The 72,089-nt window shown below is 42.8% G+C and overlaps 1 long non-coding RNA gene across 2 annotated transcripts; it reads left to right on the top strand.

The window, feature by feature from the left end:
• Nucleotides 1–41,491: 41,491 nt before the first annotated feature.
• On the top strand, nucleotides 41,492–46,196 carry LOC118238473. Of its 2 annotated transcripts, XR_004768903.1 has the most exons (5): nucleotides 41,492–41,672; nucleotides 41,899–41,968; nucleotides 43,821–43,931; nucleotides 44,675–44,832; nucleotides 45,778–46,196. It is a non-coding gene; the product is annotated as an uncharacterized LOC118238473 (long non-coding RNA). The 2 variants fall into 2 exon arrangements; XR_004768902.1 differs by lacking the exon at nucleotides 41,492–41,672 and having other exon boundaries at nucleotides 41,809–41,968.
• The last annotated feature ends 25,893 nt before the right edge of the window (nucleotides 46,197–72,089 follow it).

Raw genomic sequence — 72,089 nt, 5'->3', positions numbered from 1 at the left:
ATGGAGGCCAGGAAAACGAGCAGATGCAGCGAAGCTAATCAGGCTGAGACACAGCAGGGGAACTCAAAGCTAGGCTTCACATGCTTTCATGAGTCTTAATTAAAGAGCCCGGTGCCTCCTTTTGTTTTATCTGTTGCCAGTGTTTGGTCTCCTATTGTGACAGTTTTTTGTTGTTGCTTTTTTTTTTTTTTTTTTTTTTTTTTTTTTTTTTTTTTTTTTTTTTTTTTAGTAACTATCAATTTGCTGTGGGGAAAGAGCAGTTCTTGTCTGGGAAAGAGCGGTGGTGGTTGCAGCTGGGAAAGAGTTAAGTTGCTGCTTCTCTCACAGTTACAAACCAACCATGGCAAGAGCCACTCATGGGGAGGCAGGAGAGAGAGCAGGGGAGCATCTGGGAGATCTCGGGGAGCATCCCACACTGTCTTATGCAATGGCCAACAAACATCAAGTGTCTTTAAGGGAGAGCGAGCTAAATGCTGGAGCAGGCTAATAGCAGGCAAGTAAGGAAGAAATCTGCAGACTGCTTCACACTCCGGTAATAAATACAGTGTAAGGAGGAGAAATCTGTCCCAGCAAGCAGCCAGGACTTTGGGAATATGAGCAGACTGCTATCAGGCTCGTCCAACGATGATGAGCAGGGATTGGAAGCAAAGGCTATTGGCTGAATCCAACACCCTGCTCTTCCGTGAGAGTTGGAGGGGCACTGGGTGTGAGGAGATAAGGGAGCTCATGAACAGCCAGGCTTCCTGCAGTTGGGGGATTAACCCCACAGTGGTGCTTGAGATGCCAAGGTAACTGGTCTCTGGAGAGTGAATTACACACACAGCTCCAGGCCCAGTTTCAGTTTTGCAACTTTTATGGATGGATGGTGGTGCTGATTGTGCAATGTGAATGCACTTGCTGTCCCCAAACTGTGCACTAAAAAACGGCTGAGATGGTGAGTTTAACATCATGTGTCTTTCTCCACAATTGAAAATTAGTATCTAAGCAGAGGGTTGAAGTAAGGAAAGGGGACAAACAAGCTTCCTGAGAGCAAGGAGCATCTCTTATTTGCCTTTCTCTGGCCCCTTGAAGGGTCCTTGGTGCACAGTACTCTATTCAATAAACTTAGAGAGGTCTCTTAAGCCTAGGTGTGTGTGGGGGGGTGGTGGGGTGGTGGGGGGGTGGGTGCATGTGCGTGCTCGCGCAGTGGTATGTGGGCCTGCCATAGGCCAACCTCTAGTGTTCACACCTTGCTTTTGAGATAGGGATTCACAGTAGTCTGGAGTTTACCAGTTTGGCCATCTGGCTGGTCAGGAGACACTAGGACTCCTCTTGCCTCTGCCTCCCTAGCACTTGGGTTATAAGCACACACCACTATGCGTGGAATTTTCTTTTTGTACCTGGATTCTGGGATGGAACCCAGGGCCTCTCCTGAACCTGACAAGTGCTTTACCAACTCAACACCTCCCAGGTCCCTCTAGTGCTTAGTTTTATACATGCACAACGTCACACATGTGGCTGAAAGACGATGGCAAGAGGCACCGCTGCCTGTGTCAGACTTTCCATCACCATGACTAATGCCTAGATAAATTATTTAAAAGGAAGGAAGAGTTATTTCACCTCGTGGTTTCAGTCCGTGCTTGGCTGATTCATTGCTAAGGGCCTGAGGCAAGCTGAGCATCATGGCAGGAATCAGGGTGGAACAAAGCATGCATCCTAGTTTGCTTTCTGTAGCCATGATAAACACATGACCAAAAGCAAACTGGGGAAAATGGTTTTTCCTTGGTACACTTTACAGGTCATCATCCAGGGAGCCCAAGGCATGAACTCAAAACAGGCAGGAGCTGATACAGAGACCATGGAGAGATAACTGGCTACTGGCTTGCACCCCATGGCTCACTCAGTTTCCTTACTTTCTTTTCTTTATTTTTAAAAATTATTTATTTATTTACTTATTTCAATCCTGGGTTTCTCTGTGGAACCCTGACTGTCCTGGAACTAGCTCTGAAGACTAGTCTGGTCTTGAACTCAGAGATCTGCGTGCCTCTGCTTCCCAAGTGCTGGGACTAAAAGGTATGTGTCACCACCAGCTGACTCAGGACTACTTGTCCATGGCTGGCAATACCCACAGTGGCCTGGCTCTTCCCACATCAATCAGCAATAAAGAAAATGCCCCCCACAGACATTCCCACAGACCAGTATAACATTGGGACAATTCCTCAGTTGAATGTCTTTCTTCCCAGGTAACTCTAGTTTGTGTCAAGTTGACCAAAACTCGCCATTGTAGCTTCTCACCTCATGGCAGACAGGAGTTGATAGAATCATGCCTGCACTATTGAGCTTTCTCCTTTCCTTTGTATATCTCCATCCCAACCTTCAGCCTACCGCATGGTGCCACCCACAGATGAAGCAGAGCTTTCTGATCCCTTCCCAAATGAGAATGTGCTCTACTAATCTGCCAGGTAGATCTACCTGGTAGATCAAGCCAGTCAAGTTGACAATCAAGGTTGGGTGTCACACACACAACAACAGGCGTGGAGGACAGTTGGATAGACCACAGATGTTCAGAAAGGAAGATAGGTTGGGCCTACCTGAGTGTGAGGTCAGCTCTGTTTTAAAGCCCCTTAATTTGGCACCCCATCTTTGGCTTTTCAGAACTGTGCTCACTCACATGGCAGTAAGAGCATGCAATAAGCATAACTCAAGCCTGGTGACCTTCGTCACTCATCCTGCAGTGCCTGCTTGACTTGAAGCTCCCTGCTCTTGCCCTGCTGGCTCTCAGACCATCTGGCTTCATCTCCTGGATTGTAATATTGACCTTGGGTGTGTCATGCTTTGGTGACCTGTTGGACTCTTCCCTGCATGTTTCTTGATAGAACACAATGGCACCAGAATGGTGACAGAAATGAGTTCTGACATGTGAGAGCTGGAGCCTGGTGTTCAGTCAATTACAATTAGGAAGTCATTAAGTCAGGCCAGACGCAGAAACGTAGATCAGCCTTATTGTATCTCACCAGAGACCAGCTGACAAGCCACGAGGATTTACACAGCCCATGTTCAGGGAAGGCCCCATGCATTTTCTTCTAGGAAGAGAAGTCTGGGGAAGAAATAACTAATAGGTGGCTCTGTGAAGTATGAGCAAGGCAGCCCTTTACTAGCAGGTTTGCTTCTGTGGATTCGGCCAACTGTGCATCAAAAAATAGTAGGAAATTGAACCAGGAATAGTAGGAAATTGAGTTTTCTAGCCTGTGTTCCATGATAACACAGTAAAACGCCCCTTTGCACTTATGTCTTATTAAGTACTGCAGGTGAGTGAGAGATGATTTTCAAAGTATACAGCAGTGTGCCCTGTTCTGCATAAGGAATATGGACATCCTCCAATTTGGGCATCCATGAACAATCCACATGGTACCAGTGGGTGGCTAAATACAGTCTTAAAAAGAACAAGATACTGATGCTCCTTGGCTTTGTTACTTTGGAGCCAGAATACAGGGCTCATCAAAGAAACATAGACATTGCATAAATGGTACCAGTCGAAGATATCTTAATTTTCTTTTTAATTTCATTTGGAAATAATTTATTTTTCTGTTGTTACCTATATTGCATATGTATTCTAAATATTAAGGTAGAGGGGGAATATAGATGTCCACTGTCTATTTTGACTGGAAATATCAGTTGGTTTGCCTGGATAGCCCTTGGATCTGGACGTCTTCAGTCTGTAGCTTGTACGTTAGTTTAGGTTTATTGTGGAAATATTCCTGTACTTCCAAATGCTTCAGGTGGCCTGAGGTGGATTTTAGGAATCTGCACACACACTTGGCCTTATGTTTGGTGTATCCCTGTACATAACAGTCTCAGTTATTTACCTCTACAGGACTTGCTTAGTGGTTCTCAGAAGAACATCCCAGACAAACGGCTGTCCTGACCTGTTTTCTGTTGCTCTAATGGAATGCCTGTGCTTTGAAAGGAAAGTTTCTTATAAAGGGGAAAGGTTGATTCAGTTCATAATTCTGGGGGCTGGGTAAAGCAAGGCCAAGTGATCATATTGGATGAACTTCATGGATGTATACATAAAATAAAACACAAACCTAGCAAGGGCAGAAAGATGAGTAGAAAGATCCAGTGCCAACAGTAGCCGTCCCCTCCTCCTGAGCAAAGCATTCACTATCACAATGTGCTCTCACAACCGAACTCACCTCCCTTTTCAACACAGAGGAGTTAAGGCTCTAACACAACTATTTCCTGTGTGTGTGTGTGTGTGTGTGTGTGTAGACACAATGGATTCCTGAAGCTGAAGTGGCAGGTGTAGGCATTTGGGATCTGAACTCTGGTCCTCATGATAGAGCAGCAAGCACTCTTAACCACTGAGTAATCTTTCCAAGCGCTGTTAATACACAACCTAAGCTACATCGTCAAACCATGGCAACATCTTAGGATGTATACTCATCAAATCTTTAATGTATTTTGTTTTGCTTTCTTCAATTGTTTTTGGATTTGTGTATGTTTGTATACATGTATGTGTGTACACATGCATGCATGCATGCATGTATATATCCTTTTGTAAATCCTCTGTGTGAGTGCTTGTTGTATGTACATACGATGTGCATGTGTATATGCATATTTGTGTTTGGAAGTGTGGGCACTTGAAGGCGATGGCGCACATGTGGAGACCAGAGGTCCTTCTTAGGTGTCCTTGCCTTCCACCTTGTTAGAGACAGAGTCTCTCATTATTCACCAGTTCAAATGCCAGGCTGGAGGCCTATGATGTTCTGGGGGTACTATGTCTCTAACTCCCATGCGTGCTACCACTTCTGGCTTTCCATGGGCTCTGGAGGTTTGAACTTAGGTTTTAATCCTTGCATAGCAAATGTTTTACCCACTGAGCCACTGCCGCAGTCCGTGATTATTTGTTTTTATATTTATTTATTTATTTATTTATTTATTTTTGGTTTTTCAAGACAGGGTTTCTCTGTGGCTTTGGAGGCTGTCCTGGCACTAGCTTTTGTAGACCAAGCTGGTCTCGAACTCACAGAGATCCACCTGCCTCTGCCTCCCTAGTGCTGGGATTAAAGGCATGTGCCACCAAAGCCTGGCTGATTATTGATTTTTAAAACAGAGTTTTGCTATATGGCCCGGTCTGCTTTGAACTCACTATGTAGCCGAGGCTGGCCTTGAACATGTATCAATCTTCTTGTTTCTGTCTCTCAAGTGGTAGAATTATAAGCGTGTGTCACCATACCCTGCTTCTAAGGGTATTTCTTTCTTCTTTCTCCTTACATTTGTTTATTTGTGTATGCATGTGTGTGGAGGTCTGAGGCTGAGTCTTAATAGCCATTTCTCTCCTCCCACCATGTAGATTAAAGGGATTGAGCTCGGATGTCAGGCTTCAGGGCAAGTTCCTTTGCTCACTGAGCCATCTATCTGACCCCCTAATGGGATTTTCTACAAAGGCTGGGATCATCTACTGGCAACTCAACCTTTTGAGGCCAAGTGAGCATGCTGAGCTTTCTCTAGAGCACAGAAAGGAAGTTCTGGAGTGAGAGTGTTCATTTACCATTATGGTTTTTGCTTCTTACCCTTCCAAAGACAAATATTGAGTTTCAATCAGCTAGGAGTTGACCATCACGTTAGAAACAGGGAAAGCTATGCAACTATGAGTCCATAGTTTGTTCCTGAGAATGTCAGTGTGAATGACAGAGCGGGGAGGTAGAGAATGTAAGTGACATCAGGAAGTTAACACACCTGCCACCAGCTAACTCACCACCCTGGTGTACTACTCACCTTTGCAACAAGATGATGCAGGTGGCATGTCACCTGTTTCTGAGACGCATGCTCTGTACGTTCCTCTTGAAACTCTTGTCTATCAGAATCAATCACCTTCCTAACCCATGAGACAATTTTAAAGCTACCTCGTTAGATTTTAGCCATGATTCCAGTTTCTCCCAACAAAAAGTAACTTAGAGGAGGAAGGGGCTATTTTAGCACACAGTTCCTGGTCATGGGCCATCATAGCAGGGAAGACAAGGCAGGAGGGACTGAAAGCAACTACTGACATCATGTCAAGGTCAAGAGCAGAGAGAATGAATACTGCTCAGTGCAATTCCTCTATTCTTATAAAGTACAGGACCTAATCATAGGTCACCAGAGTTGCCTCACTGCCCCTCCCACTTTACAGACAGCTCTTGGGTATTCATATATCAGGTACTTTCCTCTGCAACCAAACTCCCGATGAGAAGCCATGTAGGGGCAAAAAGCTTTGCTTTAGCTCACCCCTTTGTGGTGGGCCAGGCAGTAGCTGCTGGGGCTCTGGTCTTGCCAGTTGGTCATATTTATGCAGTAGGCAGGAAACAGAGGCTCCATTGGTGCAGCAGCAAGCTATAACCCATAAATCCCTGGCGATCTGCTTCCACCAGCCAGGCTTCACCTCTTACAGGTATGTCCGACATGTACCTCAACACATTTGGCCCAACACATTTATAAATGACAGTGTTGCATCACAGTGTGAAAAGGATGGATGTCTGTGGAAGGTTCCATAACCTCCCCAAACAGCATCACTAGCTGGCAATCAAGTGTTCAGCCATATAAGCCTTTGGGGGAGGGGGGGTGTTTTACATTCAATACAGAACACTTCAGAATTCCTATTTATAAACATGTTCTTCGTGTATATCTTGTATTCAGGTTCTCTTGAGACTTTCCAGGTATTTAAAAGCATCTTAGAGGTCAAGCCGATGGGAGTTGGGTTAATTATTAGAACTAGTTAAACAGGGTTTGAGATGGAAGGCACTGATGTCTGAAGATGTCACAGGTCCCTTCATGGTAGAAGTTAAAGCAGAAGCCAATGAGATGCTAAAGGTAGAAGGGTCTACAGCACAGATGTCAGGCAACCTCCAAAAATGGCTCCCAGACAGCACTGCTTCCTGGTACCCATATTCTTGCCAAACAGCCTCCTTTTAGGAGGGATGCTTTCAATAGGACAGGTCTGCAGAAGGATGTGACAAATACAGTGTTCTACTTCCCTTGGTTGGTTTCCTGGTCCTTTACCTGACGGCAGAAGCCAGCTTTTCTGTGGCGAGCCACTGTATACAGAGGATCGTATGGCTAGGAACAGAAGGAAGTTCTTGGTCAATACTCTTGAGGAAGCAGGGAACTTAGTCCTACAGCCCAGGAGGAGCTGACTCTTGCCAACCAGCTCGTGAGTTAATCTTTCCCAAGTCAGGCCTGCATATGCCTATAGTCCATGTACCTCATCACATATGAGATCTCAAAGCAGAAGACCCAGGTGAGACACCCAGAGAGAAACTAGGAGATAAAAAATATTCTTCCAAGCCACTTACTTTAATTATAACTTGTGATAATAAACAGATGGAGCATATTGAACCGTTGTCTTCTGTTGCCCATCCCAGGCTGAGGGTTTATGAGTTCAGGGTTTAAAAAGGAGACTTGGAGGTATTGAACACACTGGTGCCTAAACTGTTACTTCTTTTTCTTTCTACTTATTAAATCCAATAAATAGTTGTGCTTATCTGTTGGGATTCATTTTTCTTTGTACTCAGGCTTGTCAGCTGGCTGAAGCCTTATTAGGCTGGTCTGAGAAAGTGAGCTAATTCAAGCAAGTGCCTTCAGAAGCAGTAGGAAGTCCAGCGAGGAAAAGGAAGATGCCATCTGGCTGCTAATGCAGTGTGCTTTGCATGTGAAATAAGAGTGATCACAGCTCAGATCAGCAATCGGGAGGTGTCATTGATTGCTCTGGGTCTCAGCAGTTCTTGATAATCTAGCCTATTATTTTCACTGTTAGCACCAGGGCCCATCAGGGCTGGGACTGAATGGTTCCTTCAGTCATCCATTTGAGACGCTGACACCATGGTTTTCTGCATAGATGTATTTGTGACTTAAATGCTCTTGGTTCAATAAAGGAATTACAATGCTTTATTGTCATGGTAGGAAGCCCTGGCAGGCTTTGCCACTGCCGTTTCCAAGGATCTATTACCTTGCAAGCTCAAACTACGTAGTTAATGTTCTGTGTGGAGATTTCCAGTCTTCATGGCTGAAAACAGAGAGACAGTGACATGCTTGGGCTTAATGCTGTTGAAGCAAACACAAGCTGCAGTTGGAGATGCAAGTGATTTAAATAAAAAATAAGTCAGCACGTAAGCCAAACTGCCTTTCCTTCCCCACCAGGCGGACTTCACAAGGTTTGAACAACAGTGTATTTTAAGTCACTGGAATAGTCTAGAAGAGAGCCCCCGCAAGGAATCAACCATGTGAAAGTTCCCAGCCCATTGTGCATTGTACCTGTCTCGTGTGTGTGTGTGTGTGTGTGTGTGTGTGTGTGTGTGTGTGTGTGTGTGTGTGTGTGTGTATGTGTGTGTGTGTGTGTGTGTGTGTGTGTGTGTGTGTGTGTGTGTGTGTGTGTGTGTGTGTGTGTGTGTGTGTGTGTGTGTGTGTGTGTGTGTGTGTGTGTGTGTGTGTGTGTGTAATTCCCACATTTTAATCAGACAAAAGCATGGAGTTCACTATAGTGTTTTACCACATGAATATAATGCACTTTGATGATAGCAGCCCCTCCTATGCCCTCCCCCTCTCCCTCGAGTCCCCATCACATCTCTTTTAGTTTTATGTCATTTATTTTTCTCTAAATTCAACATATGAAAGAAAATGTTCTGTCTACCTCTCTGAGCCTGGTTTATTTTTCTTATAATGCTTTCTAGCTTCCGTTTTCCTAAGTGGCAATTTTGTTTTCTTCTTTGTGGCTTAATACAACTCCATTATATATTTATTGGCTTATTAAAGCTATATACATATGTCAGATTTTCTGTATCCATTCATTGGTTGATGGATACTTAAGCTGATTTTATAACTTGGTCACTATGAGTTTATCTTCAGTGAACACATTTGTGCAGGCATTTACAGCTAACTGACTTAGAACCCTTTGTGTATATATTCAGGGATAGTATAGTTGGATCATGTGACAGATATAGCTTTAATTTTCAAAAGAACATCCATATTGATTTCCACGGTAGCTTCACTAATTTTCATTCGCACCAGCAGTATTTATAAACCCACAATCCTCATCAATATTTGTTTGGTTGGTTTTTTATGGATGTCTGCTTTTGTATTTGTTGTTGTTGTTTTGCTCGAGACAGGGTCTAATGTATTTCATGCTGGTCTCAGACTTACTTATTTAGCCAAGGATGACTTTGAATGGTTGACCTCTTACTCCCTAGTGTTAAGATCTTGGGTATATACCACCATATCTAGCTCATGTGGTACTGTGGATGGAACCAGAGCTTTGTGGATGCTAAGCAAGCACTCTATCAACTTAGCTACATGCTAACCAGAACCCTGACCCTAAACCTAAACCTAACCCTCAAACCCTAACCCTAATCCTCATATTTTTGTTGCAAATGGTGACTGGTAGTTTATCTTAGGAGCTGTTTTGTGAGTGGACAGAGAATAGAACACTGAAAAGCTTGTGATATGTTGGTGGTTGCAACTGCCACCTCCAATGTCCATTGGTGGCATGCTCAGCACTGCCGTTCATATATTCTAATTGCACACACATTTCCATTTTCAAGGTTGTTCACAAGGTGGTATATTAGAGATTACCTGCAGAAATAAAATAGTTTTAAAAAGCAGAACCCCTGCCTATGAATCCTTTCTTTAAGAATAAACTGGGCCAGGCAGTGGTGGCTCATGCCTTTAATCCCAGCACTTGGGAGGCAGAGGCAGGCAGATCTCTATGAGTTCGAGACCAGACTGGTCTATAGAGTGAGTGCCAGGACAGCCTCCAAAACCACAGAGAAACCCTGTCTCAAAAACAAAAACAAAAAACAAAAAAGAAAGAAAGAAAGAAAGAAAGAAAGAAAGAAAGAAAGAAGAATAAACTGGACTCCTGATGGTAAGGTCCTATTGCTGAAGGCAGTACCTACACAACTCATTTAACATAGAGAAGTTGAGTTCTTGCCTGCATAGAACCTTCAGCCCTATGGACTAGTATTCATAGTACTGGAAGGTACTCTGCACACGGCCAGAGGAGAAAGATGAACACCACCAGGTACAAATCCTTCGATATACAATGATGACCTATCTTCAAGATGCACTGGTGCAATAGTGGCTTGTGGTAGTAACCAATTAATCTCTGACTTGACTTAAGGCTCACTCCATAGGTGCCCAAGAACCTAAGACTACAATAGGCCAGTGTAGGGAGATACCCTAGCCCCACCCTGGGACAGGTACCAGGTGGACCCGGGACTCCCCCATAAGGGCGTGGTGTAGGAAAGCCAAGGTGACGTAAGGGAGGCTTCTTAAAGACGGCTCGTGGAGACCTGAGCCCTCTTTTCTGGTCGCGCTTGCTGGGTTCCTGTAACCTTGCTCTGGCCTGCGTTTTGCCCCTGGTGTTTTCTTGAATAAAGAGACTTTAATCTTCAGGCCAGGGACCTAGGTTAAAACCAAATACTACTGTTCTTCTAAAGGAACAGAGCGGTAAAATGACTCCTGACAACATTCTGCTATACTCATAGGTCAGTGCCTTGCTCAGCTCTCACTAGAGAAGCTTCCTCCTTCAGGAGACAATAATAAATACAGAGACCCACAGCCAGACGATGTACACAGAGTGAGAGACCTTGGAGCACACTCAGACCTAAATGGGATGTCTCCATCAAATCTCTCCCCTCATTGTTCAGGGAACTCTGGTAGAGGAGGCAGAAAGATTGTAAGAGCCTGAGGGGGTGGAGGAACCAAAGATACAAGGCTTTCTAAATACAGCTGGACTGATGCACATATGAACCCACAGAGACTGCAGAGGCCTGCACAAGGCCTGCATAGGTCTGCACCAGGGCTGACAGAAGTGGACACAAACCCCCATCACTAACCAAGAGGCTATGTCCAATTGATAAGTGCTTGCAAATGAAAAATTAGTTTTCTCCAAAGGAGGCTCATTAGGGATACAAACCATGCACAGCAGTAGACAGCCAACACAACATGGACTCAGTAGCATCCATGGAGGTTCTTTATCTCATGCTGTTTTGTCAAGGCATTCCTTCCTTCCTCCCTTCCTCCCTTCCTCCCTTCCTTCCCTCCCTCCCTCTCTCCCTCCCTCCTTCCTTCCTTCTTTCCTTCCTCCCCTCACTCTCCCTCCTTCCTCTCTTCATCTCTCTTTATTTCCTTCTTTCATCTTCACAGGTTTGCTCTCTCTCTCTCTCTCTCTCTCTCTCTCTCTCTCTCTCTCTTGGTTTTGTGTTTTTAAGAGATTCCTTTGTCTGTGAATGTGTGTGTCTCCATGTCTTATATGTGTTTCTTGTGCTTTTTCTTTGGCTCTTCTATTTGTTTGTTTTGTCTACTCCAATTTATGTGTTTTCATTTTATTCTAATTTATTATTATTTAGATGTCTGTTTTTTTGCTAACAAGAGACAGAAAGGGTATGGATCCAGATGAGAGGAGAGGTGGAGAGGATCTCAAAGGACTTTAAGAGGGTAAACCATAACCAAAGTATATTGTATGAAGAACATCTATTTTCAATAAGAGCAAAATAAGAAAAAAAGTAGAAACTGGACTCTATGGAAAAAGAAAAACAATGATGCAATCTCAAAGCTGAATGGAAAAGGGTAGGAGGATAGAGAGGAGTTGAGGAAGGGGTGACTATGTTCAAAATACATTGTATGAAATTATCAAGGAGTCAATAACATATTGTTAAAGTCATGGTAAAATACAAGTAAAAGAACTGATCACTTTTGTCATCACTGTCTAAGTCTAGAACTTTTCGTTACCCTACAAGGAAGTTCCATGTCTACTGAACTGTCATTCTTTAACTGCCCTTCCCGGAGCTCTCCGCAGCCGTTACTCTGCTTTCTATCTCTCTGGGTCTGTCTCTCTGTACATTTCATAAACTTGGAACCAGACAGAATCCTTCCATATAGCATGCTATGCAACAGCATGCCATTCTTTTATATAACTGAATAATATTCCATGGTATGAATGTACATGTTTTTTGTGACCTTTTCTTCAGTTGATGGATGTGGGCTGTGTATATGTTTCTGCGTTGTTTTGAGACAGGGTCTCATGTAAACCAGGATGACCGTGAACTTCTGATATTCCTGTCTTCATCTTGTGATGCTTGCATTGCAGCTCTGTGCTACCACACCTGGCTTGTGCAGAGCCCAGTATATGCTGGGCAAGAATCAACTGAGCTACAGCTTCAATAACTATGCCATTTTAAAAATACTCATTATTTGTTTATAGATGAGATCTCTGTTATCAAGCTTGGCCCCACATTCCTGGGTTTAAGTGGCCATCTTGCCTTAAATATCCCAGATTAAATTATTTTAAAACATTAATTGACAAAACAATATTAAATTAAAATTATCATATATATAACTATTGGTAGATAAGCACATTATTAATGACAGTGTATATGATTAAACTTCAGAAATAGAGGCCTTTCTTGTATATTTGTTTAGCACACTGGCCACAGGAGGGGACTGCTTTTATTGAGAGCAAAGATTCATGACTCAACTTTACCTAATGAAATGCTAAGGCCAGCATATAAAAAAGTGTTCAGAAGATGTGGTTCCCTGGAGAAAAGGGACCTTCTGTATGCTGACAGTTACCTTTGCTGGTCAGACATTGGCAAGCTGAAGTTACCAAAGGGACACGTGGTCCCAGGACCATGATACTCAAAGCTTTTGAAGCAGTTCTAGGAGGAAGGCAGGCAGGGAGGGAGGGAGGGAGGGAGGGAGGGAGAGAGGAGGGAGGGAGGGAGGCTCTCTCTGCTGACAAGTGTCTGGAGGCCCCATTCCCACCCTCAATTATGGACACTACTTTGTTGGTGTATAGGGATGGCTCTATTTCAGTCTTTCAAATGATCACCCTTTCCCTGTGTAGTTGGGATTTTCATGATTCTAGTATGTTACAGTTTCTCTGAGTAGTACTGTTGCACCAGGGTCATGTTGAACTTTGAGAATGGAAGGAATATAGGATGAAAGAATCTATCATCAGAGATCCTGATCCTGACAGTAGGTCTAAGAAAGGAAGGCTGGGGAGGATAGGCATGCTTTTAACCCTTGTTCTCACACAGACAATAAGAGCCATGCAGCTGTGTGTGTGTGTGTGTGTGTGTGTGTGTGTGTGTGTGTGTGTGTATGTGTGACAGGATCTTGAGAATATACATATGTGCTAAAAAAATTTTATAAGCCTAGGCTGGTGTCAACCTGATCCTGATCCTGATCCTTTGTCTCAGCCTCCTGAGTGTTAGGATTCAGGAATATTGTGTCTGTGAAGAGCTGACCAAGAACTCAAGAAAGTAAGCAGGGAATGGGGCTCTTCAGACAGAGGTTTTCTTGCAGTTTATGTAGATTGTGGCTAGTGTCAATGAGGTCCTCTTTGTATTTGGAGGCTTTTACATCAGTCTTCGTTTGACACCCTTATCGTAATTTGTCAGTTACAGCAGAAGAGAAAACACAGCTAGCTTCTTAACCTGGGAGGTGGGAACATAGGTGTCAGTGTTTTTCATACTGTCTGTAAATCTTCTTTTTTAAAAAACCACATGGGTTCGGGATTTGTTATAAATTCTTAAGAAGTCTGACACAAGAGAAGAAGTTGCGTTGGAGATGAACAGCCATCACTGTCCCTTTGGAAAATCAGGTATCGGGCATGTAGCCACGCATCTGTACATGTGATCATGTTAGAAAGTCTGAATGAGTCATGCTGGACAATGATGCCTTGTGTATTCCACCCCTGTAGGTGTGATCGGCCACTTCAACCCCAATTTCTGGCATGGGAATTTCTTGACCCATCCCACCCCTACAGCGATTAGGACCTAGGTTGCTCATACCTTCGAATGCATATTGTGTGGATCCAGGTGATTCCAACCCAGGAGTATGGTTCATCCACCTGTGTCAGATGATTTTTTTAAGAAAGCTGAACTGTTTGGGTTGCTATAGTTCCCACAACATGCTGACTCAGCACATCCTGTAACAAACACACGTGACTAAAAGTCACTTAAAAGTACATTAATCTTGGACATAGATGCTCAACTCATCTTGCTTCATTAAGGGATTCTGTTTTAAATTGCGGTACATGTGTATGTCTGTAAGGAATATGTGGGTGTTAGTTCAGGTCTTTAGGAAGGTGAGAAGAAGGTGTTGGACCCCTGGAGCTGCAGTGGCAGGTGATTGTGAGTCATCTGGCATGGGTACTGGGAATCAAACCCCACCCCGGCCTTCTCCAAGAGCAGCAAGTGCTCTTCTTAACTGCTGAGCTATCTCTCCTTTGTGTTGGAAGCATTGGCAACACCTTATATCACAGGGCCCAGAATATTTCCCAATACATCACAAGGGGTGTTAAAGGCTGAATTTTGTAGCACAACTTGATAAGTATTTACATTTTTATTTAAGACATGCCCTGAAAGGCTTAGTTGGAGCCCACAAGGGTTCTTTACCCTTCTGGGCCAAGGCACAGAGGTGGGTGTCATACCTATAGGTTCCTCTAGAATCCAACTCTTCATAGAGAAAGGTTAAAATTCATTAGCATTTCTGCTGGGTAGGCATTGCCTATGTTTGAAAATCCCCACTAGCAGGGAGCTCACTACTCTAACTTATAAAAATGAAACATTTCCTCAGTTGTATTTATGCACGGAACTCAGCAACTATCATTATTCATCATAATTCCCAATTGACTGTGTGTTATGTTGGTTACATTCACTCAAAATTATTGGAGCCAAATTGCCCTAGTCTGTTATGGTAGGGGTGCCATAGCTGAACACCAGAGATCGGGTGTTTCCTTGATGTCTAGTATACCCTGGTCCTCTGACTTGTCAGTACATTACCTCAGCCTCTGCGCGAGCGCCACATGTCATTATGTGTCTGGGCTTTTTCTCTCCTTCAGTCACGTAGAATCAGTGGCCCACATTACTCCAGCGTGACCTTGCCCTAACCTCACGAATGAAATCTGCAATGACCCCACTTCTAACTAGGTTCACATGTGGATGGAGATGTTGAGAGTTAGGAATTTCATCATATCTTTTGTGGGGAAAGGATGGACTCAGTTCAACCAATAACACACACTTGATCTGTTTTTCCTTGTTCAGAAACTGAACTCAGCCTTAGCTAAATGCCTAAGAAGAAAACTGTTTGGGACTAAGGAGCTGCCAGTCTCACCCCTCATCTCACGACACCCAGAAGTATTAGAGAGGGTTCCACAAAAGGATGCAGCAGAATTGATAAAACAATCCTGCACTGAGTGGAGAGCTTGCAGTTCGATGTGATGGTTTATTGATGATTTCTTAACTTTCCTTTGGTGGGTTTGAGTTTCAGCACTGCTCTATTTCTCTGCCTTTTCCAACGCTCACAGCACTGTCTTGTTTCATCATTGTGTATCTTCATCCACTTAGCTGATCTTATGGAACCTCACTTTTGGTGGCTCCAGTTAATAAACGTGAAATCGATTCTGTATGCTTTTGCCAGCCACACATGTTCAGTATTGGTATTCCCGGGTGTCTTCTGGGAGTGGGGGCGCATGCTTTTCCCCAGAGCCACTGCTGGAATTTAGGTGGTGTGAGCTCAGAGGGCTTGTTTTAAGAAGAACTCACATGCCTTTTTCTGCACCCAACAGAACAATCCATCTCACTTCTGAGGACAAGTGCTCCTCCATGAGTTCAGTTAAGGCAATAGCTCTGGGACAAATGGCCAGGCTGGGAGGAGAGAGGAAGGCACCTTAGTCATTTGGACCAGTATCCAGATCACTTCTAGAGGTGCTGCTTCCACATCTGGATTGCCTGAGTTGTTTGACAGGCAGTTTCGTGACAGGATTCCTTGTCTTTAGTGCAGTAGAAAGATGATCCCAGATAGGGAATCCCAGATGCTTAATGCTATGAATGTCAACAGCCCCACCTTCCTCATCTATGAAACAAAAGAGAAGCACCACTGGCTGCTGAAAGCCAATGGCTATCTACAGTTTGGGCATACAGTCCTGTCCATGATCTGTGTCCATTACGGATAAGGGGGAGTACTAGAATTCACTCATAAACACATACATATTCCCATATTGGATTCGTGTTGCTTGTATTTGGTAACATTTTCTCCTTAGAAATACAGTTAGTGTTTTCTTAGGGTGTTGGTTGTTCTTCTAAAATAATTTTTTAAATAACTATCATATTTCATTTAAATGACATTTCAATGTATGGGTGTTATATAGTTAATCTCATGTAATTCCCAGATATTGGGCCTGTCTCTAGTTTTTCTGTAATAAATAATGCTTTCGAAGCTTTCTTTTTTGCAACTGACTGTGGTGCTATCTTGCTTGTACAAATAAAGCGTGTCTGAAGATCAGATGATGGAGCTTGCCACTAGCTAACCATAGAGGTCTGGAGGTCTGTACAGACAGGCAGTGAGATGACTGGGTGGAGAGAGGATATAAGCAGGAAGAAACAGGAACTCACACTCTTTTCTGCTAGGAAGCTAGTGAGGTGAAGGTGACTTTGACTTGCTCCTTCTTCTCTCTGATCTCTCAGCATTTTCCTCTATATCTGACTCCGGGTTTTTATTATTTAGACCAATTAAGAACTCCATTTACAACTGACAGCATGTGTCCTTCTCAGGTCTGGCTTTGACCTCAGGTCTCTCTTTTTGCTTGATACATATGTAATCGCTCAGCAGCAGCAGTTTCTGGTTGCTCTCCTGAACTATATTAAACTCTTGGATTCTTTGTTCTCATCCATGAAGCAAGCATGTTTTCAGTATTAAAATAACTCCTTTGAAATAAAACAAACTTGGAAAACGTTATATTCTACTACAAAACACACAGAAGAAGTGGCTGTCTATTAGCCTGGTCAGGCTGCCATAACAAAATGTCACAAACTGAGTGGCTTAAACACTACAAATTATTTGTTGTCCACGGATGTTGGTAGAATTCCTGCCTGCATTCATGAAGCCTTGTGTTTGAGACAGGACCACATAAAGTAGGCACGAGGGTGCACACCCAGGTTTAAGGGGATCAGAAAGCAGAAGGGCATGGGATATCAAGATCACCTTGGAGTGTGCTTGCCATGCTACTTCCTAGGGGACCAATTTTGATTTTGTTGAATTCCTATTCTGACAAATGAGTGTCTTAAGCTATTAAACATGTATTTTTTATCCCTTCTGTTTCCTTTCCAATTTAGCTGTATTACTTCTTAAAGCACACTTGTATACTGTGTTGCGTTATGTTTTATTATGATTATATGCATGTCTATAGTGGATGCTCCTGGGTCTCATAGCTGTATAGCGCACACCGTTCCTGAATGAGGAATGGTCTTCCTCCTGATGTCTGCCTATATGTGGTAGCTTAAATGCAATTGGCCCCCATAAACTCATAGGGAGTGGCACTGTTGGGAGGGGTGGCATTGTTGGAGGAAGTGCATCTCAGTTTCCTTCTTGCTGCCTGTGGATCGAGACATAGAACTCTTAGCTCCTTCTCCAGCACCATGTCTGCCTGCATGCTGCCTTGCTTCTCACCATAGCACTAATGGTCTAAACCTCTGTAATCCACCCCCAATTAAATATTTTCCTTTATAAGAGTTGCCATGAATATGGTGTCTCTTCACAGCAATAGAAACCCTAACTAAAACACTGTATTTCTCCACTACTTGCCAGCTGTCTCTCCAAGGTGCGGGTGCTATTGTTTCTGGCGTTAGATGCAATGTAGTTTTTTTCTTTCTAGGATGACTTGGGATCTGTTCTTTGTTTCTGGGGTTCTGAAATATGATAGTATGCCCTTTGTGCTTTAATATTCATTCAACGATCATTTTCAATTTGAAGTTTCATCTTTATTTCCTTTAGTTCTGCGACTTTCTTGTGTTATTTTTATTAGACATGCTTTGCAGTATTTTCTATTTTATTTTTTAACTCCTATTATTCAAGTTTTGGGCATTCTTGCTTAATCATTAATATCCTGGTCTTTGATTCTTATGGTCTGTCCTCTTTAATTAAAAAAAAAGTCTGCCTTATTTTCTTGTGCCTTATTGAGTTTATAAGTCTGGCTTTCTTTTGTTAATTCCCAGAGACTTCTAACTACTGGGCCCTATTAGTCTTTGAAATAGCATCTTATTCTTGATTCTTGAATGCCATAAACAAAATTTCCTTTTGCTTTCTGTGTTGTTCTTGTGTCTCTGGAGTCTGTGAGGGGAGGAGCACACTGTGATGAGGGGTTATCTTTGGGTCTTACTCTCCACTGTGGAGGTTTTCCTCAGTGCAGAGAGTGGGGAGGTCACTTAGCTTCCCATCTTCCAGTCCACTTCCTGCTCACTGCCCTGCCTCACATGTGTACCCTATGTGTCCAAATGGATGTCTCACCTGGTACTCAGCACTTGGGATTTCTGAGGAGGTAGACTGGCTGATTGCTCAGCTCTGTCATCCCTCCCAGCTCTCTGGTTTGAGCCTTCCTTCCTCTGCAAGATGCTGATCACACTTGCATTTGCTGTCTTTAAATGTTGTTGTTGGAGTTGCTTGATGTCTCTGGTTTCAACAAAGGCAGCCCGTGTCTCAGAGTCTCTGCTGTGTGGTGGCCTGAGACCTTCTTTTCTAGTGAGGGAGAATATGTCACTCTGCCATCTTAAACTCTCACAGCATCCAGGGTCTCTTTAAATGATCTTTTATTTCCCTGGTGGGAGAGGCTGATCCAGATTCCCTTGTCAAGGCAGAGTACCCTAAAGCCAAGACAGACAGTTTGCCCAGCACACAATGCTTCAATGGGTACCAAAGAAAACGGAGAAACCCAAAGACCATGGAGGCTTCTCCAAAATGCAGCAAATGGGTAAATGGTCTATTTGAATTATGAAATTTCTTGTTTGACAGTGCCCATGGCTTGTAACTACTTGGTCCAAATTAGATTTCACAGAAACATTATGTCTTGATTATAATATTAGAATTCTACAGCCAGGCACACAATGTGATTTGAAGGCCACAAACTCGCTGTCAGACCGAATCTCCCTGAGCTCTTCTGTTTGGCTTTTACAAAAACAGAAAACTCGCCAAAGCTTTTCTGGCCAGAAGGAAGTGAAGCGAGGACAACCACATCAGGTCTAAAGTGGCATGGTGGGATAGACTGCCTCTCACAAGACAGTCGAGGTGACGCTGAGTGTTCATGACCAAGCAGCACCATGTGGACCTGGCTTTGAGACTCTCTAAGGCTTCAAAAATGTGATTCTAGGTGCCCACACTCCAGGCCGGGGAGGGGCACATTTTATGAAAAGACATAGCTACTCTGTGTTTGCAATTTTCTGAACTGAAACTGGCATGGTTTGCATTAGCCAGTGCTCTGCAAATCATGGAGAAGGAATTGAAACCAATTCTCTGGCATATATGAAAACTGAGTCTGTGGTTCCTGGCTCCTCAGAGGGCCTCGTGGGAGTCCCGGTGTAAGGCGATCTCTTACATGACTGATTGCAACTGTGAGCCAAGCAACATCTGTGTGCCTCCCCGCCTCTCTCTAAACAATAAACATTTTACATGTAGACACTGAAGTTTTCTTTAGCTTTCTCTTTTCTTTTAGTGGTAAGTAGAACAACTCATTAAATAGACATATCACTTAGAGAAGCATCATCCACATCTAAAATACATATTGGGGGGATTCTGGGTTGGTAACTATGTCACCCATCTGAAAGATAGCATGGTTTACCCTTTCTTAAACAATGTCTTGAATTTGAGGAAAAGTACATCAGTTTAGAAGTGCATACAACTCGCTTCTCCCAAACCATTTATCAGTGGGGTTACCGCTTTGTAATGCCTTTTATTCCACAGCTAGTGGTGCAGTCTATAGTTTCTATACCTCTGATGGAGAAAGTGCTTCGATTTCAGTTCCCAAAGGCACCAGTATCTAGGATCTGATATGAGATTTTCACCATAGCATGGCAATAGTAGCCAAAAGGAAGAAAGGCTGGGTTAGAAGAATTTTACAGCCAGCCAGGCAATATGATTTGAGAACCACAAACTCAGTGGCTGTCAGCCTCAATTTCCAGCAACCCGGAGCTGGAAAGGTTGCAGAGACTAATGAAGGCAACTTTTTTCTTGACACATTCACTGGGGGCTGGCCCTGAAGATGGGCAGGGGCCAGGACACTTCATTGCCAGCATATTGAAAAGGTTTGAACGTCAAATTTGCAATCCAAGCCCCAGAGTGTGGCTTCTCAAGACACTGCTGGAACCCTTGGTAAGAGGGGAGGTGCTTCATTCTCTTGCACCAGCTCTGCTAAAAATGCATTCTCAGCACACTTGGTTGGACCTATGAATGGATTCCGTGTGTGTGTGTGTGTGTGTGTGTGTGTGTGTGTGTGTGTGTGTGTGTGTGTATACAGGCACACACGTGTGCCGCGCACATGTGTATGCCCACACATATATGTTCATGTGTGTGGTGATGGGGTGGTATGCACCTGTGTATGCATGTATATGGAGGCCAGAGACTGTGAGGTCCAAAAGAAACTCAGGACAAATGGCTAATTGTGCTGCCTATTAGCATGCCAAAGCACATGCTGGCCTCCAGGCTCTCTCAGCCTCACAAAAAACCTTGACAGAGTCTATGTTATCATCTTTGCTCTTTTCATCCAGCCTCCTACCCTAAACTTTTCAAGGGCTTCCCTTTCCCCAGCTTCTTATTCCCTATATAACTCTGCCATTTCAGCCATGTGCCCTCTCTCTTTTGTGTTCTCTCTCTCTCTCTCTCTCTCTCTCTCTCTCTCTCTCTCTCTCTCTCTCTCTCTCTTCTCTCTCGGTCCTCCTCTCTTGCTTCCCCCTCATCTCTCTCCTCTTATGGCCAGGTCCAGTTTGCTGGCCATGTACAGTGTACTACTTTCTCTTCCTGTCTAGATTCTTCTAGATGCCTCTGGCTGTACTGTCCCTCCTATCTACAATAGAAACCTTCCCCTCAACCATACGTTGGAACAGTCATGCCCTTTTATATAATAAAGACAACTTTGAGTGTTGTTCTTTACACACCAACCACAATTTATTTATTTATTTATCTATCTTATTAAGACAGGCTCACTCACTAGCTTGGCTCTCACCAAGTAGACTAGTTTGGCTGTCTAGTTGAACCCCAGGAATCTGCCTGTCTCTCTCTTTCTAGTATGTGCCACCATTCCATCTCATAGGTGCTGTTGATTGATCTGAGGTCCTCATGCTTGTAAGGCAATCCCTTTACCAAGAGAGCTACTTCACAGCCCTGGATTCCTTTTCTTTCCAGGATAGTGCCAATGGAAAGGATGTAAACAATATTCCCAAAATATGTGATCGCAGGCTTCCCATCACTTAGCAAGGCAACCCTCTCCCCCAGCTTCTTTAGAAGTGAGAACAATTGCTAAAAAGCAATGGTTTAACAGAACTCAACTTCTTTGTAACCCAGGACAAGAATCTATGGTCACAGTTGTCCCCAGCTGACAAGCTTACCTAACCCCCTTTATCTACAATGGTTACTTGTGTCTCTGAGATTTTTCAAATGTCTTCCACTTAACTTTATAAGTAAGTCAAAATTCCCTTTTTATTTATATATTTGGACTGATGCTACTATTGAATACTATTGGCATATGAATTTTTTAATCTCCCCTGAAATGTAGACCATAGTATTTTTCTCTACAGGATCATGATGAACACTTCCATTTTGGCTGGTCTTGGCAGATGCTCACAATGTCACTCAGGAGGAATTTGGTCCTAGCCTCTGGCCTCTCTGGGAACCATATCTTGGGTAATCAAATTGATCTTCTGAAAATAAACAAGTAAATAATGCTCCCAAGGAAAATGTTTGTGTTCATACATGCATACATGTATGAACATGCACTCAAGCACACACACACTTCAGGGTCTTGAACACTTTTACCAGGATAACATGGACTTACAAGGATAACTGCAAATCTATGAGCTTGATTGCAATAATGTACAGTTTATATTGATGTGTAATCCATTAAGGAGATAGGAGACAGCTAGTATGCTCAGACCTAAGCCAGACTAATGCAGGAGAGTAGGAAGTCCAAGTATCAGGCAAGGAAAGACATCATGGAACTGAGTGCAAGGTTCTGAGATGGGCATTCAGATTTGCTAGCAAGTACTTTAGTAAATCACTTTTGTTTTTATTGTTTTTAACTCTGTGTAGTTGTGTGTATCTGTGTGTGGGTTTGTGCACATGTGTGCAGTGTTCATGGAGGACAGAGGCATAGGATCCTCCAGAGCTGGAGTTACAATAGCTGGAGGTTATTGTGAGCTGAAGGATACAAGCCGGGTCCTCTGCAAAATCGGCACATTCTTGTAGTCAGAAGTCTCTGTCCCACCTGGTCCTGAAGTTGTTTAGTCCCAAATAAACACAGAGAGGCTTATATTAATTGCAAACTGTTTGGCTGATGGCTTCTTATTGGCTAGCTCTCTCTTAATTATTAACCCGTTTCTTATTCATCTATATATCTCCACATGGTCTTGGCTTACTGGAGAATGCTTGGGTGTGCTATCTTCCAAGTAGCTATATGGCATCTCTCCCATGACTCCTTCTCAGAGTTCCTCTCCCAGAATTCCCTTATTTTGGTAGCCCTGCCTACACTTGCTGTCTGGCTACATCCTGCCTGTCCATTGGCTGAAACAGCTTTATTCATCAACCAATAAGAGGAACATATATTCACAGCATTCTGAAGGATATCCCCCATCACATTCTCTTAGCTGCTGAGGCATTTCCAGGCCCTTCTGTGTAACTCTTAATTGTGTAATGGGGAGGGGGTTTCATTCACTGAAGCACTCAGCGTCCTTCCCTGTCTAATTAGGGGTGATGAGTAAGCTCTGAAAATCCTTATCTCTAGAATCTGTCATTCCAGTCATCACTCCTTCAGAGTGCCAGTTGGCTCCCCAAAATCACACCTGTGCTGCATATAGGGTATTGCAAGGGATCTAGAGTACAGGCTCACAGGACCCTTGCCACCTTGAAGGGAGACAGGTCCCACGGCACCGTCAGTCTGTTTTGAGTAGGGACAGTTTTCTTCCAAGTCAGTGCTTAGCACAAGCCTTGCTTTTCTGGTGTCACTTTCTCTACCTTTGTGAGTTCTTAGTCACTAACTTAACACTGGAGAGGAGACAGGCTTTCTATGTTTCCCGCTGCATTTGATTCCTCTGAGAAGCAAGTTACCTTTGTTTGGCCCCTAATTGTACTCAGTATCTTGACAGAGATTGGTGCAGCTGGAGTAATGGGCCCTGTCCTATTGGACAGCTGGTTCTTCCATCTACTCACATTTCAGCATGACCCAGAAGTTCTTCCAAGCTTGCACTCAAGCACGTGAACACACACACACACACACACACACACACACACACACACACACACACACACACACTTCATTTATAAATGCATGGTCTTGAGTGCCTGAGAATGCCCATCTCTTCAAAGGTACCAAAGGGGATAAGAAGTGATTTCTAGAGGAAAAGCTAGTTTAGGGTGATGAGGGAGTGGAGTGTGAAGAGCCCACAGAGCCGTGGGTGTCTGAATTTGCATTCATCTTCTATTTCTGTTGTTTCTAATTTGAGCTTTGGAGAGCCTCTGTTGACTGCCATCCAGCTACCCTGAAGAACAGATAAGTTTCACACGGAAAAGTCTTCTGGGTTGAGAGGGGAGGTTTTTCTGGGAAACCGTTGGTCTTCAGTTTAAACAAATGGAGTGGGAGCTGTCGTCAGTATACAAGATGGAAATTCTCAAATTGACCTCCCCAGCTTCTTCCGATGTTCATTTTCCAGAAAGGAGCACATACAAATTTCATGCATCCTCTGGCAAAATTCTGGCTGGAGACACATTTCTGTCAGAGATGACAAGAATGTAATCACTACATAATTCCATCCGGGGCCTCTACAGAGTCAAGTGTTTCTGTGTGGTCGCTTTCTGATGGAGGTCAGGATGAACGGGCTCCACCCTGCACATTTTAGAAGGGAGACTGAAGTTCACTGAGGCAGTAGCCTGAGAAGTGAGTCAGGAGAGTTTTATTCACAGTACCCTCTGGGCTACAACTTTAATTAGGTGGAACTGATAAGCTTGATAAATTTTGAACTATTGCTTTCTGTTTGCCAATAACAAAGTCTTACTGTGTAGGATGTTGGCTATTTTCCGCATCATACCCTTCCTATTTTCCTGAAGATGCCACTCGCTTCCATTCCAATGGGTCTTTTGTGTAGAGAAAAAGAGAAGTTTTTTTTTTTCCTTTTCTCCTTTCTACATTTTTTTTTTTAATTAAAGCACTTTGGTGACTGACTAATCAGCAATTTCTTTAGGTTTCCTCCTGATCCCCATTCTCTAGACTCCCCTCCATCCAGGGCTCACATCGCTGCCTTTGTTAATAATGAGATGAAGCTAATGACTCAGAAACTGGTGATTTCTTTGAAACTCTCACTTAACATTTCTTAGGTTATGTTTTTTGTCTTTCTTTAGGTTTCTTTCTTCCTCCCTCACCTTCCTCCTTCCTCCTTCCTCTCCCCACACTTTATCCCCGTCCTCTTTACCCCTTTCTCTTCCCCTTTCCTTCCTTTCTCTCTCTCTTCCTACCTCTCCCCCCTCTCAGTTATACAGGCACTATTATCAAGACTTTAATAACTACAGGCATTACATTCATATTTTAAATAATAGGAAGCTGGGAACTGTTTTTAGAAACCTCAAATCACCAGCAATAATAACAATGGTAAGACATAGAAAACAAATATGTATTTAGTGACAAAGAAATTACATACATGGGTTTGTACATATACTTAAACAGATATGGCATGTTGGAATGTTTTCTTAGTGATGTCCTGAAACCATAATTACTATATCTTAGTGAAATATTCAGTCAAGTTTTGTCAGGCCCAAGAATAATGATTTTATAAATTTTGTGGAATAAAAACTTAAATGTCTAAGAATTCTATTAACTATCCCAGAGTTGAATATTTTGAAAACAGAAGGATTTCTTTTTAGGGTGCTAGTGACCACAAATTTGAGTCTGAGTTCGTTTGTTATACCTCAGGAACATATCTCTTTTTAAATCCCTTTATTCAAAATACAAGAAAAAAATATTCCTAGTAATCACACCTGGGAAATAAACCCACTACTTAAAGGCAAAGGAACAGTAACCATCGGAAACACACAGCAGATGATGTCACTGGAGCAAGTCAGCAACAGTTCCAAGACCAGGTTTTCGAGCTGTAGCAAAGCACCCCAGAAGCAGAAGATGGAGAACTGAGCTGCCTCTTTAATATTAGGCAGGAATTCACTTTCCAGGAAGATGCTTCGAAAGACAAGGCTTGGCAGCTTACCAGGAAAGTTCCTTCCGTTATTCAGACAGAAACCTGATTCAGAAGAAGTCCATCATTTCAGGGTGTTTTCCTGTGGCTGGGCTGCTTTCTGGGATGGAAAAGAGGCAGTTGAGATACAGAATATGTGGGGAGAAAATAAAGCTAAAGGTTAGATGGGAAATACATGGGTAAACATAAAAGACTGTGTTAATTTATCTTATTTAAAGTTGTATAAAGGAATAGTTCTACTTGGTGGGACACACTGCCTTGTTTATAATTCGGATAAGCATAGTGTGTATGATGATAATGGCACAATGGACGAGGGAGGATATGGAGTTCCTGAAGGAGGACTGCTGTGTTTTACCAGAAGGAAGTAAACTTAAGTAGATTGTTGTATAGTAGGATGTTTATACATTGGGCATGGTGGCCTACACCTGTAGTCCTGGCACTCAAGAGGGAGGGCAGAAGGATCAGAACTTTGGATCAGAAGGATCACCTTTGGTTACATAGGGAGTTCAAGTATCACTGGGGTATGTGAGACCTTGTCTCAAGGAACGACATCCACAAAAATGCCCACAGCACTATAGAACAACCATTAAGAAAATAACTTTAAAAATGAGTTGAGACAAAACAACAAAGCAGAAAATGTCTAGCACAGAAGAAGCTTACAAAGGATGGGTAGAGAGACAGAAAGGACTTGAGACAAGGGAAATATATTTCAAAAGGCAGATGTAAATTCAACTAAACCAATGATTGCATTAAATGTAAACAGACCAAGTACTCCAAAGGCAGAAGTTTCCAGAATGTATGAAAAAGAAAGATCTAACAATATTTCATCTACAACAAAGACACAAACTGATTTTATTTAAAAATTGTAGGAAAAGAATACACTGTGCAAATAGCAACAATGGGATATCTTGACCAGCTATGTCATTAAATAAAATAATGTTTAAATAAAATATTATTACTAGAGACCCAGCAATCCTACTTCTAGATACATATCCAGAGGAACTAAAACCTGTGTATTATATATAACCAGTGGTCTTGTCTGGAGTGGGTATTTCTAGATTCTTACTACCCCATTCAAAGAATTTAAAAAGTACACACAAATTGCAAAGCAGTAAGTTTTATTTAAAGAGACAACACAGGATACATTGCAAATAAACAATAGGTTATTTGAGCTAGAGTGCTAAGGGCATTGTTTATTGTTTGTAGCTTCCTTTCCAGGGATTCAGGAGGAAGATAAATAGGTTGTGAGATACAGTAACAAGACATGACCGCCTGTGTTGTGCCTACAAAGGCTCAGATGTGAGGCCCAGAGTAACCTCTTGAGCCTGGCTAGAGTTTGGCGACCTGTCTCTGGCCTGTAACTTCCACATGGGGGTGACTCAGCAAGGCCTGATGTAAGACTGGCCCCTGCCTAGCTACCTGCCAGCTTGGTAGAGTATTATAGGTCCTTACTCCTCCCATCACCTTACCCCATCCTAAGATTCCCATCCCCTACCTCGACCCTATATAAGGTCATGTCTGTTGGAATAAAGTGAGATCCTGCTTCAGTAAGTCTCCCAACTCAGTGCGTACTCCCCTCTCCTAACTAGGAAGTGTGTGTGGGGGGGACATCTGAGTCATCGACACTCACCATCCTGCTCAGCCTCCCCCCTATCTCCCCACCCCCTCCCAGAGACTGGCTGGACTGGCCCTTCCTGCTGACACCTGTGCAATGGTGGCACAAATGTCATAGTAATAACCAACCATTTTCTTGTTGGATTTAAGGCTTGCTTCACAAATTGAAACTCTACCTGGCACCATACATCTCTCTGTTTAGTTTTTGTCTGGATGAGAGAGAGTAGGGTATTAAAGTCATCCACTCTCACTGTGTGAGGGTCAATATGTGATTTTAACTATAGTAGTGTTTATTTTACAAACTTGGATCCCTTTGTGTTTAGTCTATAAAAGTTTAGAATGGCAATATCCTCTTGATAGTTTTTATTTTTCTTCTTCTTCTTCTTCTTCTTCTTCTTCTTCTTCTTCTTCTTCTTCTTCTTCTTCTTCTTCTTCTTCTTCTTCGTGAGTATGTAGCATTCTTCCCTGTCTATTCTGGCTGGTTTTGCTTTGAAACCTTTTTTTTTTGTCAGATTAGAAAAGCTGTAGCTGTTTCTTCTTGGTTCCATTTCCTTGGAATACCTTTTTCTACCTCTTACCCTAAAGTGATATCTATCCTTGATGGTGAGGTGTATTTCTTGAATGTAGCAGAAAGATAGAACCAATTTTCTAATCCAGTATGTTAGTCTATATCTTTTTATTGGTGAAATTGAAACTGTTAATATTAAGAGTTGTTAATGAGCAGTATTTATTAATTCCCTTTAATTTGTTGTAGTGGTGTGGAGGTTCCCTTGTCTTTTGACTAACTGATCTAGGATTCTTTATTCCTTGTGTCCTATTGAGAGTAGTAAACTCTCTTTCCAGACTGAAGTTTCCCTTCTAGTGCTTTCTATAGAGCTGGACTGGTAGACAGAAGTTGCTTAAATTTGTTTTTATCATAACAGGCACTTAAGGAATCGAAATAAATGAAAATACATTCCATGTTTATGGATCAGAATAGTCAATATTGTCAGGATGACAATTGTCTCCTGATTGATCTACAAGCTCAATATTTTCCCTCTGAAAATCCCAGTAGGTTTCTCAACTTTTGGTGAAGATTAATTAGCACATTGATTTTAAAGTGTTCTGAAAATGCGCAGGCTCTAGTATAGACAAAGTGAGTTTTTTTGTTGCTTGCTTGTTTGTTTTTTGTTTTTACAATATGATTTTTCTGTGTAACTCTGGCTGTCCTGCAACTCTCTGTATAGACCAGGTTGGCCTCAAACGCACAATGATTCTCCTGCCTCTGCCTCCCAAGAACTGGATTAAAGGCATGTACCATCACCACCAGGCACAAACTGAGTTTTGAAGAAAGGACAAAGTTGGATGATTTCTGGTTCCCAACTTCATTCGATCTAAACTAAAGTTATAGCAACTAAGACTGTAGGATCAGCATAAGGTAGACATTTAGAGCAAAGAACAAGAGCTAAGGTCCCCAAATTCAATCTTACATTGATGGTCTACTGACTTTTTAATCATAGTGAAAAACAGGTCAGTGGGAGGAAGACCCATTCTTTCAACAAATAGTACCAAAACAATTATCATTTTTCTCCATAAGAAATAAACAAACAAAAACCCCACTTCCATCTGAACCTTATGTTATTCACAAAATTCAACTCAACCTGGGTCATGAACTCAAATGCAGCAGTTGTTAACACTATAAACTCCTTGAAGACAATACAGAAGAATCTCTTGGACTACATAGGTTAGCCAACGATGTTTTGAATGGACATCAAAGCTACGATCTATTAAAAAGAAAAGATAATTTGCATTTCATCAAAATCAAAAGCCTTTAGTCTTCAAAAAACAATACTAAGAGCTGGTGGTACATGTCTTTAATCCCAGGCAGAGGCAGAGGCAGGTGGATCTCCATGAGTTCAAGGCCATCCTGGTCTATAGAGTGAGTTCTAGGACATGCAAGGCTACACAGAGAAACCCTGTCTCAAAAAACCAAACTAAAACAAACAAGCAAAAAATATATTGAGATAATAAACATAATCCATAGGATAAAATTAAATATTTATAAATCTAATAGTTTGTGCCCATAATAAAACTTAGCATCTATCCATTTATCTGTCTTCCTATCTTCTATCTAATGTACCACATGTTTATTATCTATATCATCTATCTAGCATCATCTATCTAATCATTGGCAAATCATATATTTGTATGTATTTATTACATTTGTATAGTATAGAGGATGTATAACTAGAATGTATTTTAAACCACACTCTTACAGAACCTGTGAGATGATTCAATGAGTAAGAACACTTGCTGTTCAAGCCTGATGACCTGAATTCGATTCCCAAAACCCATAGTAAAGGAGAGAACTGATTTGACCAGGCTATTCTCTGACCCACATACATATACCTAGCCACTCTACATACACTAGTAATAAGAAAAGAAAAGAAAAAAAAAAACTCTGTAGCATGAGCAATAAAAATCCAGGCAATCCTATCCTCAGTGTGATTGCAAACTAAATACAGACAGAGACCCTGAGCTCCTGTCTTATATTCCTCTCTAGGGCTCTGATTAAAGGTGTGCACCACCACTGCCCAGATTCTATGACTAACTAGTATGGCTGCTGGGATTAAAGGTGTGTACCATCACTGCCTGGCCTCTATGGCTGTGGCTAGCTTTGTGATCGTCAGGCAAGCTTTATTAGATCATAAACAAAATGTCACCACAAAACTCTTTCAAATAAATAAGATAACCATGAGATTGAAAGAAGTGACAGGATTTAAGGAATCCTTTCACAGAAGAATGTGTACAAATGACTAATACATGTTTGAAAAGGGAATCCACAGTACTAGTTACTGTTCTCAGTCATGAAGACCACAGCAAAGCAATACTACCCACATACTAGGTGTAACTACAATCAAAAAGTCTGACAATCCCATGCTGAGGAGGATTGTGAAGAAACGTAATACATTGTGAAGAAATTCAATATGTGGTGGGAATGGAAAATGATTTCATTTCTTGGGGAATAATTTAGCATTCCCTTAGAAGCTTAAACATAGAATCCACGTGTAATTTCATGATTATGCCCTTATGAATGCATCCAAGAGAAACAAAAATCTTATGGCCACAATGATTTTAACATAGACATTCATCGCAGCATTATTTATAAATGCCCCCCACTGGAAACCCTGCAAATGTCCATCAGCTGATGAATGGATATACAAAATATAGTATATTCATGTAATGAAATCCCATTCAGAAATTTAAAAGTGATACATATGACAACATGTACAAACCTTAGAATCTTTGTGCTAAAATGGGGGTGGAGCAAGCAGGAAAGAAGATTTGGTTTAGTGATTAACATATGAAGTATCTAGGAAAGACAATTCTGTATTGGGGGTGTTGTTTGTTTGGTTTGTTTTTTGTTTGTTTGGGGTTTTTTTTTGAGACAAGGTATTCTATGTAGCCCTGGTTGTTCTGGAATTCACTCTGTAGACCAGGCTAGCCTCAAACTCAGAGTTCACTTGCCTCTGTCTCCTAAGTGCTAGGATTAAAGGCATGCACCACCACTGCTTAGGAAAGACAATTCTAAACAGTCAAAACAGGTGAGTGGCTGTCTGCAACTGGGACAGGGAATGAAGATTAAGCGTAACAGCACTGGGAGCTTAATGGAAGGGTTCTAGAGTTTCTTCATGATGGGTGATGCAATTTACAGAGCCATCTGCATGTCTCAGAAAATATTGGGGAGAACAGTGTTTTTGAGTCATGGCATCACTTGGTAGGCCAGGTTGACCTTGAATTAATCGCAATCATTTTTTTAAAAATATTTATTTTGTTTTCACTTATGTGTCTGCGTGAATGAATACTATGTGTGTTGGGTACCCAAGGAGGCCTGAAGAAGGCATCAGATACCTTGAGCTGTACTTACAGGTGTTTGTAAGGTAGCTGTCATAAATGAATACCGGGAACTGAACTTGGGTTCTCTGAAGGATCAGCAAAGAATTTTAACCTCTGGGATGCTTCTCCATCCCCTCGACAATCCTGCCTCTATTTCTCAAATGCTGGAATTACAGGCATGAGCCACCCTGCCTACCTGGAGTTTTATATTTACAGCGGATGAATTTCATGTAAATTCATACCTGCAGTAATGCTACTGAAGGCATCTTAAGTTTATATATTCATAGAGACATTTTCTTGTTAGAGCTATAACTAGGTTTTCTAACTCCCTTTGCTACTCGGATGATTTTTTAATGCTGGCTGTAGCTGGTTTGTTCTGGCCTTCTCCTTTATGCTGTAGTAGGTGGCATAGCTGGCCAACAGGGTTTCAAAACAGATTGTGTAATTGAGGAATCGTGCCAATGCTGATGAAATGTACTTGAATCTGAAAGTAAATTTTGTCAGTGAGTGTTTGTCACCTACCCCCAAGATTTTATTACTAATTTTTATAAATTATCATTGTAATTCTATAGGTAAGTATACAAAGATCTGACCTGTGGACAGTAACTTTTAGCTTGTAGAAGGAGATGACCAGTGAATAGAGACTATTAGCTTGTAGGAGGAAATGACCTGTGAATGGTGACTATTAGCATGTCCTTCTCTTAAGTGACTGATGCCATTCATGGATTAGCTAGGGAAAAGTGTTTTCAGAAACAAAGTGTCTTGTCTTTCTCTGTGACTGTTTAATGGATTCTTATACTAGTGTGTATTAATGTATTGAAATTGGTGTCATTTGTTTGAATACTGAAAGTTCAGAAACTGAGCCAGAGGAATATTATCGCTCCCTTATATTATGAACACGAAACCAAACAGAATGGCTAAAGATGATGTAGCTTACAAGCACTTCTGACATTTTATTTAGCTCATAAGTTCAAGAAGTATGAGATTCTAGAACATCATATTAGAATCTTGGCAGTGTCTCTACTATAGAACATGTGGAATTCTCTGGCATCTCCATCACTCAGTAAACACAAGCACACTCAACAATATAAAATTGCAAGTCTCCATTTTTCTTACATGAGTATATGATTCATGCATGCGGTGTGTGTGTGTGTGTGTGTGTGTGTGTGTGTGTGTGTGTGTGTGTGTGTGTTCTCGCGCATGTGTTTATGTACACAGAGGCACAAGTCAGTGCAGAAGTGCACATCCACAGACATGCACATGGATGCTGAGGACTGAAGTTGACACTGAATATCTTTCTCTTTCCACCCCATTTATACATGCAGGGTCTCTCACTGGACCCAGATCGTAGCTAGCTTACTTTAAAGAGTCCATCTTTGTCTCCCAAGTGCTGTGATTACAGTTGACCACCACATCTGCCTTACTTTATATGGGTTCTGGGGACCTGGACTCTGGTCCTTGAATGTGTAGGGCAGACTCTGAGCTAACTCCCCAGCCTGTAAATCTGATTGTAAAATAATACACATGCTAGGAATTATGTCCCAATATCCTCCATTTCCTCACTTTCTGGGACAATGAACTTATTAAAACAATGTTGCTCAAATGTTTCTGTTGCTCAGACAAGTCTTGATTAAAAAAAAAAAAACATGTTGTCATAATTTGTCTCAGATTCTTCAAAATTATAAAGTTGACAAATCTTTTCCCTTGGAGGTTTGGTTTGATGTTTGGAAACAGTTGAGACTGTTCCAGGGCCAAATATGATGATTATACTGGTTTATCATTTTGGAGGATGTAACTTTTAATTAAAAACAGAGTATCTCCAGTCAGTATTTATGCATTTACCTAATGGGTTAATGTTTGGTACTGTCTGTGGATATTAATATTATAGCATTGCTTTTCATATTTAAAAATTATAGCGGGGGGGTGGGGGCAGGTGGGGATTGGGGGAAGGAGAGGGAGAGGGAGAAGGGATTGACTTGTGAAGCAGGCTTGTTCCTAATTTGTACTAATAAAAAAAATTATAGCCGGGCATTGGTGGCACACGCCTTTAATCCCAGCATTTGGAAGGCTGAGGCAGGTGGATCTCTGTGAGTTGGAGACCAGCCTGGTCTACAAGAGCTAGTTCCTGGACAGGCTCCAATGCCACAGAGAAGCCCTATCTCGAAAAAAAAACAAAAAAACAAAACACAAAAAAATATAGAAATGGGCTTTCTAAGGCATTAGAAGGAAGACATCTTTTAACCTAGTGTTTAGTGACCAAGCTGTAATTACTGACAGTGTGATGGCATCTGTCTGTAAAGTTGGAGCTCTGACTTTTTCCATTTGTTCCCAACAGTGATGTTTTAAGACAAGCCCATATCTTTTCACTTTGAATTTCCCAGTGGTTCCCTCAAATCTAAGATCTTGTGGCTGGTGATGCTCTAAGCCGTAGCTGAGCTTATTTTTATAATCTTGCAACTGATGATCCTTTTATTTGAAGTCGTAAGTGAGTGTCTGCCTTCAGTCTCCATCCACACTTTGCCTGCAGAGAGGGGTACTCCTAGTGGAAGCTAATCCTCACTTCCTCTCTGCTCCCCTTCTCTACTCCCAGCCGTCTCTTCATGTCCCTGTGGAGTCATGAAGCTCTAATGTGCAGAACTCTGTCCCCTTCCTCCTGTTGCTCAGGAGTACCCCTTTTCACCCCCAAATAACTCCCTTAGTTTTCAGTTGCACAAGTTTGTCTCTTTCCAAAGAAGGGCTCACAATACAGGAACTGGCCTTAGTGAGTCATATATTCCACTTCCCATGAGTCCTTTCTTCTTCCATGGCATGTGGATACTTTGGGACAGGTGGGGTTGGGATGTAGAATTAGACCCCACACTGTCTGTATCCAACCTACACACATACACACACACACACACCCGTTTTGAGACAAAGTCTCGTTTAGCTCAGGGCTCACGGGGTGACCTGAGAATTTCTCAGTAGGCCACATGTCCTGAAGGTATCATCATCTCCCAGGAGCACTACCTTGGGGACTAAGCTATTACATATGAAGTTGCCTATGAAATGAACTTCATAGCATACCATGGCCGAAGGGAAAAGAGGGGTTAAGTGTGACATCTGGGTCTGGTCACTTATGCTGACACTGACATGTGTTGAGCTGTGGGCTGCTGTACCCTTGGGTAGTGTGTCCCTGGGCAGTAGGAGACTCCCATTCATCTGCAGCCCACCCCACTCTACACATTTGTCTAGCCGCTCTTCCTTCTTTCCTGTCTAATTCCTGGTTGTGAGGCTCATCTAGACCCTCAGCTTGAAGGGATTTAGAATCACCATGGAAACACATTTCTGGGTGTGTCTAGGTTGGGCTGTATAGTGAGACCTTGTGTCTCAGAAACAAAAACAAACCAAACAGAGATGGAGGGGGAGATGCAAAAATAAATTAAATAAATAAATAAATAAATAAATAAATAAATAAGCACCAAATCAAGCAACCAATGACAATAACAGTAGCCAGGGAACTCATTGAAAAGAACTCACAGAAGTACTTCTGAAGTTTCCGGAAATGTCTAAATGAAGGGGGAAGACCCACCCTGAACCATAGTTCTATGAGCCCACAGTTCTATGGGCTCGGATCTTGAACTTAATATAAACATAAGGAAGTGATCTGAACACAACATTCCTCTCTCGGTTTCCTGATTGCAGATTCAGTGTGGCCAGCTGCTTTCTGCTCCTGTCCCCATGCCTTCTCTACCAGGATGGGCTGTATTCCCTTCAACTGTAAACCAGAAAAATCCCTCCTTCCTTCAGTCTCCCGCAGAGGCACGGATAATCATTCACGGGACTAGGTTCAAATATAGGTTAAATGTAATTTATTTTGGGGAGAAGTTACTTACACAAGAAGCAGTGTGACCCGACTTGACGCAAGAGAGAGCCACCTGCCCAAACCCCAGACCTAAAACTCTCCATCATGTCTGCACCTGCGACCACGCCCAAACAAGTGTGGTCAGCACTATAGGTGCAGGTAGGGTGGATATCTCCCTACAATTCCCCCTTTTAATCTAAAGAAAAAGATTTAGACTCGATACAAAACTACATACAAAGAGAGCAAATATCAAGTATGCTCTAGGAGAAGGAAAAGTAAGGACAAACACACTTAAGACCTATTGTCAGTGAAGCAACTAGAGCAAAAGGCGAGAACTACATATCCAGTCCTAGGGTGAAGGCATAACAGGGATTACTATAGAGTTGTCCTAAGCTGGAAAGTTGAAGTCTTGTACCTAATATTTCTATCTAGGAAGAGAGAACAATAATTGTGACAGTCTAATCTTCAACCTCATCAAAGACCTGAGAAGGAAGATAACAATACTAGGGTAGGCAGGAAGTGCAGGCAAGCAACTTCCAAAAGGTGTGGTGAAGACAGAAACAACAGGCTCCCTGGACAGTCACCCTAAGTCTCACTCTCCATCAGATCTGCACCTGTGCCCATGCCCAAATGGGCACTACAGGTGTGGGCAGGGTGGACATCTCACTACAGCTTCCTGTCAAGTGTTTGTTCGCATCAGTGGGAATGGTAACAAATACTCAACTCTGTTTTGACAACTTCAGCTCATAGCTGCCCCCTCCCGCTGCATCCAGGATGACATGGTCCTAGAAAGCTAACTGGGGAGATGAGGGAATGAAGAAAGGCAGGCAGGCAGACAGAGAGACAGACGGACAGACACACACAGGTACAGAAAAGCTAGAGATCAAGAGTGAGCCTGGATGGAGTAGCCACCAACTGCCCAACAAGCAGACGCCCAGCATGCTTACTCCATACAACACAGAAGGACAGTAAGTAGCCGGTCTTGGGAGGAGGTCTCTGGGGAACCATTTTAGGATTCAGTCACCAGGGAGGAAGAAGCTACAGTTGCTAGTTCTTGAATACTCCACTGTTTATAAACACTTTTACCCGGACCAGAGGAAGCCTTTGCCACTCTTCTGAGCCTCAGCCAGAGGAAGTCTTTGCCAGTTCCCAAGGGTCTGAGACACTCATGGCTGTTCCCATGTCAACAATATGAATTCACTTGGGCTTTCTCTACTCTCCATACCCTCCAAGGAGTTTCCTACGTCAGATTCCAGGATTGTCCCTTCACCACATATCTCTACAACCTCTGTTGATGGACAAGTGCTCTGGGCACTGTTTCCACTGTTGTCTGGATTCTTTGATTCTCCTATCAGACCTCAAGGGAGAGAGCACAGTGGCTTCTGAATCACCACATTCCAGGGCTACCAAGAATGATGCAAAGCAAATGCAGCTACGAGGGAAGTTTTAGTGGCCACAACCAGCCCGTGGCAGTGACGAACTTTGGTGGTTAGAGATCTTTCCACTTGCATCTTTTCCCTGTGCCCTGTGACTCTGCCTTCTAAGTCCTAATGATGCCAGCTGGAGGGCACATTTCCAACCATGGCATCTGAGGGGTTGGAATGACTTAGATAGGCTGTGATGTGGTCACATCTCAGGGTAGATGCTCACAGCAGTGGTTCTCAACCTTCCTCATGCTGCGACCCTTCAATACAGTTCCTCATGTTGTAATGACCCCCAACCACAAAATTATTTCATTGCTACTTCATTGCTGCAATTTTTCTATGATTATGAATTGTAATGTAAATATCTATGTTTTCTTCATTCATCCCCAAAGGGGTGGTGACCCACAGTTTAAGAATCACTGCTTTAAATGTTTTTTCTGGTCTTTGTGTTGTTTATCTTGATTTAGAAAGTTTTTGAGCAAAATTGACTCAACCTGATTGGAATTTCCAAGCATTTGTATTTTGTAAATTGTAAATGCAATTACACTTGCATTTGTATTCACAAGCATTTCAGTGTAACATGCAATGTAAGAAGTGATTGCATGAGTCCTTTTTAAACAGTCCGCCTTCACTGTTGTTGTTATGGCTGGTTGGCTTGGTGGGTTTCCTTCCTTCCTTCCTTCCTTCCTTCCTTCCTTCCTTCCTTCCTTCCTTCTTCCTCCTTCCCTCCCTCCCTCCCTGCCTCCCTGCCTGCCTCCCTCCCTTCTTCCCTCCCTCCCTTCCTTCCTTCTTTCTTTTTATTGTTTTGTTTGTTTTTGAGACAGGTTCTCACTCTGTAGCCCAGCCAAGACTCAAACTTGGAATCCTCCTGCCTCAGCATCCAGAGCCATACCAGGCATACATAATGTCTCTCTCAATTTCCTCTGATATAAAATGCTTGAAGCTTTCCAGGGACTGCTCAGATTGTGAGAGAGCCTGCCTTTCTCATGACCAGCACAGATTTTCTCAGGGGACAGAAAGTGTGTGTAAACAGAATCCCCACTTGGGCAGCTGAGCTGATGGGAACCTGAGATGGAAACGCCAAGCTAGAGAATCTGCGTCCTCATTACCAGAGACGTGACTGCGGAAACTCCTAGAAATGTCAGTGATGTACACCGGGATGTATGAAAAGCCGTACCTGGGGCTCTTCCTCTCACTTTTCTCTCATTGCTGTTCCCTCATGCTCCCTTTCCCAGCTCTCTCACCTCTTCTTCCTCTGTTTCCTTTGTATCTCTTCTCTCTCTTTGATGGAGGAAAAAAATTACAAATAATAGTACTATAAATATAAGATATGCTGTACCATATGTTTAAGGTTTGAACATACACCAGAATTATATGTGTTTATATGTACACACACGTGCAAGTGAGCATGCGCATGTACACACACACACACACACACACACACACACACACACACACACACACACACACAAACTGCTTGATTGTGTGGAATAAAGTTTCCCACTTTGGTGAGTTAATTTTGTTTTCTTTTCCAGTGTTAGAGTTTTAACCCAGGGCCATTCCCCAACTCTTCAAAGTCCTCCCCTTAGCTTTTCACCTGTTTATAAGAAGTCTGCTCCCTACCTCCTGTTTTGTTTTGTTTGTTTGTTTTCTTTCCTGGAGTGAGTCCTGACCTGTCCCTTTCCTTTGCACCTCTGGCATTCCTACTTAATATGCTGCAAGCCTCTGGAAGAGAACTGAGTGTCAGGCATTTGCCAGGGAAGACGGCAGCCTGCATCAGGGAACGGAGTCCTAAGGAGCAGGCGCCACTACAATAAACATGCATTCTTCCCAGCAACAGCCTTGGACCAGAGCTTTGTTTTCCAGTGAGGACTGTGTCTCCCTAGCATCTCCTCAGCCATCTCTCCTCCTCTGGAGGGCCTCTTCTCTCAATCACAGCCTCACTTTTCTGAGGCAGTGGAGTTGCCAGCTCAGGGCATAACATGGAAGGCCTGCTCAGGCTATGCTGTGTCTCCTTTGTCACTGCAAATGAGCCAGAAAATTCTCTGAAGGGACAGGCCCTGGCAGATAGAGGCTTGATTTCTTTTGTGTGCACACGTGTGTTGTGCTAAGAAATCATTATCCAGCCTTGGATGGGCTCATTTTCTTCTCTCTTTCACTACAGTGCTACAAATTTAATTATTTGGTCACTGCCACTTTAATTAAAAAGGCCTTCTCTCTAGAGGTTTCCTTTTGAAATTTCCAGGAGATTAGGATTATCCAGGACATGTCAGCATTTTTTTTATATCAATATACTATATGGTACCTATAATAATATAAAAATGAAATACTGAGATATGAGAAGCTAATCATAGCCTACATTTCTCTCCTAATAATCCCAGATTACATTAATCATAAATGTCAGCCACGTCTCTAGATGACTTCTTGACTTTTGACAAAAAGCCTTCATTTTGGCCCTTTAAATTCCAAAGTCAAGGAGAATGTAACATTCGGAATAATTATTAGCATTATTTTACTTTGACATTTCACCCCTGCCTCTGGTTTAGCATTCCACCCAGGCAGCGAAGATGAATGTCATCTTCCGATTCACTGGAGGGAATTGCCCCAATTAAACCTGACTTAAAGGCTATTGGAACTGCTGTATTAATTTGCCGTTCTTCTTTAAAATAGAAAATAACTCATGAAGGAGAAGAATTTTCATTAAAACCATTACGGATTTACCGTGACATGAACAAGCAGTTTTTGAATTGACTTTTTTCCTCCCCCAGCTAGCATAATCATCACTGTGTACTCAGCCAGACCAGGGTCTCCCTGCTGGCACACAGCCCGGCAGGACTAGTCTCTGCTTCTCCTTGCAGCTCAAAGGTCATTGGGACAGTTTTGTCCCTTCTAAAATGATTAGAAGTGTCTTTCAGAAATCCTGGCCTTACCAGGGAGCAGAGCCACCTCAGGGTACAACTCCTGGATCACATCCTCTGGCTGTGCAACTACCCCCAACACACACACACACACACACACACACACACACACACACACACACACACACACACCACTTTCTTTAAAAAGGGGGGAGAAAGGGTGGCAGCAAGGGAGGGAAGGGAAACTGTGGTTGGGATGTAATGTGTGTAAAGAATAAAAATAATTCTTTTTCTTTTTTTGAAGTGAGGTGATTTAGTGAGGAATGCTGTTTTAAAAAAAGCCTCACTTTTATTATTTAAGAAGGAGGGATGAGCAGACTTCTGAAACATGTGTACAGCTAACACAGACTTTATCAGACTTGTTGGTGTGTCTCCAGTGCCTGAGGATGATGTCAGGTGGGCACCCCTAATGCACAGCAACGGAGACTGTAAGGAGGGAATGAAACAGCTGAGGTTTGATCTCAGCTTTGTGGTCCACTCTCTTTGTTAGGCAGCTCTCTCCTGAGAAGTCAGCTCTTCTTCCGTTTAATACCCTGCAGTAAACTTCTTCCTAACTCCTGAAGAGAAAAGGAACAGTATTGATTGTGCTACCTGGCTGGGTATGTGCCCCTTTAAAGCCTCAGTTTCTTCATCTGTGAAATAGGTCCAATACCATTGGATTGATGTAAGTATTAAATGAAATGGTGAATATTGTGGGCTCTGGATCCAGATCTGTCCAAGGTTGGTTCTTTGAAATTATTCCAAAACAGATCAGAGCAAGCCTGTTGACCTCCTCATTGTCTTCTTCTGGTATTTGCCCCAAAATTGCAGGGAAATCTGTGAGCACCTTGCTCCCAGTTTGTTTGGGGTGCAGTTGTCAGTGGGGGAGCTGTGGGAAAGTGGCTTCTTCACCTGAACTCAGACAAAATTCATAACCCTACCTTGCTTGAGCCAGTGGCATTCCTATTCTGTCAACTCATCTTGGCTTGTCCCTTGGAAGTCTATCTACTTGGATGGCGTTTCTGGACCTAGATGAGCTGTATTTTACTGACAGCTATGTCACAGCCTTGCCTTTCATGTTGACCTTGGCAGTATCTCTTCAATTTGCCCCATGGCCCTATCCCTGTGGCTGCCAGCTGGACATGAAATCCATCCATCCCCATGCTGTCTGGGCTGGCTTTTGAGTTAACCTTTGCAAGTAAAAGTTTCTTACTACCACCTGTCTCTTGATGCTTCATGGTATCTTTACCAGAATGAACTTAATACTGCTTTGCATCCAGGCAAGTCCAAACACCTCACCTTCATTGTAGCAATAAAGGCTTTTTCCCATCACTACATTCTCTGATAAACAAACAAAATGCTGAAATATTTCAGACACACACACACAAAATCAGAGAATAAGGTGACAGCCACCATAATCATGGCTACCATCTGAGTCCCCCTAAACTCACCTATTATAACCTTGATCCCCAAATTCACATATTAAGGGGACCTTTGGGTGTAATTTAGGACTAGATGTTGTTTATGACTTTGGTTGGAGGGATTCAAACAAATATCTTTGTACTGCTGATAGGTACTGAGGATGGACCAGAAAACAATTCCAACCTAGTCTAGCTTAGCTTGGTGAGCCAGTAAGTTTACTGGGGTTGTTTTCAGGCCTTATTCAGGTAGGTGCATCATTGAAAAGCCACCACAGCACAGATATGACTCATAGAAGTTGCATCCCTGAAACTTCCTGCTCAATTTGTAGGCAATTCCACTAGAGAATCGCCACTCTGGGATAATTGTCGACTATGTTTGTACCAGGTGGGGAAGGGGTCCGGGGTTATGTGAATTTCATGACTTTCATGAACTTTCTGGACCTTGTATGTTTTCTTAGATTCCTGAGTCTGTGGGCCTCTCTTCAAGAAAAAAGTGTTTAACCTGGAGGAAAGAGGTACACAATTTATCCGTGAGGGTGGAGCCCATGATGACTCTAGTAGCTTCGGTAGGAGGGGAATCGAGGCCCGATTCAGTGCACATGCTCTGTCTCATCATGTGATACCCTCCACAATGTTAACAGTGCAGCATGAGGGCCACCACCAGATACAGTACCATCTTTACTTCCCAGCCTCCAGAAGCAGGAGCCAAATAAACTTCTGACCGGCCACAAGTATTTATAATAGCAGCAGAAAATGGAGAAAGACACTTAATCTAACATTTAGCTGTATTTTGTCATGTTTTAAAATCATTGAATGTAATAAAGAAATTTAAAAACTGATCAGAGGCTTAAATTTAAAAAATTGAATGTTAAAATAAGGTTGCATCTCCTTTCCAGCTTCCTCCTGTTGTCCCTCTTTGGAGGGAGGTTTTATCCTGAATTTGTTTTCCTTTTCAAACATATTTTGCACATTTATTATGCATTTATGTGTTCATAAATACCACACTGCATTGCTTTCTATTTACAACGCCATGTAATTGAAAATGTATGTTTTATACAGTGTGTGTCTATTATAGGTTGAATTGTGTCATCCTCCCTTCCTGAAACCCATAGTACCTTGGGTTATGACCTTATTTGGGAAAAGTGCAGTACAGCTGTAATTAGTTAAACTCTGATACCACACAGCAATAGGGTAAGTCCCTATGATTGGTGTCCTTGTCATGTGAAGAGAGGAATTTCCAGAAGGAAGACAGTGTGAAGATGCAGAATGGAGATACTGTGTGACTTTTCCTGAGGAAACAAAGAAATATCTGCCCCCAGGTAGAGAGAGCATCAACAGACCAAAGGATTCCATTCAAGTCATTGGTGAGCTAATGTGTTTACTGGAGTTATCTATGGGACTATGGGTGACTCACAGGCAGCTACAATCACCAAGAAATCCCCTGAGTGACAAATGGGGAGCAGCACTACTAAGAAGTCCCACCCCTGTGAACTGTTTACCTCTTACATAGAAGGATTGGAATCTCTGGGAGAGGAGGGAGCATGTGAGGATCTCCCAAAGGATTCAGGACCCTCCCCTCTTCTTCCACAGGGAATGTCAATAGGCGTGGTCATCTCAGGAGGGTCTCAAGTGCTTCATCACAGCCATTCTGATTTAAGATGTAAGTGGCCTAAAGAAGCCTTCAAAAACCAGCTGTTGTACAGGCAGGAAGTCTGAAGGAGTGTTTACTTCACTTCATGGTTGTATTTTTAAAATTAGCCATGTTGGGGGTAGCAGACAACCACACCATTTCAATAGCCTTGTAAGATTAGAAGCATTTTAAAGGATACGTGTCACACAGGCAGCTCTTTATTCCATGAAAGCATGTTAGGCACCTACTCTTTGCCAGGGAAGAAATGGGGAGTAGGCCGATTGGCTCGAAGTGAGAAAGGTGACCCCTGATTGAGCATGAGGCCAGTTGTTTGGGGGCAGTGGACAACATGGCACAAGTACTAAGCGGTGGCTGCTGGTGGGGACGTATTGTGCAGGGTCACCATGGTCTTGGCGGAAAGCTGTTTCCTGCATTGCAGTGCTTCTCAACTGTCAGCTACCATCCGAGGTCCTGGAGGGATTAACAAAATGCACACCAGTAAGGCCCTCTCTTAGGTGTTCTGATTCTCAAAGTGTGGGCTTGAAAGTGCATCTTTCTAGCAAGTTCCCTGGTAACCTGGGGGATATTTTGAGAATCACTTCTCTGCTGCACTCACTCTTACAGTAGCTGTTGTCAGCTGAGCTTTTGTTTTGTTGTTGTTGTTGTTTGTTTTACACAGGATTTCACGTAGCCTAGGCCAGCTGGCCATGATCTTGAACTGCTTTCCTCTACTTTCCCAGTACTGGGATCACAAGCACGGATCACCATAACTGCTCCTGTCATTTGTATTTTTATTTTATTGTTGTTTCCCATCTTTCTTTTCATTTTTGACAAGTTCTTGCTATATAGCTCAGACTGGCCCTGAACTCATGATGCAGTTCCCTGGGTGCTGGGATCACAGGTATCTGCTTTGTATTACTTGTTTAGTTTTGAGATGGTGGCTCTTAATGTGCCCATAGCCCAGAGCTTTCAATGCAGTCCAAGATACGAGTGTGTGTGTGTGTGTGTGTTTGTGTTTGTGTTGTGTGTGCAAATATATTTATATACATACTGGTTTTTTCAGACAAGTTGTATATTTTTAATATGTATTAATTTTCAGTGTGATTGAAAAAAATCCTTGTCATAGCCTGGATTGTAAACTTTTCCCTCTGGTGAAGTCTTTAGGTTTTAGTTTCTGGTGAGAGACTTGGGGTGTCACTGGTCCTATGCCAGTATTGCAGCTCAGTTTCTTAACCACACTTCCTACACTATATAGGAAGGAGAGGTTCCAAGCTCACATGTGTACCTTCAAATCTTGGACTGCAGAGTTTCCCCTTTTATGTAAGGCCACTGGTGAGTGGCGTGATACCCTTTTCTTTACTGCCCCTCTAGATCTAGTGTAGGGGTCTTGTTGGCCCCTACATTATTACACAATGAATTGGGTCCTTCCCCAAATTTATATGTTGAAGCCCTAACCAACTCGAATTTCTTTGTAAAGTGACTGTAAGGGGAAAAGACATGAAAGTGGGTAAAACCCAACAGGACTGGGGTCCTGTTATGACAAGGAAGACACATCAGGGATCCATGTAGGGAGGTAAGGTCACATGGGGTCATATGAGCATCAGTCACAGTTCCACTGCTTCAAGGTGGCAGCCACCTGCAAGCCAAGGAGAGGTTAGAATAGAAAGCTACCTTGCTCAGCCTCCAGACATCTGATAAATACAGTTCTGCTATTTAAGCTATCCAGTCTGTAGTATCTTTTCATCACAGTCCTGGCAAAAGGAAATTATCATCATCATCATCATCATCATCATCATCATCATCATCATCATATCATCATTGTTGTCATTGTATTGTCATTGTCATTGCTGTCATCTTCTTCAACATTCTCCTCCTCATGCAGTACTGGGGAATGACTCCAGGGCTTCAAGCATGCACACCTCCAGCCATCAACTCCTTTCAATGCCACTTGAGTTCTTTGCCCAGGACTTCACCCTCTCTTCTATCTCTCCAGGTAAGAACACTGAGAGCTGGCATTCTCTCTTACTGCAGCTAGGTGCTCTTGGAACTACGAGAAAGCCAGGGGCTGCTTCTATCCACTCTTCTGGTTTCAGTTCCCTTCATTTCCAGTCCTTGTGGCTCTTAATTTAGCCTCAAGTTTAGCTCTTTCTAGATGTTGTATTTTTATCATGTATCTGGTATCTTCATAGCTAAAAGGATCCAGTCTATCTCAGATTCATATGCCCTGTTGCTGGATATCCATGCTCTATTCGTAAATTTGTTTAGCACTTTCCTGTCTCTGGATTTTATTCCCCTTTGCTCCTATGATTTTTTTTATGAGATTAGTACCACAGTGATACTCCAGATAGAAAACCAGAAGCTTGGGGTATTTAAATGATTTCTTTGGTGACCTTGGAACTTGTCCTCCAGGCAAACCCCAGTGATTCCTCCTGTTTATGGGCTGTTACCATCTAAGTGAAACAGCAGCAGTTCTAGAAGGTCCACGAGCAGTACCCCAGCTCTACAGACCTGGGAGATAGTTACGTGAAAGCGCTGTGGCTTATAACTGAAAACTCCTGATTTGGAAAATGCTGAGAAGATTCCTTCTAAGTCAAGCTACAAGATGTTGCTGGGAGCACTGCCTTCAACTATTTTCTTCTCTCTTGAGACCACCCATGCCACGCATTCTAAGGGGCTGATTTTCATCTCTGTTTATGCCTGACGCTAAGCAGACATTCTTTCTAATTTTTGTTCTAGTCGATTCTTCTGCCAGCATCCAAAAGACTTTCCTCATTAGAAGACAATCCTTGAACTCTATGGAACAACTGTGTATAGTCCAGGAGGAAAGTGGTGGAGATGTAATGGATCCAGGGGGATACCGATCTTAGGTATTTGGCTTAGAAATTGATTTGAAGGTGAGTTTTCCTTGTGTTCAGGACTGCTTAGCAGTGAGTGAGGAAGTTTCTTTCCTTCATGCACACACGAATTGCCTGTGACCTGACTTTGAACTCACTCTCCACTCTATACTCTGAAATCTATGTCAGCATTTTTGTTGTAATTTTTCCCCTTTCCTGGATATACAGAGACTGTATATATTTTTCTCAGGTACAGTGTGACAACTTGATATACATATGTAACATACGGTGATTAACTCAAGGTTGCTGGGGACTGGGGAGATGACTCTGTTGGTAGTAAAATGCTTGCTACACAGTGCAGGACCTGAGTTCAGATCCCTGGTAGCCATACAAAAAGCTAGATGCTATGGTGTGCGTTTTACTAGGAAGGTGGAAGCAGGAAGATCCTGGGGTCAGCAGCCAGCTAGTCTGGCTGAATGGGTAAGCTCCAAGTTCAGTAAGAGATCTTGTCTCAAAAATTAAGGTGAACGTTAAATTCTGGTCTCCAGGCATATGGACATGCAAAACACACACACACACACACACACACACACACACACACACACACACACACAGAGAGAGAGAGAGAGAGAGAGAGAGAGAGAGAGAGAGAGAGAGAGAGAGATCCCCTTCCTCCATACACACACCAATTCTATCTCCTAATACACTTACTATTTCCTAGTGTTTGAAGCCTTTGAACTCTCACACCCAGCTTGGGGCAAGCAAATTGCATACAGTCCTTGAATCTGTGAACTCTGAAAGGGTGCTCAAATTTCCTTTTGATTCTTGCATGGGATCCATCCATTTTCATTCCCCTCCAGCTCTTTTGGTCTTAATCCCTCACACACCTCTTGTCTTCACTCTTCACTCACAGTCCGGCCTGAAACTCATTTTCTGTCAGGTCTCAAGAGAGTTCAGGAGATTAGCTTTTGATTCCTGTAACTGCTTCTGCTTCTCTTTTCACAGGCTGTTGAAGGACTGCCAGAGACATCTGTGGCTCAGCTCCTGCAATCTGCCGGACCTTAACTTGTGTTTTATGTGCTAACCTTACAAGCTTCATTCTGTTCTGAGTTCCTTACTTGCTATCCAAGCGGATTGTTTAGTTGGTAGGCAAAATGCTCCCAAATTAGCTTTCCTTGAAGAAGAGCAAGACCTCATCTGGAGAGATGGCTCAGTGGGTCAAAAGCACATGCCACCAAGCTTGAGGACCTCAGTTTGATTCCTGAGATTCATACTGTAGAAGGAGAGAATGGATTCCTCTGACCTCTACATATGTCCTGGTGTGTGTGTGTGTGTGTGTGTGTGTGTGTGTGTGTGTGTGTGTACATGAACACGCATGCATGCTCTTGCAAGCATAAATAAATGTTAATAAAAACTAAAGATTAGCAAAGGCCATGATTCTGTGATTAAATTTTGGTTGTCCTTTTGTATTTTGTTTTTTGATTGTTTCTTTGTTTTGAAATAGGGTCTTGCTGTCTTGTCCAGACTGGTCTTGAATTCATGGCAATCCTCCTACCTCAGCTTCCTTATTGATGGGATTGCAAGTGTCACCATGCCCAGATCTAGTCTTTTTTTGGTTTGTTTTAGTGGAATTAATGTCAGTAGTTAATACACAAGCTTGTTATAAATAAAAACTTATTAACAGTAAGCTGTTGCATGGATATCACATTTAGTTTTGCTAGGAAGATGGCTTGGTCAGTGCTTACCTTACAAGCATGAGTTTGATTCTCAGAATGCATGTGAAAATACACACACACACACACACAGAGAGAGAGAGAGAGAGAGAGAGAGAGAGAGAGAGAGAGAGAGAGATATGAGGATGAAGACAAAGAATTAGAAGAAAGAGGAAGAGGAGAAGACAACACTGTAGGGATTATTTGCATAGCGATGTGGATATACTTCATACTACTTACTTGTGTACTTTAGAAGGCTATGTGTGATGGAGTCAAGAGGCTAAGACAAGATGCACTGGAGAGTGAGTTTGAGACTATCAGGCAACTTAGTGAGACAATGTCTCAAAATTTAAAAAATAAAAAGATAGCTGGAGACATGGCTCAGAGGCAGGGCACCTGCTTGGTGCATCAAGGCTCTGGGTTTGATCTCTATGCCTGAAAAAGACGGAAGGAAGGAAATCAAAGGTGTGGGGGGTATATTTTGTTTTATATGTATTTTAATTTTCATGGACAAAACAAGCTAACAACTTGATTTAAATTTTATATTTTGTGGACAGGCCTTTCCTGGTGGCTGACTACTCCCAAGTAAAGTACAAGGACTCTGCATTTAACCTTTCTGGTGCCCATCTGATACTTGTGTAAAAAGCCCATCATTGAATCTAGATGCATATATTGTTTTATGGATGTTGAGATAAATAACAGTTTTCTTTTCCTTGTTAAAAACAGAAGAATTCTTTCTGCCTGCCTGCATCTTGACGTTTCATCTTCATTGACCTTCCAGTGCTCCCAGGTTACCTGTTCGGGCAGCTGCCTGGGATCTGGCGGTGCCTTTGTGCTCTTGGCTTCAGGACTATCAGGTTGCAGTGGGCTCCTTCCCCCACATTCTCAGAAACACAGTTCACTGAAGATGACTGACCATGACAAAGAACATTTATGTCTTTGGAGCAATGTCTTCTACTTCTGTTTTCTGCTAATGTTTTAAATGTGAGAAAAAAGAGCCGAGGTCAGGGCCCACATGATCTCATCAACACAAAAGGGGTTTTTAGTAGAACTGTTCCAGAAACGTCGAGCTGAGGCACTGAGGAGAAATGGTGGAGTTTATCAAAGCAAGCTTGTGTTGTGGTGTCTGTTAGAGGGGGGAAAAAGCCTTCTTCATACCTGCTGAGCACACGCCTGTCACCGCCTCCAGTTCACTGTGACTCTTACAGGTTAGCCAGGCAGGCAGGGCGACACAGGAGAGCTGCTTAATTGTTAATGCATCTCAGGAGAGTTGGTGATTATTTCAATAGCAAGAATTTCTTTTACCACAGTTGGGAGGATGAAACAAAAACATCAGAAGCCTAACTGGATCATTTTGAAGTGCATCTATTTTTGTTTTTTGTTTGAGACTAAACTGCTTCTGGCAAAGTCAATTCCTATAGTGGTAACTGTCTTAAGTCATGGGGTCCTAGAGGACACATGCATGGTCTCAGTGCTGCAAGGAGAAAACAAGAACAAAAGGTCCACATTACACCTCCTTGGGACCACCTAGATGAATAAAGGCTTAACCTTCTTCACACAGAAAAAAACAAAACAAGTGCCATCACCCTAGGTATTTATTGGGACTCCAGTGTCCCAACAGCAGCTTTGCAATTGCAAGTTGCCAAGGTTGCTGCATCTGGTAATTATTTACGTGCTCTTCAAATTCTATCCCCAAACAACAAACTAGCTAGCTAAGATAGCTCATGCCTTCAATGCCAACCAAGAGCAGGAAGATGGCTTAAAATTCAAGGCAATCCTGGTTACATAGAAAGTTCCAGGCTACCATAGGCCTTGGAGTGAGGCCTCTTTCAACAACAGACCACAATTTCATCTGTGTGATTTCTCCACAGGAACCCAGCTTTACAGCTGAGCCATGAATCTGTCAAGTACCAAGACTATCTCTTTCCTTGTGGAGGCGGATCATTGTTTTGTACCAAGCTGATTTCTTTTGTTCCTATTTGTTGCATATTTGTTTTTCTATAGCTGTTCATCTTCTTGATTCATTTTGGATGTTCTGTTACTTAGATGTGTTTGGCAACATCTGAACCCCTAAAGTTACTTGGGTAAACTTTCAGGGTTTGGGGTTAGATTTAGTTTGCGTTCTTTGAAATTTTGTATTTGTTTATTATTGCTTGAGATTTTCATACATGCATATAATGTGTTTTTGCCAACTCACTCCTCTCTAATTCTTCCTCTGCCCTCCATGTCGTTACTTTTACTTCCCAACTTTATGTGCTTAAAAAAAAACCAAAAACCAAAAAAACACTGAGTGCACTTAGTACTGGCAGTGTGTGCATGGACGTAGGGCCATCTACTGGAATATGGGCAGCCTCTCGAGAGCTGGAAAAAAAAAAAAGACTCTCCCTCTCCTATTAGCCATCAGTTGCAACATCTTCTCAGATGGGGTGAAACTGTACCATCCCCTGTACCATCCATGCTGGCATTGTGTCAGGCCTGATTGTGTCAGTTCCGGCTGTTATAACATGGCAGTGTGAGGTTAGATGTTGGCAGGCGAGTCCAAACCATGGCGGGTGAGGGACAAACACACCATGAAGACAAAACTTACATGAGAAATTTGGGGGAAGGCTAGGGAGTAGGGGAAGGGAAGGGGGCAAGGGGAGAGAGAAAAAGAGCAAAGGGGAGGTAAAGACCTGCCTGCCTCTTCAGAGGAACGGTGGGAAAAAGAGAGTAGGAGTAGGCGGAGCTTGTCTCTTACAGGGACCTTTTGACCCTGTGTAAGGTACTGTTTGCCGTGCACCCCAAGGAGAACAATGGCTGCTGTGAATTCATGTGTGCAGTAGCTCTGTTATGTCTGGGAAACACTTTGACTCAAATCATCCACTACCTCTGGCTCTTACAAACTTTCTACCCCCTCTTCCACAATGATCCCTGAGCCTTGAGAGGAAGGGATTCGATATTGATGTCCTCCTGCTTATGGATGAGCATTCCATAGCCTCCTCTTCTCCTCTCATTGACTAGTTGTGGGTCTCTGTATTAACCAACACCTGCTACAAAGAGAAGCTTCTTTTCTGAGGATCAAGACATCCTCTAACCTGGGGGCATGAGGATAAGCACTGTAGGGCAGTTTAATACGATATCTATTTAACAGAATAATAGCAGCAGGCTCTCCCCTAGGGCCCAAGTCACAGGTTCTACCCCAACCACAAGGTTCTTGGTCCAGGCATGAGCTCTGTCTTGAGGATCAGACCTTAAATCCAACCAGGAAGTGGTTGATTCCTCCCATAGCATCCGTATCACTACTGTGCCAGTAGGCATATCTTGATCAATATTTCTCAACCCATTTTGCACACTAAGGTGTAAAACTCAGATCACAATGGGAGAAAAAAAAACCACAGTTTGTCTTCCTGTAGATACTTGTATCACCATCTACAGCAGGCAAGAAGGAACAGGGAAGAAGGGAGAAGTGCCCCAGTGTTGTTTTGCTAATGGGTGGAAGGCTGGGAGGAGCAGCCAGGCCTCATCTTATGCAACACTCAATATTGGTGCCTGTTCATCAACAGGTTCCCAGACAAACAGAGAAAGCCTTATTTGTAGTAGAATCAGCTTATCCCCAGGAGTCAAAGCTCCTGGCTGAAGACCCCTTTGGAAACTCTCCTGGCTCCCAAACTTGCTGACAATAAGGTCCCTTGCTTTCAGGGACTGCCAGGTGCCAGCCCCTGCTGAGCACCATTGTGTTTCCAGAAGTAACTGAAGCCTTCCCATTCTGGGCCTGGGAAGCTTTCTTGGATGAGCTGGATACTTAGGCACCTGCCTCCAGTTATCATTGAGTTGCTGCTGCAGCTCCTTTGTGACAGAGATGGGGCCTGAGGCTTCCTTCATCAGCACCAAGCTACTGCAGTTAGGAATTGGTGTGGAGGTCAGTCAGGAAATGTGGCCCCCAAACATAGCATCCTGGCTTCTCTGAAGAGAGTGGCAGTAGGAAGAAGTCTCTGACCTCATCACTTCCAAAGCAGGCCATGAATGAATTAGCTGACCTTTGCCTGGAGCAGATCATAAGACCCAAGTAAAAGGTGACTTCCCTAACCCAGAGGAGAAGATGCCCTTCTCTCTGAAAGGACACAGGGAACAATCCCAACCACCAAGCTTTGCAAATTCTCCCACAGTATTACCACAGGATCTTACCTACTTTGACCACATATTTCTCTGTGAGCACACACTCTATATCAAAGCTAAGCATTAATGCACAGATTTTCTTGTTCTCTTAAGTCTTTATTTCTCAAACTCCTGTGTCATTTAGAACTTACATTAAATAAATGTGTATGCCTTTGTCTTATACTGTTTCAACACTGCTGAGAAAGAAAATCCTTCGCCCTCACAACAGCTTATGTAGGGAAATAAACAAACATAGAAACAGGGATCAGATGTCACTAAGGGGTTGGTCAGGAAGATGGCTGCTGGGGACCCCTGAGAATTCTTTCCTTCTTGGGGTGACCACTTTGGCTTCCTGAGGCTATCACATTAGGGAGGGACAAGAGCACTTGTCCAAGTGCTCTTGGGACAAGGAATTTATTTTCAGAACAACAACAGGGAAATGTATGAATGCCTAACTTCCAGGTAGTTTTTCACTGATCCTTAACCTTGTACAAAATGGAGATTTCACTGAACTGACTGAAAGACACCCACCAGATGAGGTGGTAGGCCACTCGGAACAAGGCTTAAGGAGGATGATCAGTGTGACCAGTTCCATGCCCACCTCAGACTTTACCCTTTGGGAACTGCCCTTGAGGCATTCATGCTGGGTCTCAATGTAACTTTTTGTTTTGAGTGACCGGATGACCCTGACTTTGCCTACTGTACATCATCAACACCAAAGAAAGTGCTTAAGCAGAACTTGGTGTAGAGACTCATGCCTGAAAACCTGATACTTAGGAAGCTGAGGTAGGAGAATCACCACAAATTCCAGGCCAGCCTGAGCTATAAAGTGAGATTCCCATCTTTAGAAAAATATAAATCAACAGGTATGAATTGAGCTCACATTTCCTCAAGGCTAGGTGTTGGAGCAGGGTTTCTGTGGAAGGTTTTAATAGATACACAATAAAAATGATAGTGGTGAAGCATGAGGAGATCAGAGGGTTGTATTTCTTGTTTTCTAAAGGTTCAGCATTTGTTGTATATATTTGTTGGGTATTTGGAGGGGTAGCTGCTACTGGTAGTCCTTCCTTGTAGCTTCTTTGTTGTATTGGTACTGTCCAGTCCCTTTTCCACTGAGAGAAAAACCTCATTTTTCTTTCCTCTGCCATTAGGGAGAGAACTGCTCTAGGGGTGTGAGTGGGCATGTGGGGGCCTCGCTTGCAGTGCAAAGCAGCGAAGCAGCAAATGACCCTCTCCATCAGCAGCCAGCCAGTGCCTGGTTCTGCCCAGGTAGTTGGGCACCTTCATCATTGCTGCCCAGGCCCGACATGCTCACTGAATCTTCTGTTTCTCGAGGGTTCTCTTTGGGCTCCAGACAGAATGATTAATGGCCCTTTAGGCCAACCTGAAAAGACCAAGGAGACAAATATACCTCATTCATAGAGAAACAAGCCTCAGGACATACATTATCTAGGAAAAATGTGATGACCAGTGAACTATTCCATGGGGGTATTTAGCAGTTTTATTGTAGGACTGGGTATGTGTACAGGCATGCATATGTATAATTAGAGTTCTCATAAAGGTGTATACACGTAAATGTGCATTTACACAATACATATTCACGTTTTTCAGAGAAATGCTTTCTTATTTTTTATTTCAAAAGTATACAAAGTGATAACACTAAAAGCAAGTTTTACTTTTTTTTTTTTTAGACAAAACTTGTCCCCACAAACTTTTAAATCTGAGCCCTTGGATCTGTACACTAGAAGTTTTGGGCACAAACCTTTTAAATTACATTATTGGTGTTTTAGGTTGTAGGTGTGAAGCCTTGTCCTTAGTGATATGTCTACCGAGAGCTCAAATTCAGTTAGGGATATGTGAACCTGTGTATTGTGGTTCTCGTGGTACTTTAACAAACAGCACATTTGTTAAAAACATAGAAAAAAGATTAATCTCTAAACACTGTGTGATATTAGAGGAGCGTTTTTCTTACATTCTTCTTATAAAAGCAAGAGTTAAAAAAACAAAAACCAAAAAGAGCTGGGTAGTGGTGGTGACACACGCCTTTAATCCCAGCACTCGTGAGACAGAGGCAGGCGGATCTCTGTGAGTTTGAGACCAGCCTGGTCTACAGGGGCTACTTCCAGGACAGGCTCCAAAGCTACACAGAGAAACCCTGTCTCAAAAAACTAAAATAAAACTACAAAAAAAGAGTTGTTTGGTGTAAAAGATATAAATTAAGAAGAAAATAACCTATAGTTTTTAATTGATACAAACAAACTCCGGAGTGTAGTATTACAATGACTCATGCAGTGGGAGCATTTTTTTTTTTTGAGTAATTAGGACACTTGTGTCATGTTTAATGGCCTTGTGTGGCATAATATGTATGTTGAAGGATTAAACAAGAGAATTTATATCACACCTTTAACACATTGCTCAACAGTATCTCCTAAATGAAAGTTAGCTGCTAGAGTGACAATTCTTAATTTCTTTCCGGACCAGATACCGTTATCTACTTTACTTGACAGCATCATTGCTGAACTTTTAGCCTTTTTGCACTCATGAACAATGCTGTAATGATTCTTCTTTTAGATAAACCTTACATACTGCTACTGGCATGCCTTTAATCTAGTTTCTCAGAGGACAATTGCCAGGGGTTGAAGGATATCCATTCATTCACTAAATGCTTTTTTAAAAATGTGTGTGTACATGTGATGTGCTTACACTCGTGCCTGTGTTCACATGTGCATGAGGACAAATGTATACAGGTGTACTTCATTTTATTTACAGGGGCAGCGTCTCTTAATGTACCCCAGCTGCCCAAGTCTTCTAGCTAGTCACATTGCTGTGCCTGCTAAGCACTGTGATTACATGTGGGCAGTCACACCCACCACACTTCTATATCATTGTGTTTGTAGGACAAGCACTTGACCTGATGAGCCATCTTCTCAGCTCTACTGAACTATATGTTATTGAGTGTCTATATTTGCCAGTCACAATTTCAGGCAGAAATAACCCTGGCAACAGTTGCTCTGGGTGCTTGCACAGGTGGAACTTATGAAGAGAAATAATGAAACAAGTGAGGAAGTTCAATGTAAAGCCAATTCAAACCTTCAAAACCATGCTGAAAAGACGTTCCATTTCTGCAATAGTAATGAGAATGCAGATGACAGTGAGGACAAAATGCCACTTATACCCATCAGCTTTGCAAACAAGAAACAGCAAACAGGCCGTGGAGTTGCCTGTGCTCAGGTATCCGTGCTGGGCCTTAAAGGGAATCACTGACACAATCCTTTAGAAAAGGAATCTATTCACATTTAAATGAAAGGAAACACACATGCTTCAACTCAATACTCCAGGGAATTTATTCCATATAGGAACAATATTTTAAAGACATACATTCATGGTAGCTTATTGAAGCTTTGCTCATGGTGGTAAAATATAGGAAGCAAAGTCAGGGAGATGGCTCAGCAGGTGGATGGCTCAGCATGCAAAGAAGCTTGCTGCCAAGTATGATGGCCTGAGTTCAATCCCTGGGACCCACCTTGTGGAAGGAGAGAACAGACTCCTGTAGTTTTCTTTTTGACCTCCACATGCATGCCATGGCACACACTCACTGCTGCTCCAAATGTAAATAAATAAATGTAATTTAAAAGTCTGAAACTGGAAGCAAAGAGCTCAAATGACGAACTGAGCTGGAGTTACGGACAGTTGTGAGCCACCCTGTGGGTGCTGGGAACCAAACCCAGGTCCTCAAGAGCTGCCAGTTCTCTTAACGACTAAGCCATTGCTCCAGCACAAGTAATAGTTTTAATGGAGTATGTCAAATCCTCCACGGAGGGTGGAGGGTGTTTAAGGACTTCTAAGCAGAAACCCTCTCCACTTTCAATTGCTGTGTCCTTGACCTGCACCAAAGAGGCCTTAAAGTATGTAAGGTCCAGGGGATTACTCAGTGAGTGAAGCATTCACAGTGTACATCTGATTGTTTCAAGTTCACTTTCCTGTGTGTTGACCCATATAAAAGCTGGTGTGGGCCTGATGGCCTGATTTCCATCCACCATTTGGGAGGCAGAGTCAGGATCCCTAGAGCAGGTTGGCTAGAGAGCCTAGCTATATCAGCAAGCTCTGTATGTAGTGAGAGACCCTGCCTCAGTAAAGAAAATAGAGAGTGATCAAGAAAGATACCTGATACAACCTCTGGCCTCCACGTGCACAGACACATGTGAACACACATACACACATGCACACACATATCCATGACACATACATAGACATGAAAAAAATCATAGGTAATAGGTGGTGGACATAATTACCAGTTATTGTTCTTAGTATGAACTATTATTCAAATAGATTATATGCTGGTAAGAAAAGGAGTTAACTTTCAATTCTGGAACATTCTGGTCTTCCAGTTTTTCATTGTGTGATGGGAACTTTCCCTTCATTTGCCTCAAGGGTGGACAGTAAAGATCATGTAGGATAGAGAAAACTGCCTTGCATGAAGTCTGGCGTGATATAGATACCCAAAGCATGTCACTTGTCCTTTCCATTCAGCTTTTCAGAGTTATCATGAAACACAAAGGGTTTGTGATGATGGTGAGGATGCTTTAGGATGTTGGAGATAAAGTACTAAAGCGAGGATGCTGAGAAAGCCAGCAAGAGTGCTGGTAAGAACCCTCTGGTGTCAATGGTCACGCTGTTCTTAAACAGCAGCCCTATAGCTGCAAAAAGTCTCACCAAGTTCAAGAAATTGTTGGCTCATCTAATGGCCAGGATGAGGCACAGGATGAAGTGAATTGCTCTGAAGGAATGTCTGGCACAGTCTCTGTTTCCAGAACTTTCCAGCACTGGCAGGTGTGAGGTTGTGCAGTTACTGGGGCCCTGCCAAGGAGATTCAGTGCTAACTGCCGAGCATTGAAGGGGAAAGTCCCCTGATAGGCATGTATGCTGTTAAAAGCAAGTTACAAAAGAGGGCACAAAAAATGTCAGTTCCTAGAACACTTTGCAGGCATTGAGACTTGGCTCACAACAGTCCACGTGCTAGCCAGTTCACATGTGGGGGAAATGCTATGAGACAAAGCTTATAGGCTAGCATTCTTTTCATATTGGTCTGTATTGCCAGTGTCTCAGGGCTCACAGTGAGAGACTTGCAAAAGGAAAGAAGTGGAAGTTTCTATTCACAAAGCAGAAGCCTTTGGCTATTGTCTTTGCTTCCATATCTACCACAGCAGTGTAACAGACACGTGAAAGCTACTTTTGCTAGAGAATACAGACTCTTCACTTGGGACACCAAGGTAATTAAAATCAGGATGAAAGCCTGATATTTCTGCCTTTGTGTTGAGTCTGTCTCCTTTATTTTGACTCAGCTTCTGCTTGACACTGCCTACCTAAGGTGCCCCTTTGTCTGCCAGGGATAAAGATACAGGGATGAGTAACCATCCTTACCCTTCCCTCCTGAGTCACCTGGAATTTCATGGACAAGACTGACCCATCAACATCTTATGACAAGGGACTGAAGCTACCTCCAGGCAATCATGAGCCAGCAGGACAGATACCCCCACAAATAAGGATAATCATCTATGATGGAAATGTGTACTCTGGACCAGATCTGGTGGGAACTAGATTGATCCCACACCTTGGGCCATGCCTATGATTAAGAGATTAACAATAAATTAGAACATCTTGAAGGACTGGAGATGAGAAAATGACCAGGAAGACCATGCCATGACCAGCACTGTTAAATAACACATCTCTCTGGGCCCCTGTCCTTCTGATGCTTGAACCTAAATCTCATGTTGCTACTCTGAATAGGAAGTTGGAGTCACTGGACCCCATTATTCTCTCCTGCTTTCACCTTGTGTTTGAAATCTTCCTGCAATCCATAGCCCTAATTCTTTTTCGAGAACAAGTAGAGCAACTGTAATGGGTGGAGTCTCCCACCTGAAGCCACCAAAAGCAGTGCACAGCCCGGGGTCTACAGGCAGGTCAAGGCACAGAGTAGAGGATTTGGCTACATGTAAACATGTACATTTTGGGTTTGAGCTCTGAGATGGAAATCTGTTCCCAGTTAGCTTCTTCTCAACCCTGTCTAATCCTCCCCCACTTAACAAAAGCTCCGTGTCTCCATCTTCATAAATAATTGACCACAAATCAAATCCTCTTCTGCCCTTACATCCTGTGGTCTGTCAGCAGAGGTGGCCATCAATAGTCCTTATTAACTTTATGGTAATTGCTGTTTTCACTGGCCACCAGCACACAAAAGCTTTGGTGTAAACACTGCAGGCACTAATGAGTTTGATAGTCTGCTGGGTTTCGGAGAATAAATATTCAAGAAAACTGACAACAGTGTGTACTAAATTGCTTTAAAACAAAAATCAGTCACAGGCTGGAGAGAGGGCTCTGCGATGAAGAACTCATACTGTTTGCATGCTTGTTTACTGTGGTAAAAGACCATGACTAAGCAACCTATGGGAGAAAGAGTTTACTTTGGCTTATGGGTCTAAAGGGAGCGTCCATAATGGCGGTGGGGGTGTGTGTGGCAGTGGATGACTGGAGCAGGAAGCTGAGACATGATGTTTTCAACTGCATGCAGAAAGCAGAGAGAGAACAGGAAGGGGGATGAGGTTATACTTTGTCAAAGCTTGCCCCTTGATGACATACTGCCTCCAGCAAAGCTCCAGTAAATGTCCCATAACTTCCCAAGCAGCAGCACCACCTGAGGACCAAGTATTCAAGTATGTGAACCTACGAGGGACATTTCTCAGTCAAACTACAACGTCACTCTTGCAGAGGACTTGAGTTCAGTTCCCAACACTCACCTTAGGTGGCTCATAACTGTAATTCCAGTTCCAGGGTATCCAATGCCTCTGGCCTCTGAGGGCACCTGCACTCATATGCACATACCAAAGCCAACACTTCATAAACCAAGTGTGATGACACATACCTATAATCCCAGCACTTGGGACACAGAAGGAGGCCATCAAAAATTCAAGGTCATCCTCAGCTACACAACAAGTTTAAATCCAGGTTATACCTTGGTCACAAATCACATTGGATGGAAAGAATCTCTGCTTGGATTCTAGGCCCAGCTCTGCTTCTGGGAAGTTGGGCAAAAAGCTTTGCCTTGCAAGGTCTCTGTTTGTCTCTGTATAAACACAGGAGGATGGATTAGATTCCCATGGTTCTTTTGAAAAGTAAGGAGAAAATAGGTTCTCGAGAGTGAGAGCAGATAGCACCTTGAGGACAATGTTACAAGACATTGTATACAGGGATATTTCTCAGGACACTGGTAGCAGAAATACAGAAAGTGTGACAGGAAGCTACTAATATAGTTTACTTTAAAAAAAATAGGAATCCTGGTTTTGTAGAAACAGTGTTAGCTATAAAGCATGTATACACTTAGAAACTTAAGACAGATTTTTTTCATTCTTTTTTGCTGTGTTTCATGCATGGGAATTTTCTGACGTGTTTAAGTTATGCCAAATAATATGTTTTAGTGATGAGCTTTTTGTTTGCTTTTTTAAAAGGGAATAATGAAAAAGGGAAATTCTTGAGGAGTGGATTCCCAAAAGAGGCAAAGTTTTTAAACATTGTTGTCTAGAGAATTTATAGGACCATAGCAGAGACTGGACTGAAGTCATCTCTACTGAGATTGGCTAATGTTTTGGCCCATCATGAACCAACCCAACAGAGGACTGACCTCCTCTCTCTATGCATGTCCCCTGGCCCAACCAGAGAGTTACTCACAAACTGTTCATGTGCTACCCACAAAGTTAGGGATAGTTGAAGCTCCCCTCTGTCCATCTCTGACTCCTGCTTTGACCTTGACTATCTGTTAGTTGTTGGTCCCTTGGGCCACAGTGTTGCCTCTGACCTTGTAAGTGTTGAAAGTGCTGGCTTTGTTCTCAAGATGTGGCTGCAGTCTTTCTTGGTTAGCTCATATTTAGACCCTTGTCTGTGAGATTGTCTCGGAGGTGGAGGCTTCTGGTTAGAAGCCATGCTTGTTTGCTAGTCTGTTACAATGAGCTCCACTAAAAGCAGGAATATAAAAAGGATAGCACAGCCTTGCTCGAGTTCCTTGGGGGCTTTCGACGGGGCCTGCTGTCCTGCTGTCACAGTTTTAGAGCCCTGCCTTTTAAAAAATCTGTCTAGTTTGGTTACCTCACACCTAGCTACAGGCCCTCTTAATCCTCCTCAGTGCTTCAGATGCTGACATTGTAACCCTTATCTTCCCCTTAAACCTAGCTCCATGTCACTGCAACATACACAAGCCACTTGCAATTGTGAGAGTGGGCCCTTTCCCATCTCCTGCCTTGGTAGCATAAGGTCCTCAGTTTGGTCTCCAGCACTGCAATAATAAATAAGTAAATGATATCAGACAAATAGGCCGAGAATAGGTCTAGTATACTAGCTCAAATCTGTAATCCCAGCACTTGGGAAGCTGAGGCAGGAGGATTTTAAGATGGAAGCCACGTGCGTAGTGAGACCTACTTCAAAACAAACAAACAGAAAGAAAAAATCTACAATGACATGATTCCTCTGTCTCGAGTGACTTTTAAACTGTTGTGTCTAGCCATTGTACAACAGATAGAATACTGATGAGAGGCAACCAGCTCCCCCTGCCTCTGCCCCAGGCAGAATCAGAAAAACAGGAGGCTGTGAGAAGCGGGGTGGGCACCTCAGATCCTTTAGATCTTACTGTGCCGATGACTCTACACCCACCGAAGAGCAGAAAGTCACTTCGACTCTTCCAGCCTCTCCAGAACCAAGGAATATGGCAAGCTACATTTTCTCCTCCAGTCCTTTCTAGGTGGTCCATGGTTGTTGAAGAATTGTTTCCAGAACCCCACCCCACCCCACACTGGGCAGCAAGCAAACTCTGCAGGTGCTCACAATCCCTCCTGTGAAGTGGTGTGCCATTTGTATATAAACGAAAGGTCTTTGAACATACTTTAAATCATACTTTAACTCAGAATGCAATACAGATGCAGGGCAAACGATGCTCACTCATTATTGTTTAGGGAGGGGCGAGAAGGGTGGGAACAGAGAGACTGGGAAATGAGTGGGACTGGGGAGCATGATGTGAAATTCCCAAGGAATCAGTAAAATTATGTTTAAAAAGGAAGGAAGACAAAGGAAAGGAAGGAAGAAAGAAAGAGCCTATACTTGTTCCATAGAGGTTCAATACACATATACATTACACACACACATACACACACACTTGCAAATATTTTCAATCTGCATTTGGTTGAGCCTGTGGATTTGGAGGGATGACAATATATTGCTTTGACCTCATTGTAAATCAGAATTAAAAAATAGTTTAAAGAGACAATTCCTTTTTCCTTGGGTGTTAAGCTCCAGTGTGTGACAAAGAACACAGACCACTCTCCACCAGAGCATCTTAGATGCGATGTGGACTGGGAAAAAGGTAACTTTGAGGGTAATGTGTCAATCCTCCCTGAAAACTAGAGAGCATTAAGAAGCAGGAATGAAGAAAAAAAACAAAACAAAACAAAACAAAAACCTCACATCGATACAACATTGACTGCTCATAACATTTTCTAAATAAATTTTTGTTGGACTTTGCACTTTTGTTTTTGTTGTTGCTGTGTGCTTAATTTTCACAAAAATTGTGCTAGATCCATTTTATAAGTAAGAAAGTGACATACTAACTCATGTACCTAGTAAAAAGGCCTACCCAGTAAGTAGAGATTTGCCCATGTCATCTGACTGGTTAGTGGAAGAAGCAAGATGAAATCTAGGCCTTTGATGACAGTTACCTGCTCTTGCATTGCATACCCTTGGTATTGAAGGAACCTTCCAAGAGGTTCTATAACCTTCAGAAAGAAGGTTCCAGTGCTTCTGATGCCTTGTGTAGAATGGCAGTCTGCCCCTATCTGCATACAGACAGTCCTGCTTCCTTCCCTGTTTTCCCTGGTCTCTACAGCAAGCCGCAGCACAGAGGCACATAGAGCAGGCTGCTAAACTGAAGCAACAAGGTTGGCATTATCCCAGTAGACAGATGATTGGTGCAAGTGGAGCCTGGACATTCCCACAATCCCCTGCTTGCTTTCTCTCCAAGCATGATTGGGCTGTACAAAGCTCAAAGAGCTCAAGGGACAGTCTGAGAAAAGCTTATATTCCAGATACCATCCTCCATTGAGGGCTGCAAGGAAAGGCATAGAGGCTCTCCTCCCTCTCTTTGGTCTCAGATATGGGAACACACCCTGCTTGTGTGTGACTATCAAGGTCTCAGTAGCTATTGGTCAGTCTCTAGCTGGTAGTCTAAACTGGATCAGGGACTTTTTGAGCAGGAACCAGAAACTTACCGGGTCTTTGGGATGTTTTTTCATCTTTGCAAGCTTCACTGATTTGCCAAGGAATCACACTTCTGGGTGTGTCTACCAAGATTTTTGTCGAAAGGTTTAACTAAAGAGGGAAGACCTACACTAATGTGGATGACAAGATCTGATGGGCTGGAGGCCTGGGCTCAGTAAAATGAAGAAAGGAAGCTGAGCTGCGGGTTCAACCTGTCCACTTGCCTTGCCTCTCACTCAGGCTGTGGGGACCGGCTGTCTACCCCTTATACTGTGAGCTCAAATAGATCCTTAAGGTGTTGGGTTTTATTTTTGTTGTTGTTGGTTATTTTGACACAGAAATGAAAAATAACTAATAGAGACTCATGTGTTTGCATTCTGTTCTGACTATCATCGGTGTTTGGGCTATGAATGCTAAATAGCATTGTTATCTTTTGCATGGATAGATAGCTCAAAATGTACTGCAATTGAATTTGAATAAGCATGACACCAATTTTTCATCTTATCTAGTTTAATTTTTATGTAATTATTGAGCTCTCAGAAAATAAATAATTTGTACCCCTCCTCCCATATTGCCTGTGTGTCTAATATTTGTATGTTTTCATTTATACTGGAAGTATCTGTTTATTCACTTATGTTGAATAGTGATTAAACACGTACTATCTGGGGCTATCATGATAGATTCTTAGTTTGTTCTTACACTCTCCTAAATACAAAATCCATCTTTATATTGCCTTTTCCAATTATAATTGTATTATTAAACCTTCATTGGCCAAATCTTCCTAAAGACTAGTCTCTCAGATTGCTTCACAGACCCATCTTCTCCTAGCTGTTGACAAACAACATTCCATTAACATAATCGAGATAATTAAGGGCAATGCCAGGTACTGTTTTCCTAAGGGCTTCTGTAGTTCAGGGACTGCCAATTTCCTCTCCCTCCTAACAGCCTGGAGGCGTGGAGATTAACACCTACAAAGTGTGGTGGCATGAATATAGATTAGGAGAGAGACAGGCTGCTGCCTTTGATTAAAACATTAGAAGAATAATTATTACAATAGTGAAATGGCTTGGGCCTTCTGTTGGGACTTTTTTTTTTTTTTTGTCTCCACTTTCCTATGTGTCTCTGGAACTTTTTCTTCAAACCTGCATAGAACAAATGACTGTCCATGAGCATCTTAGACTTCAAGTAGAGAATACTCCATATGGATCGAGTTAGCGCTCCCCCCCCCCCCCCCCCCCCCCCCCCGCACATCAGGCTAATTTTCATTGTTGCTGAAGAGAGCAAAATATTATTTCTAGAAGCCCAGCAGGCATTTTCTTAAACAATTGTACCAGTTGGAAATGCATGATTACCTTTCTTGAGACTTCCATTTGACATGGGATGTTTTCCTGTAGGTGGGAAGGACCAGTTAGGGTTCTTCTGTTGGTCCCCACCCAGACCAAAATCACAAGCAGCTTTGAAGGCCATTGGCTGCTGTTTCCACACCCAGGTAGTGATTACTTTAAGCTTGGGAGCTGATTTCACCATCACTCTTTCCTCTGTTGCAGGCTCTGGATTATTTATGAAGGCACAGAGGGAAAGAGACACACGTATTGGGCAAAATTCAAATGCAATATATTTTATACACCCTTCCTTTGGCTGTGATTTCTGCAAAACTACATCTGGGCTATTACTGCAGCCCCTGGGGCTCATCTCTGGTACAAGGCACAAAAGCTGGTAACACATTTTTCACACAGGACAAAGCCATGCTGGCTGCTGATTCTAAAGGCCCTGTCACCCAAGGCCTCATTCTGTTATTGGAAAAAAACAATGCTACTGGCCAAAAGCAGCACAGGTCACATTATCAGGTAATATCTCCACTCTGTATATTTAGTTGGAAAATAAAAGTATATCAGGACAGTGTAATTTAGAAGGGTGGAGTGAGGCACATAATTTCCAGGGCAGGGGAAAGACTGCTGTTTGGGGCATTTCTAGTGGAACTGATCTGCTCTGGCAGTAATTTCCAACTTCTCCCTGCACCAACACCCATCCCCTTAATAATGGAAAAATACAGCCCGAGATACTGAAAGTCTAAAAGTGACTATTGGGAGCCCTGCCTGTTGCTTGCTTCTTAGAGTTTGTTTACTGCTGACTTCTTTCGAGACATGCATTTATTAGAAAAGTTAAGTGCCTCCCTGTCGCAATCTTAATTAAGTTAGGCTTGTTCAAATCCCATGGGGAAAGTGTCTTTTAGTTATCCTATCGCTTCAGAATCTGCTATGCCTTTTGCCTTAGTTGCTTGAAAAGAAAAGAACAGAAAAAGGAAAAGAAAAATCCTCAATATAATTGTGTGATTCAGGAACCTAGGTAGTCTTCTCTACCCTATCATTCTCAGATCTCCACCAGGTGGGTCCCACGATGTGCTGGTGGTTGCTCGAAGGAGACAGACTGGGAATGAGGCTCTGGATGAAGTAATAAAGAAGGCAGGCATACTTTAAAACACATCTGAGAGGCCATTTCAGTAGACACTGTCATCATGAGGGTTCCCACCATCATGAAGGGACAGAGCTGAGTTGTGTGGCAATTGTTTCTGAGTGAAACAGAAATTCCCAGTGAAAGTGCTGTGGCATGTTAGTGACTTATTGCTGACTCTCTTAGATTTAGAATAACCACAGAAACACTCTTCTGGTTGTGTCTGTGAGGGTCTTTCCAGGAAATTTAACATGGAAGAGGCAACACACCCTGAGCATGGGTGGCACCATCCCATGGGGTCCTTGACCAAATAAAAAGGGGGAAATGAACCAGGCGCCAGTAATCATCTCTTTCTGCTTCTTGCTTGTGGACAGAATGTCAGCAGCTGCCTCAAGCTCATGCCATCATGCTTGCTCCATCACAACTGACTATCACCTTCCTCTGTGAGTCAGAATAAACCTTCTTTACTACTCGAGTTGCTTTTGTCAGGTATTTTATCGCAGCAATGAAAAGAGTAACTGACTCAACTAACTTTCCCAATACCCCTGCTGCTTGGTTGCGTTCCACTCTTCTTCACTTGCAATCTTCCTTCCTACCCAAAGAGGAGTCCATCATGACCCCAGAGACACACCTCTGGCCTGGTCCAGAACCATCACACAGGTCTCAGTGGTGGGTCTGGAGGAAGGTCTTCATACTTAAGATAAGGAACTGCAGAAGCTCAGTACATTTTCTTCAGTATGCTGAATCAGAGTCCTTCTTGAGGGCCAGCTATAAAGTCAAACTCTAGCTCCTTACAGGTCCTCCAGTTTGTGGGTGGTGCCCTTGGCTTGGGTAAAAAGGGTGAGTGAAGTCCTTACTTAGACTGTGAGCCTCAACTGTGGACTCCAATATGATTTTGTCAGAGAAGCCATTGTTGGAGTTTGGGAACACTCTTGGCATTAGTAATGTGAATTTTAATGGGCATGAGTGTGATGGTATTATTTCTTGAGCACCCTTACTCCAAAGTTCTATAGAGATATGGAGTGTTCATGGTTAGGGCACAAATATCCTTGGGCTTCCAAACGTAATGCCTTCAAAACATCACCAAAAGGTCTCTCTTTGGGGTTAGAAGTCTGTCAATTGACTCAATAAAATAGCCTGCACTTGGCAACATAAAAAGAAGTATTTCTTCATGAAATATGGGCTTTAACCAAACTGTATATTTCATCTTAGCCAGAGTCCATGTCCTCATCTGAAGAGGTTATTAGAGAAAGGGGGCAACCTTCCATTTGGACTGTGACCGATCAGATTAGTAATTTCTCCCAGAAGGCAAATACTAGAGGCAGTTGTAGTATGTGGAGTTTGGCTGAACTCAGGCCTGGGCTGTGACAGGTTCTGTCAGTTATCATTTCACTGGGTCAAGGTCTGACCAGAATCCGTGGTCTGTCTGACCCAGGGCTTCAGTTTGGCATTTTTCCCTGAATGGCCTCTCTGCAGTTTATATTTTTGCTTAATGAAGGGTTTTGCAGAAGCCAATCCAAGAAGCAATCTAAGAGCTTCTTTGATGAGACTCTTAACACAATTTGGCTTCCAATGTTTGGAAAACTTATCAGACTCTAATCCCCACTTGGAGATTCATAACAAACACAGAGGCTTTCTTAAGCTTGGGACATGTGGATTTTCTCAAACACGTGGGACTAACTTCTTCTTCTTCTTCTTCTTCTTCTTCTTCTTCTTCTTCTTCTTCTTCTTCTTCTTCTTCTTCTTCTTCATCTCCTCCTCCTCCTCCTCCTCCTCCTCCTCCTCTTCCTCCTCCTCCTCCATATAATACCTACTACATGGAGAAAGATGCATTCTAGAAAATACTGGCACAATAGCAAACATGTTGGATCCAAGGAGGCTGTATCTGTATATGACTTTCTGACTGAGCCTATCAGGGAGGTAAACAGTAAACCTCTATTACCTACACATAAAATGAGTCTACACAACACTGATCCTACCTGCCTGCCGTATAGTAGGAAATAAATGTCTATGCAAACAGTTCTAAAATAATAACAGGGGCCAGTGAAATTGTCCAGCAGGTAAAATCTCTTGGCACACAAGCCTGATGACCTGAGCTCCATCCCCAGGACCCACAGGAGAAGTGGGAAATTGACTCTTGAAAGCTGTCCTCTGACATCCACACATGTGTCCGTTCTTAAATCATCATCACATGCAATAATTATTAATAATGATAACAAATAAAACAATGAGCTATTAAAATATTGATGTGTATATGCACATATCTCATATATCAGGAGTCAGCTGGCTACAGTCTGCACAGTAAATCTTGTCTAGGGCTTGCTTTTGTAAATAAAGTTTTATTAGAACACAGCCATGCTCATCTGTGTCCACATCATCTATGCCTGAGGATGTGCTGCAGTGGCGGGACTGAATAATGGAGGCAGATGAAGAATTCCTCCCAGGAAAGTGAAAAACAGAGGCAGTTACAATGTGCAAGGAACAAAATGTGCTTCCTCTTGTGTGGTTCACGGAGCTCCAAGTGTTTGTTCTTTGGCTCTTCACTGAAAAACAGAAACAAAAACAAAAGCTGCTGACCCCTGACTTGTAATAAAAGATAATGTATATTCAAGGACATGTTGTATCTATGGGAAGGAGTGTGGCATAGTGTTAGCTCTGCTCCACATGGGAGAAATTAGGTTGTAAGAATGGGATGAAGCCTGATCCTCGTCTGGGGATTCCTAGGTGGCTCCCCTAGAAGGAAAGTAGTGAGGTTGCTGTCCACATTTTCTCTAGGTGATAACTTACATGATTAACATGGCTGGGTACTTGTCACAAATTCTGGAAGGTTTCCCAGTTCACCCTAATTGGAAAGAAAAGTCAAAGAGCATGCAGCTCCAGGTCTTTAGAAGGAACTTGGTGGTAGTTTATTGTTAATGCATCATTGCAAGGTGTCTCCATGAGTTTCTGAAAAATGTTAGGAATCGGGTTGGTGAAATGACTCAGTGGGTAAAGGTGTTTGCCACCACACTGAGTTCAGTTTCCAGGACCTACATGGTAGAAGGATAGAATCAAAATGAACTCTTGGCGCACGCGCTCTCTCTCTCTCTCTCACTCTCTCTCCCTCTCTCTCTATATATATATATAAACAATAAACAAATTAATAAATACATGCATATATACCTATATACATAAAGAAAAAAAAAACACCTTAAGGACCAGAAACAGATAACCATGTACCAGATCAATGTTGAAAGATTAACAAACATTGAAAAATCACAAAATTTCCAAACATCTCATCTTTGGGTTCAGTATTAGGGGATTACAATGTTCAAAACACCCAGAGGATCAGCATTTTGACATTCATTTCACTAATTTTCTAGAGCTGAGTAGCATAAACTCCACTGGCTCATATTTACAGACTAAGAATGTAAACAGCAAAAACCAGAGGCACCCTTCCTGGAGAGAAGAAAGCTCCCACTGAGAATACGATGGGGATCGTGATAAAAGCCTGGAATTGGTAGCGGATTAGTGTGTCTCTACAGTCCCTATTCCTGGTACCCAGGTCACGAGCTGCTAACAGCATCTGGTGTCCATATAGCTCTTCACTGAGGAATGCTCGCTGGGCTATTTGCGGAGTTCATCTCTAAGTGTGCACTTAGGACACCTCATGCTTTTCTAGGCTTCCTCCCCACTTGGCTTGGGTGTGAGGGCTGTAATTATGTTTATAGCAGGAAAGGTTGACATGTTTCAGTCACAATGACATTTCAATGTCTTTTATCTCCTAACAAGAGTTCTTGCAAGAGAAAACTTACCTCTTGGCCCTAAAAGTTTTTTAGAGACTCATAGAAACAGGGAAAAAGCCATGACTTGGGATCAGACTAGCTAATTATTATTCTGCCCATTTAATCCTGCAGAGCCACAGGCATCCTTTATCAATGTAGAGGAAATGGCCTGATCTCCTTCATAGCTTTCAAGTCCTTCCAGAGTTCCACACATGTGCATTACTGTCCTCTGTGCACTGAGTCCATCCCAAGGCTCTCCTTACCTTACCCTTGCTGTGCTTCCACGTCTCCCTGCAAGCCCACTATCATGAACCTTCCTGGTATCTCAAGTCCTTTTCTCTGAACTTGAGGAAAATAACTGATGCACCCGCCTTTCACAGGGTGTATCAAAAATCGAGGCATTTGAGGGAACGCAACACTGTGAAAGTCAGGCTGAGTTCTTTAGGAGTTGACCAGGCTTTCTTGTGTCTAGGGTGCTACTCAGAGGGTAAAATGCTTGCCCTGCAAGTGTGATCGAGCACCCCCGCCAGAATGGGGCACATTTATAATGTCAGCACTGGAGAGGCAGACATGGGACTCACTGGCCTGCCATCCTACCTGCCAAATTCCAGACCAGCGAGGGCCTCTGTCTTTAAAAACAAGTGAATATTGTCCGAAGAGACAATACACCTGAGGTTGACTTCTGGCCTCTATATGCACACGTGTGCACACACACTGACACATGAACCCGATGTCCACATCAGGCGTGTGTGAATCATATGATATGCTGGTGTGTACATATTGACTTAATCATTGAATCATGCTATCCCCTAAAGATGTCCCCAGCAATCACAAATCTCTTAGCATGAAATAGATCATGGCAATAAAAGTGACTTGTGACCAGCAGGCTACCACTGGAGTGTGTAAAATAAATTTTAAAAACTGGGTTAAAACAGTAGGAGGCATGATTGTCTAGCAGAAATAAAAATGATAGTCGGAGGTTGTCAAATATAGTTTCCCACCCCTGGATGGTCAATGAACTATTATTTTGGGCTTTTTTTTTTGTGCGTAAAACATGGTAATAGTGACCCCTTGACTCCAGATCTTGCCTAGAATTTCGTTGTGTTCAAGTCTGGAATAAATACAATGTTTAGTAAAAAGATCATGAATAGATGGATTGATATGTTGACTCAACAAAATGGTTTATAAATAAATGATAGGGCTCAGAATAGGGAAGGAGGAAATTTTGAGGAAATGAAGTACACTTCCATAGTCTTTTAGAATTTCTGGCTATGTGAAATTGGCTATAATTTTAGCCTAATACCAGCCAGTCAAGATTAATAATAATATCAAGTCTTTGAGTAGCCTACTAATATACATGGCAGCTTGCTGGAGGCCCTTTCTCATTAGCCACTCAATTAATCATACCTTCTCCCTGGGGAAGTCCTTAGTACTCTCTGTCTTATAGATGAGGAACAGGAGACTCAAAAGACTCAGCTAAACAACAAGGGATAGTAGAGACTAGCAAGGATATCGTGAAAACAGCTGGCAGAAATGCCAAGTGTCTCCCATGGTCACCTTCAAGCCCAGGTATTCCTGGGCTTCCCAGCTATTCCCTATCAATTCCACTGTGACCCAATGATATTCTATGGTTTCAAATGTTCATTTGTGTGCTTGAACCCATTGGCATGCCCTGGGGAGAGAGTCGCCCTATGTAACTCTGGAGATCAGATAAGCATGCTGGCTAGCCATGTTGAAACAGTAGTCTCAGAGTCTTCCTTGGTCCTGGCTTCCCGTCTCACATATGATACTATGCTTGCTAGCAGATTTCAGGAATGTGGGGGTACAGGGTGGCACCCAGCTTTGTTTGGTCCAAGGATCTTGTATGTTGAACCACAACATGCCTGGGTGGTATGCAAATACTAGTTGCAATCTCTACTATGGAGCACCCACTCCCTGAGAGGCCTGTTAGCATATTGTACTGGATAGTTTTATGTCACCTTGATACAAGCTAAAGTCATCAGAGAGGAGGAAGCCTCAATAGAGATCAAGCCTTCATAAGATTTGGGCTCTAAGCAAGCCTGTAGGGTATTTTTTAAATTAGTGATTGATGGGGAAGGACTCATCACATTATGGGTGATAGCATGCCTGGACTGGTAGTCATGGGTTCTATAAGAAAGCAGTCTGAGCTGGGCAGTGGAGGCACACACCTTTAATCCAAGCACTTGGGAGGCAGAGGCAGGCTGATCTTTGTGGGTTTGAGACTCACTGTAGAGTGAGTCCCAGGATAGCCAGGGCTGTTAGAGAAAGCCAGTCTCAATACAAACAAACAAAACAAAACAAAACAAACAAAAAAAAGAAAATAGGTTGAGCAAGCCATGAAGGACAAGCCAGTAAGCAGCACTCCTCCATGGCTTCCATGTCAGCTCCTGCCTCCAAGTCCTGTCCTGCTTGAGTTCTTGTCCTGACTTCCTTTGATAATAAACTGTGATATGGAAGCAGAAGCTGTATAAGCCCTTTCCTCCCAAGTTACTTTGGTCATGGTGTTTCATCACAGCAATAGTAATTAAGACACATGTGTAGTCCTTCATTGTGCAAGCCAGTTTAATAGTGTGGGTGGAGAAAAAGTTGCAGATTGATACATACTCAGCAGTAGCGTTTTATGACTGAGCCACAGGCCCAGGCCTCCATGAGTGGTCTGAAATACACAATTCAGGAAAACATGTAAAGGCAAATGAGTCAAGTGGCTCTTGAGTGAAAGCAGCTGAGGACGTGAAATTGATCACCGAGACCCACAAGTTATAAGGACAGTGGACGCTGACAAGTTGTGCCCTGACCACAAGCATCCATGCTCCACCCCCGCAAATAAAATAACACACAGGGAAGGGTGCAGAAGACAGTTGTTAAGCACCTACCTTCACACCAGAGCTCCTGGGGCTTCAGAGCCTAACTGTCCGTCCACAGTGGTTTAGGACAGTGTGCATCTTCATCCATGAAATAACTTACTTACATGGATTCTTCTTCTTTTGTCCATATGATGCTCAGAAAAGATTTTAATTTGTCTCCTGAGAGTTGTGGGGGTTTTCAGCCCACTGGGATTAGCAAAGCACCACGTTAGACTATTACAGGCGATTTGGACACTCCACAACAGAAAAGAAGAGCTGAGAAACATCACAGTTCTCTAGCCAAACATAATATGCTTTGGAATAGAACTTGACAAAGTTAAGAAGTTTGACCAAGCTTTATTTTTAAGACAGAAAATGAAACTGGGTAAAATGGGGAAGGATCATAGACTTAAGTCTGTTAAAATCCCAGGACAGTTGGAAAGAAGAGACTTCAGTCTTCCATGATCACTTAAATTAGTCATTGTCCTAAAGGAAAACCCTGCTTTCCCACAAACCCAAGTGCCAACAGCACTGTGTCTTTGACACCAGTATCCAAAAGATATCCCCTTTTCGGACTTCAGTGTTGTCAGTGGGAGTTTTGGAGCTTATGAAATAATTAGCTGTGCTGTCCTTAAAATTACTACAGTTTGCTACATAGGAGATCCCTGAGAAACTGTTTTAGAAAGAGTTCCATCTTTGGAATTATTAAGAACGAAGGTCTCTTCAAATGCGAAGTGAGAAAGCCAGCAATAGCTGCTGTAGTCAAGGGTTCGTGGTGCAGCTGTCCCCACACGGCCAGCCCCAAAACACACATCAGGGTCCATTGGCTGAGATGGTTTGCTTTGGAACTAAGATTATTTTAGAAGTACGCAGAGGATCCAAGTATAATAAAAAGTAGCAGGGAGATGGCTCTCTTTTAAAACCCTTGTAACTCATTCCCTTCCATTTTCATGCTATCAAAATGCCAAAATGCAGTTGGTGCCGGACACCTCACTCCAGGTGCTGTCACCACAGTATCAGTAGATCTTGCTGGCTAGCTTTTTATGGGCAAGCCAATTGCAAACATGATGTCGCAGAAATGGCCACCAATGGATTGTTTAAAGTCAAGACAGTGACAGGGATTGCTGCACTTAAGAACTTTGACATGTCCAGTGCAGTACCTAGTGGAATATTGAAGTCTGTTTGAATGATAGCACAGAATTGAGGTTTATGCCCTCATATGATGTCCTATCCTATGAAAGGGAAAATGGTAAGCCACAAAATGCATGTTGTAGAAGAGCCCAATTACAACTCTGATGTTGGATGCCGATGGCTAACAATGCTTCGTCTACTCCAGCGTAAACCTTGGACTGTAGGTAGTGATGTGTGTGGAGGATCAGCAGTCATAACAAGTGCACTGCTCTGGTGGGGTGTGTGGATGAATGGGGAGGCTTTACATATATGGAGGAAGTAGGCTTCTCTATTACTGTTCCTGGGGAAATGTGAGAAAATGTTGATTCACATAAGATAAGACAATGATGTCACAGCAACGAGATGATTCTGGGAATGGTCCAGTCAGTAAAGCACTTGCTATGTGAGCATGAGCATCAGCCCTGAAATCCTTGTAAAAATAAAAGCCAGGCGTGGTGTAGTGTGCTTGTAATTTCAGCTTTGGGTAGGTAGAGATAGGCAGATCCCTGGGCCTTGCTTGACAAGCAGTCTAACTCAACTGGCAGATTTCAAGACAATGAGAGACCCTTGCCTCTGGGGGAAAAGGTAGATGACTTTGAACAAACAACATATAAAGCTGACCTCTCATTCTACATGTGTGCACACTTGCACACACATGTATTCACATGAATATGCACCACCATGCCTGTGTTCATACACACGAAAGGAAAATGATTCCACCCAAATGTAGCTTCATGAACTAATAGCTCTACTGGAGTCACTTACAGTGCATGGGGTGACTCAAAGGCAACTGGAAAGCCCACACCAGTGCGCTGACTACTCACGAGAGTGGCACCTCTGAGGCTCCCTAGGCCACATGAAGGCAGATCCGTGACTCAGAGTCTTTTCCCAGCAGCCCTTGCTGCTCATATACACAAGCTGGTGGGGAG

Source organism: Cricetulus griseus, chromosome 3 (assembly GCF_003668045.3).
Source record: "Cricetulus griseus strain 17A/GY chromosome 3, alternate assembly CriGri-PICRH-1.0, whole genome shotgun sequence".
In the NCBI taxonomy this organism is placed as follows: Eukaryota; Metazoa; Chordata; class Mammalia; order Rodentia; family Cricetidae; genus Cricetulus; species Cricetulus griseus.
This window is presented reverse-complemented; position numbering and strand designations above follow the sequence as displayed.